General features: G+C 36.4%; 2 protein-coding genes and 1 non-coding gene across 14 annotated transcripts; all 3 read left to right on the forward strand.

The window, feature by feature from the left end:
* The first annotated feature begins 17,602 nt into the window (after window positions 1-17,602).
* On the forward strand, window positions 17,603-17,710 carry LOC112724532 (small nucleolar RNA R71). Its single transcript, XR_003163690.1, has one exon. It is a non-coding gene; the product is annotated as a small nucleolar RNA R71 (small nucleolar RNA).
* Window positions 17,711-38,522: 20,812 nt separating this feature from the next.
* LOC112720455 (U1 small nuclear ribonucleoprotein 70 kDa) lies at window positions 38,523-44,523 on the forward strand. 2 transcript variants are annotated; one of them, XM_025771395.3, is made up of 11 exons: window positions 38,523-38,804; window positions 38,989-39,127; window positions 39,312-39,426; window positions 39,513-39,592; window positions 40,595-40,670; window positions 40,762-40,826; window positions 40,914-40,976; window positions 42,246-42,327; window positions 42,404-42,566; window positions 43,096-43,164; window positions 43,375-44,523. In XM_025771395.3, exons 2-11 carry the CDS (start codon window positions 39,026-39,028, stop codon window positions 44,051-44,053), a joined length of 1,494 nt encoding a protein of 497 aa, XP_025627180.1. In that variant the 5' UTR covers window positions 38,523-38,804; window positions 38,989-39,025; the 3' UTR covers window positions 44,054-44,523. The 2 variants fall into 2 exon arrangements, with proteins under 2 accessions (XP_025627180.1, XP_025627181.1); XM_025771396.3 differs by having other exon boundaries at window positions 38,539-38,804; window positions 39,018-39,127.
* A 4,285-nt stretch (window positions 44,524-48,808) lies between these two features.
* LOC112720456 (ankyrin repeat domain-containing protein EMB506, chloroplastic) lies at window positions 48,809-56,342 on the forward strand. Of its 11 annotated transcripts, none has more exons than XM_072206537.1 (9): window positions 48,838-49,238; window positions 50,465-50,536; window positions 52,351-52,761; window positions 53,236-53,315; window positions 53,396-53,498; window positions 53,575-53,669; window positions 53,760-53,858; window positions 53,951-54,049; window positions 55,726-56,342. In XM_072206537.1, the coding sequence occupies exons 3-9, from the start codon at window positions 52,362-52,364 to the stop codon at window positions 55,828-55,830; spliced, it is 981 nt and encodes a 326-aa protein (XP_072062638.1). In that variant the 5' UTR covers window positions 48,838-49,238; window positions 50,465-50,536; window positions 52,351-52,361; the 3' UTR covers window positions 55,831-56,342. The 11 variants fall into 11 exon arrangements, with proteins under 11 accessions (XP_072062639.1, XP_025627183.1, XP_072062644.1 ...); XM_025771397.3 differs by having other exon boundaries at window positions 53,396-53,494; window positions 53,571-53,669; XM_072206539.1 differs by having other exon boundaries at window positions 50,465-50,513.
* Window positions 56,343-72,089: the final 15,747 nt, after the last annotated feature.

The following is a 72,089-nucleotide window of genomic DNA, read 5'->3' on the forward strand; positions in this document are numbered from 1 at the left end:
ATTTAATTTGCAACTCGGAAACTGTACCTTTACTCTGAGATAACTGCTCCTTCAAATCCTCAACCTCCTCTCTCTGCATTGCTAACTTCTTATATTTCACTTCTTGACTACGACCTAAGCTCGCCATATGAAACCCAACCACCTATAGGTTAAAACAACAACCTAATACAAAATTAGAATCACATACAACTCCAAAATAGCAATTAAAAACGAAAAACATTTACTTGCATATACTGCCCGACGGCTATTTCCCCAACCTCATTAGCCAATGAAACATCGACCGATGATTGGCAGATATCATCGGCCACAGACATATACGGAAAATTACCTCCCCAAACCAATAACCCACCACTACATTCAGAAACTTCATGAAGTTTCTTCTGGTTCATCAGAAATGCACGAATTTCTTCCAACGAAACGTCATCCCCCCTTTGACTAGATTCTTCGGATAGGTCAACAACTTCACCTTTCCTCTTCTTCGCAAGAACTTTCCTCCGACCAGTTACAGGCTTGCTGACTTCCGCGGCAACAGTAGTCTTCTCCTTATTAGATGAGGACACTTCTTTTTCCAGATTCTTATTCTTGAACCTGGACCTTAAGGAAGCAGCTGAGACACCAGGATACTTACCTCCTGTACAAAAACACAAAAACAAAGTCAGCAACATTTCAAGCGAAGATAAAGCAAACAAAATAACAAAACTCACCCAAATATTCTATATCCGAATCCCTATTTTCCTCCCACTTTAAAATTTCAAACATAGATATCAAATCCTTCCGATCAACTTGCTCCACGAAAAACTCAATAATGCACACATTCCTCGGAGTTATCACCTCGGGGGCCGAGTATATTTTGAGGCTCCGAACACCACCACAGTGGAAACCTCTCCGCTACAAACTCGTCCATGTAAAAAGGAAACTGCTTCTCCACACTCCTCACTTTCAAATACATCTCTTTGAAATCTTTAAAGGAAGATTTATACAACTTGAAAATGCCAAACCCAGGAGTACTGTTTAGATTAATCCACCCCCTTTCGAAACCCCTTTAGCTTGAAACAAGGAAAAAAAACAAATCCACAGAAGGCCTTTCCTCAAGGATTTCCATTAATATCTCAAAACACCTCAAGAACGCCCACCCATTAGGATGCAATTGCGAAGCAGCACAATTTAGCTGCTTCAGAATCTGGCACTCATATTCTGTGAAAGGCAACTTAACCCTCAACTCCTCCAAAACGCAACTATGCATGTAGAAGTACTCAAACCCCTGACCCCGGTGATAAACCCTATCTTCCACACTACATGGCAACAACTCCACTTGCACCCCAGACCCAACCCTCACAACCTTACCAGCATCAATCTCCTTAACAGCAGTCTCATCACAAAATAAAGATACCCGAGACTTAACATCTTCACTAACCCAATCATAAGACCAATCAATACTTTCCTTTTTATCCTTCTCAAAACTCATAAGCAAACCCAGACAATGAAAACAAAAGAAGAAGAAGAAAATGAGAAATCAGTAAAGGATACAAAGAACATGCATACCTATTTTACTCATACTGTTTCCAAAGAAGCAAGACCAAGGGTCAGGGGTAACCAAATTGAAACTTAACCCTCAAAACTCAATCACATCAAACGGTACAGATTGTGTTGGAAACGTAAAAAGCCATTTAATAAACACAACATCTTTCTCTCTCCTCACTAATGGCTTGACACGACTCCCCACTTTCCTCACTAACATTCTTTTTAATGAAGAACGTTGAACTGGGGGCTCCATAACTAATCAATCTAACCGAGTTATAACTCATCAAAAAGCTCAACCTGCTTCATTAAAAATTTTTCAGGCTAAACTTGGGGGCTGTGATATGGTCGTTACACCTACAGAACTCGGCATCACACGTCACACATCGGCCATAAATACACATTACAAATACGGTCTTCATGAGTAATAACTCGGCGAAACCGATGTTATGGATCAAAACCGCCGAATAAAGGACGACATAATGACCAGATACGTTATCAATCCTCACCAAGACAGACGTTGAGGAGAAGCTGTTACTCATGAAGAACCGATCATATAAAAGCAAGGTAAAAGTATCTTTTTCAGACACTTCCGACTTGAATCTCATACTGACTTAAGCATTGGAGTGCCTTTGCAGGTACACTCCCCCCTCTCTTCTTCTTCATTTTCCACACTTATGCAAGTTGAAAGAAAACGCTCGGAACATACGAGTTAGCAGTGCAGCCTTCCGAAGATATAGCTCGGCTGATGTTTCGTACGAGGAGCCGACCTATTCTACAGGCAAGAACACTTATTAAGAAAAATGTTCTCTTATATATATATACATATATATATATATAGATATATATATACATATATATATATATATATATATATATATACACACACATTGGTCAAGATATTTACAACAAAAAAAAGAATGACAAAAAAACGAGTAAAACTTAAGGAACAAATACTTTGGTAGAAAACTAAAATGAAAGAAAAATTTTGATCAAGGGAACAACTATATTCAATAGTTAAAAAATATAGAACAGATGATAAGAGTAAAAAAGTTTAATACTATTAAATATTCAAAGAATTAGATTAGTTAAAAATATATACAATTATAGAAGGGTAAAGTATTAAATCGGTCCTTACGTTTGAATCTAATTTTGTTTTGGTCTAAGATTTAAAGTGTCCTATTTAAATCCAAAAAAAATTTATTTAGCTTCAATATGGTCCTTTTGTGAAGTCAATATTAAATAATTAACGTCACTGTTCCACCAAACCTTAATGTCCATTCCTAAAAAAGAGGTACAAAAGGCACAGGATCAGTCACGGATACATCACCATGAGCCACTGGCCTTAGTTCAAGCACATGAAGAACATCTTCGAAAATACACTTTTTGTGGAAAAGTTCGCCGGTAGTGATGAGGACAAGGTCATCGTCATCTTTACCGCGGAAAACTCCCCTCAACCGAAGAATTTGGTTATATAACTTTTCCATATAGTTTCGTTAATTATTTAATATTTACTTCACGGCAGGACTATATTAAAACTAAATGAAACTTTTTTATTTCAAATAAGACACTTTAAATTTTAGGGACTAAAACAAAATTATACCTAAACATAGAGGATCAATATAATACTTAAAAAATTTTTAATGCGAAATAACAGTTTCCATTTCAAATAAAGAATTAAAACATTACGACATTTCTTTATATATACGAGTACACGTATTTTAATACTGTTAATACCTTAACAAAATTTTAAGCATAGTGATGTTGAACATCAATAAAATATAAGTAAACGAAATTTCATGTTAATTACAAACCATATTAACTGATTACATAAGAAAGGGATAAGTATGGTTTTGGTCCCTAAAGTTTAGCGCTAAAATCGAAACCGTCTCTCATCTAATTTTCGATTTAAAATCGTCCTTAACGTTTTTTTTCGTATTAAAATCATCATTTTTAATAAATTTTTTATATTATTCCTAAACTACCCCCTATTTTAATAAAAAGTTATAAAATTTAAAAAAAAAATAAAAAAAAAACGTGTTGTTGGGGGGAGGGGAAACGCGTCGGGGAAGGGGAGGGGGAGGAAAAGGGTAAGGGGGAGGGGAGGGGAGGGGAGGGAAAGGGGAAAGGGGAAGCCAGCCCCTCACCGCCGCGCCCAGCCCTCACCGCCGCGCCCAGCGCCTCACCGCCAGCTGCGCCCAACCCTCACTGCCTCACCGTCCAGCCCTCATCTCTTCGCCCAACCCTCACTGTCGCGCCAGCCACCCACGAGAGGAGAGAGATCGGACAAAGAGAGACACGAAGAGGGATAAGGACTCGCGTTGCTGCTTCTTGCCGCCTAGCCGCTGAGGGAAGCCAGCGCCACCGTCGCCGCTGCTCCTCGCCGCCTCGCCGCCTCGTCGCTTCAGCTTCTTGCGGTTATGGGTTCTGATGATGAGTTTGCCGGTGGTCCTGCTTGGCCTTCTGCATCTGCTTCTTTGTGCTTTGAATTTCTGATTTGGCTTTGTGCTTTTCTGTTGAATTTGTTGATTTGGCTGTGTTAATTTGTTGCTTTCTGTTTCTGCTTGTGTTAAATTTGTGCTTGAATTTGTTGATTTTCTGTTTCTACTTCTCTGTGTGGAGGTGGAGGTGGAGGTGGGGGATGGGGGGAAGGGAAGACGGGGAGGGGGAGGGGACGTGGGGGTGGGGTTGAGGGTGGGGGGAAGGGAACGGGGAGGGGGAGGGGACGCGGGGTGGGGGAGGGGGAGGGGGAGGGGGAAGGGGAAAGGGGGCTATGGGGACGGCGGCGGCGTTGGTGGTGGTGTTGGTGGTGGTGGTGGTACTAGTGGTGGTGTTGGTGGTGGTGTTGGTGGAGGTTGTGGCGGTGGTGTTGGTGTTGGTGTTGGTGGTGGTGGTGGTGGAGCATGTAATTGTGTTGGTAGTGGTGAGGGTATTTTTGTCCAAAAAAATAAAAAGGACGATTTTAATACGAAAAAAACGTTAAGGATGATTCTAAATCGAAAATTAGACGAGGGACGATTTTAATTCTGGCTGAAAATCTTTGGGACTAAAACTATACTTAACCCAAAAAAAAAATATTATTTCAAAGTTGACACATAAATTACATTTTTTTAATCAAAAAGCAGTTATTATGTCTAAAATGATTTTCGCATAAAAAAAATACATGATTAAATAGCATTTTCCAATCAACATCATACTAATAAATGAGAAGTAACCTGTAAAGAATTGAAAAATATTTTTCATTGAAATACAGAATCATTCATCACAAAGTTGACCGGTATGTAGTTGTTGAATTTGCTGTAGGATGTTGCTATTTTATGTTACAAACGTATTATTATTGCTTAAAAACTTTTTTTCCACAACATTTATTAATGCTAGATACAATGTGGTGATATTTTTAAATAACTAAACACTATCAAAATAAGACATCGTTAATTTTATAATTTAGTAACAATTTTTTTGTCGACACTTATCAATAACGGTGTAAAGTAAACAAAATTCTCAAATCCAGAAAAAAAATATTCAATACATAATAATAAAAAAAGTTAACAACGGTTACAACAAAAGAATATGACAATAAACAGTAGATATTTTAAGAGAATAAACCATAAGTCTAATAACATTTTTACGTCGAAGCATATAATCATTTTAAGAGAATAAACCAAAATAAAACATTCTCTTGACCTGCTAGGTCTGCATCTAACATCAACAATATATGTAAAACCAGCTTCATCAACTATTTCTAGTTTTCTACGGTATTAGTAGGGGTGGCAAAGTGGCTTGGGCGTTTCAATCTGTTTCGTTCCGTTTAGACCCGCCCCATCAACTAATATGGGTTTAAAATACTAGCTCGTCTCATTTTACGATGGATTGGCAGGTTGACGAGCTAGCTCCGCTTGACTATTTTTTAAAAAAAATAAATTTTATTAAAATTAACAAAAAATTAAATACAAATAAAAAATAGTCAAATTATAATATAATTTTTTTGCTTTCTTTTTTTTTCAATTTTTAACTTCAATAAAATTGTTCAAAATAATATTTGTCAATAGAACCATTTTTATTTTAAAAAATAAGTCACATAGTTTGAGCACATATACGAAATTATAAAATAAAATAAATAAAGTTAATAACTAAAAGAAGAAAAAAACAAAAAAAATAAAAAATAAAAATCTCCGCCCCGCCAAAACCCGCAAATTTGGCGAATTTTTTTTAATTTGATGGATTCTAAATCGTAGTCCGATCCGCCTTTTTTAGCAGATTCGGCGAGTCGGTCCGACGGATTCGACCAATTTTACCACCCGTATCAGGTTTATGACAAAATGTAGTTTTCATAAAACCAATTGGTAAAGTCTATAGTTAAATATATATGAGATTTAAATAAAAAATTGATCATAATATATGATTAATGATGCTCGGAAACTTGTCTCTCAACAAATTTCCCTTCGGCAAGTATACCGAATTGTCGTCAAGTAAAAACTCACAATAGAGTGAGGTCGAATCCCACAGGGATTGATTGGTCAAGCAACTTTAATTAGAGGAATGTTCTAGTTGAGCTGAGCAGAATTTGAGTTGAGTAATTGCAGAAAGTTAAATGGCGGGGAAGTAAATAACAGAAAATGTAAGTATTGGAAATAAATGACAGAATGTAAACGGCATAAGGTAATTGCAGAATCTTAAATGGGGATTTGGGGAGAAGAGCAGAAAAATAAATGGCAGAAAATAAAGAGAATGGCTAAGATCAGAAATGGGAGATTCATTGGGCTTAGGAGATGTTGCATTCTCCGGATCAAGTTCATTCTCATCTCTTCCTCAATCAATGCATTCATTGATCTCCTTGGCAATCTTAAGTGATTGGATTCCAATTCCTTGGCAACCCAATCTCTCTAAGCTTGAACAATTGCCCAATTCCTTGATTTAATTGCTCATGGGAAGAGATGAAGTTTGGTCACTGATTATACCACATGCATTCCCAAATCAAAGTGTTGGTAGGATTATATGTCACTATATCCATCCAAACCCCAATTTGGTCCAATATGAGAAAGCAATTCTAGCATGATCTCATCATCTATTTTCCAAGGCTCAGAGGAGATCCAATTATGGAGAGTTTCTTTTCCAAGACAACTAACCAATTGGATTAAGATCGAAAGCTTTCTAGTAAAATCAAGAGAAAAAAAAGAAGAAGAATAATGAAAACTATTATTGATCCATCAAATTACAACAGAGCTCTCTAACCCAATGAAAGGGGTTTAGTTGTTCATAGCTCTGGAAATGGAAGATGATAAAGAAGAATGCATTCTAAAAATTAAACTAGAAGTTGCAGAGAAAGTAAAATATACAAAGTGTAGTTCTCAAATTCCGGATCCCCTTTTTCAATTCAAAACTATCCCTCTATATACTACTCTTCAGCTCTTCTAGTTAGCTCTTCAAGTCTTGGATATGGGCCTTTGATCTTTAGTTGAAGCAGTTGCAGTCTTTAGTGGGCTCAGCTTTGCTTGCAAAGAAAGTGTGAGTTAGGCATGATGGGAAGTTAGTTAGGACGTTAGTGGTGTTAACGTTAAGTGTAAACTTGGGTTCGAAAGCGTTAGTGACGATAACTTTGTCACTAACGTTCCAAATTAGTTGATCCACGTTAACTTCAACGTTAGTTGTACTAACGTAACCACTAACGTGGCCTCTTAGCCCTTCGCAAGCGTTATTGGCACTCACTTTTACCAATGACGTTGCTCTTTGTCCCTCTCTTCCACGTTAATGGTCCACGTTAGTGTAATACACTAACGTGGCCCTTAACGTGGGCATGCCAAGGCTCGAGAGCGTTAGTGACACTTACCTTTGTCACTAACACTTTAAAACGCCCATTCTTTTCACGTTAGTGCCTCACATTAAGGGTCTTAACGTGACCACTAACGTGGGTGTGTTTGCCATCTCCAACGTTAGTGACAAAAGTGAGTGTCACTAACGTTGGCCTATCATTCATTGCTCCACGTTACCCTTCACGTTAGTGGTCTTAACGTGACCACTAACATGGGCAACCTAGGCTTGGTCTAGCGTTAGTGACAAAGGTGAGTGTCACTAATGCTTGCGACTTCCTCTTTACTCCACGTTAGAGTTCACGTTAATTAGATTAACGTGACTCTTAACGTGGCTTAGTGTGACCTTTTGGAACGTTAGTGGTGTTCACTTTTACCACTAACGTTGGAGCTCCCCCTTTCTTCCACGTTAGTTCCCACGTTAGTGTAACTAACGTGGTAACTAACGTGGGTTGTGATGGCTTTCGAAGGCGTTATTGGTGGTAACGTTACCATTAACGTTACAAGCTCGCTCCCATTCCACGTTAGTGGTCACGTTAGTGAAGCTAACGTGGCTCTTCTTTACTTCCTTTGTCCTGAAATCAAACAAATCAGGTGCATCAAAGCTTTGTTTCAAGTCATGAGATCATGCATCATCCATATTATCATTCAATTCATGCATAATTCTCATGAAATCATGTAAAGTTCACAATGTTTGCTTGAATCAAGATGTAAGTGTATATTCACCCAAAACTTGCTTATTTACTAAGAAAATGTATGAAACTATCCTAAAATAGTAAAGAAAAGGGTCAGTGAAACTGGCCAAAATGCCCTGGCATCAATTAATACAAAACTTCACTAAAAAACTAACAAAAAAAATAACATGGAGATTATGAGAATCACATATAGGCTGTGTTTGTTTACAGAGACAGGACAGTGAGACAGAGACATAGAGACACAAAATCGTGTTTGGCAGAGGAGACATGGACAGAGACAATATGTCCAGAGACACTGAATTAGTGTATTTTGTGTCCATCCTGACAGGAAGGACATGGAGATACTAACAAGGGACACAACTTATTTTTTATTTTTTCTTTCATTATTCTTGTTAATTTTTCATAATTATATTTTTTATTATTATATTTTTCATCTCAAATTTTTTGAATGAAAAAAAATGAGAATAAATTAGATTTTTATAATTTGTTCTAGTTTATTACCAAACAGAATACAATAACACAAAATTTTGTGTCTCTGTCCATCAGTGTCTTGTTCTGTCTTGTTCTCAGTGTCTTATCCTGTCTTGTTCTCAGAAACAAACGCAGCCATATAAGAACATATTCGTCAGATTGATATTTTGATATCTTTCTCTTTATCACAAATTCTTCTCGTTTGAAAAGAAGATTAAGAAGATACCTCGAAGGATGCATGGATAAGTACGACAAAAAAATACGCAGTGCATGAAAGTCAATGACAAAATTGCTAAGTATGTTGTTGTATTTAGAAAACATGGCTTCTAATGTACGACAAAAAAATGGGTAATTAGTTGCCATAGTAGCTAACTGAACCTTGTAGAAGACACATTCTAAAGTAGAACACAACCTCAGGTTATAGTTAAGTGGAAACATTGTAAAGAAATCCTCATTCTCCATTGACTTTGCTGGTAAATTTTCTTCGTTGCAAATACGGCAACAAAAGTCCCAACAGTTAACAATACTCGAGAAGTAACAATCTTGATCTAACAAACCTTTCGGTTCACTAACACCCATCACAATAAAGAAATAACATTGCGCTCCATATTCGACATTAAAGAATATGATTTCTTAATGTTATAACAACTTATGCTGTCTAATTCATCTGTGATTATGCCATCCAAATAAGTTTTTTCTAGCTTTAACAAAAAATGTTAATTGTCCAATGAAATCAAGAAATATGACTTCGAGAGAAGTTCATGTTTAAAATCGTTGTAAAAAATTCTAGGAAGTGAAACAGCGGCCTGGAAATAATTATTAAATCGACAACATTAACAAAATTAGTTTATATGTAGAAAGAGTATATATAAAAAACCAATCAATGTAAAAGACGGAATACAAAAAACAACTTACAACATCTGGGTCTAAGGAGAAAACAAAACTTCTAGCATTTAAACCCAGAGAAGCTTGCATTATGCCACCCATTGAATGATGTAACATCCTAATATTCAAATTCTTATGCTCGAGTCATAAGTCAATGATAATAAAGTGGTACGACTCTCAAGGTAGATTTATAATACATATATATAATTAAAAAGAACTATTATTAAATGAGAAGCCTGAAAATGAATAAAATGAAACGCAATCGCAATCTCTCTCGTATCAAAGAAAAAGAAACATGCACTCTAAAAGCGGGTAAAATAACTAAAACAGTAAAGGATAAATAAAATAAAGGCAGAATATATATAATAAGGTATATATGATAGCCACTAGCCACAACCTACGAAGTTTAGGTCGACTAGGGTTACAGAATTTAAAACAGTTAACAACAGTATTTCTTATCTTTCCCAAAGATACATCACAGCCTCTATAGGCAAATTCCCAAAATATATAATTACATACATCATAAAAGGTTTTAATAAATAAGGGGAGAGAATCTAAGCAAAATGTAAAACAGAAATCAAACTTCGCCGCCTCCTAAATGAATCACAGCTCACTGCTGAGCACCTAGACCTACATCTGGAAAAAACAGAGAGTATATACGAAATGAGAACCTCCGACCCATGGGTTTCCAGTACGGTAAAAGTGCTGAATAAATACAATGTATTATAATAGGAACTCACTAAGCATCTTAAACTTTCTTTCATCAATTATTCACCATAGGTCCTCACTAATTCATGAATTAGGCAACTATCATAGGGGATGCTAAGTCTAATTCAATTTCTCATCTTTCCCAACTTTTCAAACTTTTCAACTTCCAATTTAGAACAAAACTATAAAAACTAGACCCAGTTCCAACCCTCAATATCAACCAACACCAACATGAGGGACCTCTCGGTTGAGCAAATACAAACAATACAAACAAGTAATACACAAGTAAGGCAAGTAAGGCAAGTAGCATTTTGTTATATAACATATTCAATTAGGCAAACTAATACCATCATACAAACCCAAACAAATCAAACAATACAAATGATGTATGTCTGCCCTATGGCCAATGAGTTTATCTGTCGGTTATACAGGCAACCCGACATGTCCGGTAGCGAATCTTGGACAGTCCTAACTTGTGCGCATCTACCAAGAGAAATTCACATCTCTTAGAGGAATAATATCTGAAAATGTCTAAGTGTCTGGCCATATCTTGCGATGCAGGGTTAACAGAGTCTCCACCACATCTCGGAGCAAGCGGAATCACTTCACTGTATTTACCTAGGCAGGTGTATTCGAAACTCAGATCAAATATCATTATCAAAGTATCAAATCCTGGAGCAAGCAGAATCACTCCACTGCATCTACCTAGAAAATCACATTTCAGTCTCAGTCATTTATCACTATCTCTCACTATCATAGTCCTCCTCATTATATCTCAATCATAATAAATCATCTTTACTAGTCATCCTCTTAATCATTCGCTTCATATCATAATCATAATCACATTCAACATTAATTCCATCATCAGCTCACCCTCAATCTCATCCTCATCACGCATCACTTCATGTCTTATTCAGTTTTTTCTCAATTTCACTAACTCAACTCTTTAGATTCGGTCTCTAACTCTTCCATCCTTAATTACACCGGCTCTATGCTCTTATCGGGGATTATAAAGGTTTTAAAAGGCTAAAGAATGGTTAAGAACATAAAAATTCAAGTTTTGAAAATCTGGGTTGTCATGCATACGATGCCTCATGCGAACGCGAGAAATTTGGATAAAGGAGGACGCTCGCGTACGCATGCCATACCAGAATGTGAAAAAGTTGCTATGGTCCAGAAAATCAGTTTTTAGCCCAAATTTCAAACATTCATATCTTTTTTCACAAAATTCATTTTTCAACCATTCTTGAACCGTTGGAAAGATTGAACAAATTTTCATAAAAATATAGTTTTGTAAAATTTTCAACTCCAAGGACCGAATTTGAAGTTGGCCAAAAATCAATTTTTACCAAAAGGCAAAATTTGCCAATTTTCCGAAGATTCACAAGCCTCTTCAATCTCAACTCAACCTAATGACCTCTAACCAATCCAATTCATTCATTCACCATCATTTATACTTAAACCTATGTAATTCACACATTTCAATCCTAAACCATTCAAATTTACAACTCAAATATCCATTTCGGCCTCAAACCATCAATTTCAAAATTCAACCTCAATTATAACTATTCAACAACTTACCGGGCTTACCTTCAGGGCTTCCGGCTCAATTCCACGGCCTCCGACCAACATTTATTAATTCAATATAATGCACATATATAAAATCATTATCCAATATAAATTTCATTCATACATTCACTATACAGACTAAGTCATTCAATCAAACCATTCAAGCTTAATTCTAGGGGCATCTGGTGCACGAAATTGTGATCTCCAGGCTCGAACAAATCCTGGTAATGGCTCCAAAGCTTGGTGCTCTGATCTTAATTCATAATTGTCACAACTTCGATACAACTAACCAGCAAGTGCACTGGGTCGTCCAAGTAATACCTTACGTGAGTAAGGGTCGAATCCCACGGAGATTGTTGGTATGAAGCAAGCTATGGTCACCTTGTAAATCTCAGTCAGGCAGATATAAAGTGATAATGGTGTTTTCGAATATTAATTAATAAAAGAGGGATAGAGATACTTATGTAGATTCATTGGCAGGAATTTCAGATAAGCGAATGGAGATGCTTTTCGTTCCTCTGAACCTCTGCTTTCCTGCTATCTTCATCCAATCAGTCTCACTCCTTTCCATGGCTGGCTTTATGTGATACATCACCACTGTCAATGGCTACTTTCGGTCATCTCACGGGAAAATGATCCAATGCCCTGTCACGGCACGGCTAATCGTCTGGAGGCATCACCCTTGTCAATGGCTTCATCTTATCCTCTCAGTGAATAATATGCTCACGCACCCTGTCACGGCACGGCTATTCATCTGTCGGTTCTCGATCATGCTGGAATAGGATTTACTATCCTTTTGCGTCTGTCACTAACGCCCTGCAATCGCGAGTTAGGAGCTCGTCACAGTCATTCAATCATTGAATCCTACTCGGAATACCACAGACAAGGTTTAGACCTTCCGGATTCTCTTGAATGCCGCCATCATTCTAGCTTACGCCACGAAGATTCTGGTTAGGAGATCTAAGAGATATTCATTCTAGCTTAATTCATGTAGAACGGAAGTGTTTGTCAGGCACGCGTTCATAAGGGAGAAGGATGACGAGCGTCACACATAATCATCACCTTCATCACGTTCTTGGGTGCGAATAGATATCTTAGAAGAGAAATAAGAAGAATTGAATAGAAAACAGTAGTACTTGCATTAATCTTTGAGGAACAGCAGAGCTCCACACCTTAATCTATGGAGTGCAGAAACTCTACCGTTGAAAATACATAAGTGAGAGGTCCAGGCATGGCCGAGATGGCCAGCCCCCTAAACGAGATCACAGGATCAAAATACAATCCAGGATGTCAAATACAATAGTAAGAGGTCCTATTTATAATAAACTAGTTACTAGGGTTTACATGAGTAAGTAATTGATGAATAAATCCACTTCCGGGGCCCACTTGGTGTGTGTTTGGGCTGAGCCTGAGTGTTGCACTTGCAGAGGCCATTTGTGGAGTTGAACGCCAGTTTCTGTGCCAGTTTGGGCGTTCAACTCTGGTTTTGGATCCTTTTCTGGCGCTGGACGCCAGATTCAGCCAGTTTACGTCGTCAATTCTTGGCCAAAGTATGGACTATTATATATTGATGGAAAGCCCTGGATGTCTACTTTCCAACGCAATTGGAAGCGTGCCATTTTGAGTTCTGTAGCTCCAGAAAATCCACTTTGAGTGCAGGGAGGTCAGAATCCAACAGCATCAGCAGTCCTTCTTCAACCTCTGAATCAGATTTTTGCTCAAGTCCCTCAATTTCAGCCAGAAAATACCTGAAATCACAGAAAAACACACAAACTCATAGTAAAGTCCAGAAATGTGAATTTAACATAAAAACTAATGAAAACATCCCTAAAAGTAACTAGATCCTACTAAAAACATACTAAAAACAATGTCAAAAAGCGTATAAATTATCCGCTCATCACAACACCAAACTTAAATTGTTGCTTGTCCCCAAGCAACTGAAAATCAAAATAGGATAAAAAGAATAGAATATACTATAAATTCCAAACTATCAATGAAACAGAGCTTCAATCATATGAGCGGGACTTATAGCTTTTTGCCTCTTGAATAGTTTTGGCATCTCACTTTATCCATTGAAGTTTAGAATGATTGGCATCTATAGGAACTTCAGATTTCGAATAGTGTTATTGACTCTCCTAGTTCAGTATGATGATTCTTGAACACAGCTTCTTTATGAGTCTTGGCTGTGGCCCTAAGCACTTTGTTTTCCAGTATTACCACCGGATACATAAATGCCACAGACACATAATTGGGTGAACCTTTTTAGATTGTGACTCAGCTTTGCTAAAGTCCCCAATTAGAGGTGTCCAGGGTTCTTAAGCACACTCTTTTTTTTGCTTTGGACCTTGACTTTAACCGCTCAGTCTCAAGTTTTCACTTGACACCTACACGCCACAAGCACATGGTTAGGGACAGCTTGGTTTAGCCGCTTAGACCAGGATTTTATTCCTTTAGGCCCTCCTATCCACTGATGCTCAAAGCCTTGGGATCCTTTTTAATTGCCCTTGCCTTTTGGTTTTAAGGGTTATTGGCTTTTTTCTCTTGCCTCTTGGTTTTAAGAGCTTTGGCTTTTTCTGCTTGCTTTTTCTTTTTCTTTCTATTTTTTTTTCACCTTTTTTTTTTTTGCAAGCTTTGTTCTTTGCTGCTTTTTCTTGCTTCAAGAATCATTTTTATGATTTTTCAGATTATCAAATAACATGTCTCCTAGTCATCATTCTTTCAAGAGCCAACATATTTAACATTCTTAAACAACAACTTCAAAAGACATATGCACTGTTCAAGCATACATTCAGAAAACAAGAAGCATTGTCACCACATTAATATAATTAAACTAAGTTCAAGGATAAATTCGAAACTCATGTAGTTCTTGTTCTTTTGAATTAAAATATTTTTTTATTTTAAGAGAGGTGATGGATTCATAGGACATTCATAACTTTAAGACAAAGTTACTAACTACTAATGATCATGTAATGAAGACACAAACATAGATAAGCACATAACATAGAAAACGAAAAATAGAAGAAGTAAGAACAAGGAATGAGTCCACCTTAGTGATGTCTTTGAGCTCTTCTATGTCTCTTCCTTGTCTTTGTTGCTCCTCCTTCATTGCTTTTAGATCTTCTCTGATTTCATGAAGGATGATGGAGTGCTCTTGATGTTCCACCCTTAGTTGCTTCCAATAATTGTGTGGAAGAAAATGTATCCCCTGAGGTATCTCAGGGATTTCTTGATTTGCAGTCAAATGTTCTACCACTGAGCTATAGACCCTTGATGGAAGCTTTTGTCTTCCCTTTCCTCTTTCTAGAGGTTTCTCTGGCCTTAGGTGCAATCAATGGTTATGGAAAAAACAAAAAGCTATGCTTTTACCACACCAAACTTAGAATGTTGCTCGCCCTCGAGCAAAAGAAGAAAGAATAGAAGAATAAGAAGAAGATATGGAGGAGAGGGAGAGGGTGATGTGTTTCGGCCAAGAAGGGTATAGAGGGGTTGTGTTGTGTGAATTTGATGAAGAATGGAGGTCTTTATATAGGGAATGGAGGGGGGGTTAAGGTTCGGCCATATGGGTGGGTTTGGGTGGGAAATTGGTTTTGAATTTTGAAGGTAGGTGGAGTTTATGAGGTAGGTTTATTGGGAAGAGTGGGTGGATGTGAGTGGTGAAGAGGTGATGGGGAAGAGAGTTTGAGGTGATTGGTGAAGGGTTTTTGGGTAAGAGTGTTTATGGGGTTGTGTGAAAGAGAGTGGTGAGAAGAAGTGAGTGGAGGTAGGTGGGGATCCTGTGGGGTCCACAGATCCTGAGTGGATCCTGTGGGGTCCACAGATCCTGAGGTGTCAAGGCATTTACATCCCTGCACCCATTAGGCATGTAAAAATGCCTTTGTACCCAACTCTGGGCGTTCAGCGCCAGGTTGGTGGCCATTTTGGGCGTTCAACGCCCATCTGTGTGCCATTTCTGGCGTTGAACGCCAGAACCATGCCTGTTCTGGCGTTCAGTGCCCAGAAGCTGCCCATTTTGGGCGTTCAGCGCCAGAACCATGCTCTGTTCTGGCATTTGAACGCCAGACAGATGCTCCTCTAGGGTGTGATTTTTCTTCTGCTGTTTTTGATTCCGTTTTCAATTTTTATATTTATTTTGTGACTCCACATGATCATGAACCTAAGAAAACATGAAAAACAATAAAAATAAGAATTAGATAAACATTGGGTTGCCTCCCAACAAGCGCTTCTTTAATGTCAATAGCTTGACAGTGGGCTCTCATGGAGCCTCACAGATGTGCAGAGCTTTGTTGAGACTTTCCAACACCAAACTTAGAGTTTGGATATGGGAGTTCAACACCAAACTTAGAGTTTGGTTGTGGCCTCCCAACACCAAACTTAGAGTTTGACTGTGGGGGGCTCTGGTTGACTCTGCTTTGAGAGAAGCTTTTCATGCTTCCTCTCCATGGTTGCAGAGGGAGATCCTTGAGTTTTGAATACAAGGGAGTTCTCATTCCATTGAAGGACTATTTCACCTTTGTCAACATCAATCACAACTCTTGCTGTGGCCAGGAAAGGTCTTCCTAGGATGATGGATTCATCCTCTTCCTTTCCAGTATCCAGGACTATGAAATCAGTAGGTATGTAAAGGCCCTCAACCTTTACTAATACATCTTCTACTTGTCCATAAGCCTGTCTTCTTGAGCTGTCTGCCATCTCTAGTGAGATTTTAGCAGCTTGCACCCCATAGATTCCCAATTTCTCTATTACAGAGAGGGGCATGAGGTTTATCCCTGAACCAAGGTCACACAGAGCCTTAAAGATCATGGTGCCTATGGTACAAGGGATTATGAACTTTCCAGGATCCTGTCTCTTCTGAGGCAATGTCAGTTGATCCAGATCACTTAGTTCATTGATGAACAAGGGAGGTTCAACTTCCCAAGTATCAATGCCAAACAATTTGGCATTCAGCTTCATGATTGCACCAAGGAACTTGGCAGTTTGCTCTTCAGTGACATCCTCATTCTCTTCAGAAGAGGAATACTCATCAGAGCTCATGAAGGGTATAAGGAGGTTCAATGGAATCTCTATGGTCTCTAGGTGAGCCTCAGAGTCCTTTGGTTCCCCAGAGGGAAGCTCCTTATTGATCACTGGACGTCCCAGGAGGTCCTCCTCCTTGGGATTCACGTCCTCTCCTCTCCTCAGAGGTTCGGCCATGGCGCTTATGTCAATGGCCTTGCACTCTCCCTTTGGATTTTCTTCTGTATTGCTTGGGAGAGTACTAGGAGGGATATCAGTGATCCTTTTACTCAGCTGGCCCACTTGTGCTTCCAGATTTCTAATGGAAGACCTTGTTTCATTCATGAAACTTACAGTGGCCTTAGATAGATCAGAGACTAGATTTGCTAAATTAGAAGCGTTTTGGTCAGAGTTCTCTGTCTGTTGCTGAGTTGATGATGGAAAAGGCTTGCTATTGCTAAACCTGTTTCTTCCACCATTATTAAAGCCTTGTTGGGGCTTTTGATCCTTCCATGAGAAATTTGGATGATTTCTCCATGTTGAGTTATAGGTGTTTCCATAAGGTTCACCTAAGTAATTTACCTCTGCTATTGCAGGGTTCTCAGGATCATAAGCTTCTTCTTCAGAAGATGCCTCTTGAGTACTGTTGGATGCAGCTTGCATTCCATGCAGACTCTGGGAGATCATATTTATTTGCTGAGTCAATATTTTATTCTGAGCCAATATGGCATTCAGAGTATCAACCTCAAGAACTCCCTTCTTCATAGGCGTCCCATTGCTTACAGGATTCCTTTCAGAAGTGTACATGAACTGGTTATTAGCAACCATGTCAATGAGTTCTTGAGCTTCTGCAGGCGTTTTCTTTAGGTGAATGGATCCACCTGCAGAGGTGTCCAGTGACATCTTTGATAGCTCAGATAAACCATCATAGAATATATCTAGGATGGTCCATTCTGAAAGCATGTCAGAAGGACACTTTTTGGTCAACTGTTTGTATCTTTCCCAAGCTTCATAGAGGGATTCACCTTCTTTCTGTCTGAAGGTTTGAACATCAGCTCTAAGCTTGCTCAGCTTTTGAGGAGGAAAGTACTTGGCTAAGAAAGCCGTGACCAGCTTATCCCAAGAGTTCAGGCTGTCTTTAGGTTGAGAATCCAACCATAATCTAGCTCTATCTCTTACAGCAAAAGGGAAAAGCATGAGCCTGTAGACTTCAGGATCTATTCCATTAGTCTTAACAGTATCACATATCTGCAAGAATTCAGTTAAGAACTGAAAAGGATCTTCAGATGGAAGTCCATGAAACTTGCAGTTCTGCTGCATCAGAGAAACTAATTGAGGTTTCAGCTCAAAGTTGTTTGCTCCAATGGCAGGAATGGAGATGCTTCTTCCATGTAAATTGGAATTAGGTGCAGTAAAGTCACCAAGCATCTTCCTTACATTATTATTATTTTCGGCTGCCATCTCCTCTGCCTGTTCGAAAATTTCTGAAAGGTTATCTCTGGATTGTTGTATTTTAGCTTCTCTTAATTTTCTCTTCAGAGTTCTTTCAGGTTCTGGATCTGCTTCCACAAGAATGTTCTTATCCTTGCTCCTGCTCATATGACAAGGAAGAATGGACAGGAAAATGATAATAATAATAGAGATCCTTTATACCACAGTATAGGGATCCCTTTGTGAGTGGAAGAAAAGAGGGAGATAAAGGATGTGATGTAAAGGAAGAAACACAACTGTACCAATGGAAGAGATGTGAGATGAGATGTTAGGATATGAATGAATAAATAGAATGAGATGAGGGAGGGATAATTTTCGAAAATTATTTTGAAAAAGAGTTAGTGGTTTTTGAAAAATGGTTTTTGAAAAATATTTAGTAATTTTCGAAAATCAAGTTTTAAAAATTAAAATAATTAATAAATTAAAAAGAAATTTTGAAAAAGGGGAGAGATATTTTCGAAAAATGAGAGAGAGAGAATTAGTTAGGTGGTTTTGAAAAAGTTAAGAAACAAACAAAAAGTTAGTTAGTTAGTTGAAACAAATTTTTGAAAAGATAAGAAGTTAGGAAGTTAGAAAAGATATTTTGAAAAGATATTTTTGAAAAAGATAAGATAAGAAGATATTTTTGAAAAGATATGATAAAATTAGTTTTGAAAAAGATTTGATTTTTAAAATCACAATTAATGACTTGATTCATAAGAAATCACAAGATATGATTCTAGAACTTAAAGTTTGAATCTTTCTTAACAAGCAAGTAACAAACTTCAAATTTTTTAATCAAAACATTAATTGATTAGTTATTTTCGAAAATTTTTATATAAAAATAAGAAAAAGATTTTTGAAAAATATTTTTGGAATTTTCGAAAATAACTAAGAATTTTGAAAAAGATTTGATTTTTGAAAAAGGTTTTGAAAAAAAGATAAGATTTTCAAATTGAAAATTTGATTTGACTCATAAGAAACAATTTGAATTTAAAATTTTTTGAAAAAGTCAACTCAAATTTTCGAATTTGATGAGAGAAAAAGGGAAAGATATTTTTTTGATTTTTGAATTTTTATGATGCAAGAGAAAAACACTAAAAAGATGCAATGCATGAAATTTTTAGATCAAAACATGTGATGCATGCAAGAATGCTATGAATGTCAAGATGAACACCAAGAACACTTTGAATGTCATGATGAACATCAAGAACATATTTTTGAAAAAAATTTAATGCAAAGAAAACATGCAAGACACCAAACTTAGAATTCTTTAATGCTTACGCACTAAGAATTCAAGAATGCATATGATAAACATGAAAAGACACAAAACAAAAAATCATCAAGATCAAACAAGAAGAACTACCAAGAACAACTTGAAGATCATGAAGAACACTATGAATGCATGATATTTTCGAAAAATGCAAGATGCATATGCAAGTGACACCAAACTTATAATGTGACTCAAGACTCAAACAAGAAACAGAAAAATATTTTTGATTTTTATGATTTTCTGATTTTTTTGGATTTTTATTTTATATTTTTCAAAAATTAAAAGAAAAATAAGGATTCCAAAATTTTTAATATGAATTCCAGGAATCTTGCCATGTTAGTCTAAAGCTTCAGTCCAGGAATTAGACATGGCTCACTAGCCAGCCAAGCTTTCAATGAAAGCTCCGGTCCAAAACACTAGACATGGCCAATGGTCAGCCAAGTTTCAGCAGATATGGATACTTTTCATGTATAGAATAACTAAGTGTGTGAGAATCTCTTCATTTGTGATGGTAAGTTGAAACCCCAGTCCAAAAATTAGACATGGCTTACAGCCAGCCAGGATTCAACAAATCATCATGAAACACTAGAATTCATTCTTAAAAATCTTGAATAAATTTTTGAAAACATTTTTATCTTTTTTTTTTTCGAAAACAGATGAAAAATTTTTTTTTGAAATATTTTTGAAAAATTTTTGAAAATAAAATAAAAAGAAAATTACCTAATCTGAGCAACAAGATGAACCGTCAGTTGTCCAAACTCGAACAATCCCCGGCAACGGCGCCAAAAACTTGGTGCACGAAATTGTGATCTCCAGGCTCGAACAAATCCTGGTAATGGCTCCAAAGCTTGGTGCTCTGATCTTAATTCATAATTGTCACAACTTCGATACAACTAACCAGCAAGTGCACTGGGTCGTCCAAGTAATACCTTACGTGAGTAAGGGTCGAATCCCACGGAGATTGTTGGTATGAAGCAAGCTATGGTCACCTTGTAAATCTCAGTCAGGCAGATATAAAGTGATAATGGTGTTTTCGAATATTAATTAATAAAAGAGGGATAGAGATACTTATGTAGATTCATTGGCAGGAATTTCAGATAAGCGAATGGAGATGCTTTTCGTTCCTCTGAACCTCTGCTTTCCTGCTATCTTCATCCAATCAGTCTCACTCCTTTCCATGGCTGGCTTTATGTGATACATCACCACTGTCAATGGCTACTTTCGGTCATCTCACGGGAAAATGATCCAATGCCCTGTCACGGCACGGCTAATCGTCTGGAGGCATCACCCTTGTCAATGGCTTCATCTTATCCTCTCAGTGAATAATATGCTCACGCACCCTGTCACGGCACGGCTATTCATCTGTCGGTTCTCGATCATGCTGGAATAGGATTTACTATCCTTTTGCGTCTGTCACTAACGCCCTGCAATCGCGAGTTAGGAGCTCGTCACAGTCATTCAATCATTGAATCCTACTCGGAATACCACAGACAAGGTTTAGACCTTCCGGATTCTCTTGAATGCCGCCATCATTCTAGCTTACGCCACGAAGATTCTGGTTAGGAGATCTAAGAGATATTCATTCTAGCTTAATTCATGTAGAACGGAAGTGTTTGTCAGGCACGCGTTCATAAGGGAGAAGGATGACGAGCGTCACACATAATCATCACCTTCATCACGTTCTTGGGTGCGAATAGATATCTTAGAAGAGAAATAAGAAGAATTGAATAGAAAACAGTAGTACTTGCATTAATCTTTGAGGAACAGCAGAGCTCCACACCTTAATCTATGGAGTGCAGAAACTCTACCGTTGAAAATACATAAGTGAGAGGTCCAGGCATGGCCGAGATGGCCAGCCCCCTAAACGAGATCACAGGATCAAAATACAATCCAGGATGTCAAATACAATAGTAAGAGGTCCTATTTATAATAAACTAGTTACTAGGGTTTACATGAGTAAGTAATTGATGAATAAATCCACTTCCGGGGCCCACTTGGTGTGTGTTTGGGCTGAGCCTGAGTGTTGCACGTGCAGAGGCCATTTGTGGAGTTGAACGCCAGTTTCTGTGCCAGTTTGGGCGTTCAACTCTGGTTTTGGATCCTTTTCTGGCGCTGGACGCCAGATTCAGCCAGTTTACGTCGTCAATTCTTGGCCAAAGTATAAACTATTATATATTGATGGAAAGCCCTGGATGTCTACTTTCCAACGCAATTGGAAGCGCGCCATTTTGAGTTTTGTAGCTCCAGAAAATCCACTTTGAGTGCAGGGAGGTCAGAATCCAACAGCATCAGCAGTCCTTCTTCAACCTCTGAATCAGATTTTTGCTCAAGTCCCTCAATTTCAGCCAGAAAATACCTGAAATCACAGAAAAACACACAAACTCATAGTAAAGTCCAGAAATGTGAATTTAACATAAAAACTAATGAAAACATCCCTAAAAGTAACTAGATCCTACTAAAAACATACTAAAAACAATGTCAAAAAGCGTATAAATTATCCGCTCATCAGCATCTAACCTATAAATTCTCATCACACCACACGGTACTTAAATAAAACTTAAACCATACCTTTAATGACGGCAGTTCACACCCAACACTTGAATTTTCCACTCCAAGACTCACTCCAAAAAGTTCCACAAGCAAATCTAAGTCCTCAAAGTGTGCCAAATTCACCCAACAACACTAACATAACCAATTTCACATATACATTAATCTAGGATTCATGAGATTTGATAAATCAAAAGAATTTGGGGATTTCTTACCTTAACCTATGAAAATGATTGATGAAAATCATCAATAGCTCATAATAAAGTACCCCTAAATAACCAAAATCACAAGATTTTCTCAAAACCCAAACCAAAACACAAATTCAGAAAGAAAAAATAAAACTGGGTCAAGGACAATGAGATACTCACCAAAATAGTTTGATAGAATCGAAGAAGGTGAGGAGAGCAATGCGTGGCTGCAAACGGCTCGTCAATTGGAGAACCGGAGATGAAGTTATGGTGGATTTAGTGTTTATGGAACTTAGGTTTTTCTCTTCTTCTTCCCTCTCTTCAATTTCAGCATAAACACAATGAATGAGAGTTGTGTTGTGCTGAATGGTTATTAGTTATGGCTTATATATGCTGTGTTTGGACCCAACTTGGGACTGATTCACATATATGGCCCGTTTGGCCCAATTTTGTACCAAAACTTTTAATATTAGTGTTTTAGTGCGTTTTAATTATTTTTACCATCCCAATTACAAATTTTAACTTTTTAATCTCACTCATAATTAATTTTCTCAACTACAGTACTAGACAGATCTCAGCCAGTACCGCTAATCAAATTTTCAGTGCGCATTTTTATGCAGAAAACTGTTTTTCGACTCAGAAAAATCCACTAAGTCCAAATATCATATTTAAATTGTCAAATTTCGATTGCTATATTTTTTAACCATTTTCGTTCATATTTAATTAATTACTTAATTAATTACGGTTTGATCGAGTTTTACATCCTACCCACCTTATTTAAAATTTTGTCTTCAAAATTTGGTCCACAAAAAGAAAACAAAACTTGGGCTAAATCATCATTGAAAGTTTCCTCAAATTCAACCAAACTCGCACCATTCATCTTACCATTTAACGTCAATTTAAATACTTAATCACCTTCCTCATTCTCTTGCACAACTCATAAACTTAACTGAATTTCAAGTCTACGCCGTACTACCTTGTCTTACTCTTAACTTCCTCTAGATCTTTCTTAATAGCTAATCAAACATCACGTTCATCTTTCCATTTATAAAACCTTTCATAACTCCCAATCAAAATCATAACTTAAAATCTCCAAAACTCTTTAAATCCTTACTAAAGTTGACGGAACGGAACCTCTCCTAAGTCGAATTTCACCACTCTCAATATATTCACGACACAAACTTGGCATTTCAACTTCAACACAACTCAACATTTCAATCCAACATCTCGGATTCATCATTCAAAACCAATTATTTCTAATTTTCAACCTAAAACCAAAATCAACGTGATCTAATATCGTAATAATTGTCCCTCAAACACAACATCTTGCACTCACTTCTTATCCAAATCCAATTATACACCTACACTCATTTCCACAACTATTTCAGAATCAATATGATCTCACAGCCACATTCAAACTCAATTATCCGGAACTAATCATTTGCATTAATCTGCTAACCTTTCAAATATTCAAAACCTAAAGTATTTCTAATCACCTTTTATAGCTCCTATTTGCAACTATCCTGTGTTAATACTTCCACAAGCTTCCAATGCGTTACTTTGATCATTAGCCACCAAGAATCCAATCATGCATTCACGTCATATTTCCTAATCGGATCACAAAAATCTAGGCTCACTTCTAAGCTTTCTCAAACCAATCCCAATTAATGCTTAAGTTCATCCTAAAACTTCAATCACAATTTAGGACACTAGCTCATTTTTAGGTTTAAATCACAAGCTGGTTAAAATCCTTAATCAAAATAATTACATTATTTAAGACCTCAACACAAATCAGGGTACCTACTTAGGTTATTCCTCTTTGGCTACATTAAGTTCAACCATGTCAAATCCTCATTCTTTTCAACAACCAATTTCACATATCCCACATCTCATAAAGTTCTCACTCTCAACCAAACACTATCTTGCACCAACTTCTATCAATACACAATTTACAATATATGCACATGCAAGTCGAAATTAACTCTATTACTACTCATCATTACAATGAATTATTACTCTATGGCTTATCTAGGACAGTCTCACCATGACCTTCTAGTGTTAAAGTCCACTTTTTAAACATCGTCAACATTCAAACATCATTTCCAAATCACATCCTCATCATTCAAAGCTTATAACATCAGTTTTATAACAATAGTCATTATCCCATTTCTACACAACTATACAAATTCACAAACTTTCATTTCAAGTTCAAATTCAAGGTATACTAATGCTATCTACAAGCCTTCTCTCTTTTCATTAATCAATTCTCAATCAATTCAAACCTAAAAATCATACTCTCTACTTTTTTCTATTTCTACCTTGCCTCAACACCCAACCATTTACCAAATACCCAATGTTATCCTAAGTCACCATATAATTTGCTACCAAATCTAAATTCAATTGCAAATTTTAGCGTCTTCAATCGTAAATTAGCAACTTATCAATTGTACAATGCGGTTAACACATTACCACCAATCTCTTATTTACCTCTGACCAAAGTGTCAGACCCAACAGCATTCTCCATCGTTATAATATACACGTGTCCTTGCTGTTGGGCCCTACTAGCACTCCGATTAGCCTTCTCAAGATATTTTCAATACATATGACCAGCTCCTCCACAACTGCAGCATAGTCCCAATCCAGCTTTATATAGAGTTCCCGGGTGATAGCTCCCACACCTCCTGCAAGTCAATTCATTCGGAGGTTGACGCCCATATCACCTTCCTTAATGATTGTTATTATTTTTCCTTCGGAAATTATTCTGGGCTTGCTGAGGTTGTTGATTGTAACCTTCTCTCTTGAATAATTAGTCAATAAATTAATTATTAGTCAAAAAAACTAGCAAATTAAATTTTATTGATCTATTGTGGTAAAAATATTAAAAATACGAATTTCGGCATAAATTTTAAAGAATTTAGCCCAAAATCGGGACAACGGGCCAAATCAGTTGAACTGGGTCCACATTGGGCCCAAGGCCCAATCCAAACACCACTTTAATGAAGTGGCTTCAGCCACCTTTTCCTCTCATTATGAAACTCATGCTGGAAACTTGGAAGGGGAGAAGAAGAGGAACTCTAAATCCTAACATTGTCTGTATTGTATGTCTATGCAACAGAGAGATCCCTAAGAGTAACGAGGGTTGTTCCACCGGAGTTTTGGAGGGTTGGAGGAGAGTGATATTGAGGTGTTAAATTATATTTGGACTAAAAGAGAGTGAGATTGAGGTGTTAAGTTATATTTGGACTAGAACCTAAGTACCTTAGGTAGTTTACCTTGTTTCTGGTTTAATTTATAACTAAGCTTTAAATATGAGTATCAGAGTTCTAGAATCGCCTCTGGCTTTTCCGGGACCTTATATCTTATGTACGTTGGCACCTTTACCATACTGAAAACCTCCGATTCTCATTTTATACATATGTTGTCATTTTTCAGATGCAGGTCGAGAGGCACCTCGCTAGGCGTATGGAGTTTCTAAGCAAGCGAAGTTTAGCTTTGGGATGTTATATTTTGGACTGTTGGTTATGTATTTATGTTTATAGACTCTCCTATGTATATATAACTTGTGTTTGATCTTCCTAGAGGCTATTTTGGAAAAACAGGAGTTTGGTTTTCTATATTTTGGGATATTTGGGATATGTACATATATATATACTCCGGCTAGTCTTGGCTTCGCAGGTCGAGTCTGGAGTTTGATATTCTGTATTCTTGGTACTTTACTCTTTGTATTTATGGTTTATCCTTTCTGTTTATCCGGTTTTAAGTTTTCGATTGTGTTGCGCCTTTCTTTTTACAGTTTTGCTTTAACCTTACTTCAAGGCTCCTAGTTACGAATTCTTCAACTATATCTATGTGTGTGTATATGTATATATATATTATTTTTAGAGGTCGTAATACCTCACCACCTCTGTTTTACGACTTAAGCGTAAGACTCTGTGTGATAGGGTATTACAAGACTCATGAATCTCATTTAATATTTTTTGCTGAACTAACAGCTGTGATATTAATTAATGGGTTGCTCTACTATACAGATTCAACTTAGTACAGATATACAGAAATTTCTTTTGGGAGAACTACTTTGTGATACATGGACTTTTTGTTCCCTTTGAGGGAGCAACTTGGCAGATCACATTTGGCTTGAGGGTTTAGCTGAAGTAGGTGAGCCATTAGTGAGTTTTGGGTCACCATTGATGGGCCTTTTGTTGTAATTGGGTTCCCTTGGGCCTTTTGTATTATAAAAGAATAAATATAATAAAATAATATAAAATTATTTGTTTGAGATTTTAATGGACCTATATGGATGGGTGAAGGAAATAATGAGAGTATTGATGTGTGGTTGTATTGAGGACGATAACCAAAAGACAGCAACTTCCTGCGCACTGAATCCTCATTCTCCTCAAAGTCTCAAACTAAGCTCATTTTTTTTGTCATGGGTTAGGGTTGGAAAGGACCAACCCGACCCAAAAACATACACATATACCATCCATTAATTCAAACACTACCGGTACACCCACTTTCCCCTCTTATAATTCAACCGAACTTAATCCTTATGAAGAATGCCCCTGACACTATACTGATTATACTCAACTGCCGGAGGGTCTTGTACTGCTGGAGGGTCTTGTTCTTTGTTGCTATGGAGTCGGTTGATTGAGGTGTTGTGGTTGGAGTGGATACACGCATTACAATTGGGTGGAGGATGCCGCAAGAATGTTGTTGCTGCTCCGCCGCCTCTTTACTACCGGTTGCTGCGCCTTGGCCCTGGTGTAGCAGTCGCAGATCCTTGCCCATTGTCGACAACATCTTCACTGCTTGCCTTTGTTGGTTCTCTCTCCAATCGGATCTGCTTCCGACTACGTTTGTCGAGGAGAATACGCCGCTATTTCTCTGAACTGTTGTCCCTTTTCGCTGAAGCATCTCCCACCATTTTGCTCGCCGTCCATGACCGCCAATGTCTTGTTCCTTGAGCTCGTTGCCCCATCGTCTTTTCTTCGTCTCCTCAGCCACACTTTTGTTGTCGTCGCGATCAATTGCTTCTACCGTCGTCTAGTCGTCGCTGTGCTCGAAGTCTCGAACCCGTTTATGCATTCACCAATGGCAGCTCCTTTCTTGATCTCTGAGTCCGTCGTCTGGATGTACCTCTGCTGAGTAGCGCGTTTGCCGCCGTCTGGCGCCTCGTTGCCATCCTCCATCGCTCTGAACCACCTTGGGTCATAACAACAATTATTAAGTACACATCAATTTGAGATAATAAATTAAAAAATAGGATCTATAAAAATTGTTGTGTATATACATATGCTCCCATAAATGAGAACTCCAACTCCCCATGTTCTTTTTCAGATTGCCAAAACCACACATAAAATACAAGCATTGAAAGATCCATTCACCGGCTCAACAAAAGTGTCTAGTAGGCATCCATTAACGAGCCAAATACAATCCCATTAACCTGTCATGTCATTCTCAGCTTGGCTTGCCCTTTGGTCAACATCCAGCCATTACATACCCCTGCAGCAACCTCTGTAAGCTACTTCCCTCATTACCAGCATAAATCCACGTGCTTGTATGACATTTGTTTTAGAAAAATATTTATAAAAAAACATCTGTATACTATAATTGTCCTTAATTAGTTGTTTGAAAATTACAATATATGACCGATTGCAGCTTGCAGGTAATACTTTAGAACTTTCCGCTATCATCACATTTCATATGCGACTCAAAATTAATTCATTCAAATAGCAGATTACATTGAATGAAAGTAATTCAATTTAAATTACTGAGAGACAAAAACACATGCATTAAGAATATGAATACAATGAAATGAAAAAAAAATTGAAAATACCAGCAAAAAAATAGCATAAAAAATACAAGAATAAAGAAGAAGATGCTACATGTCCACATTAGCAGTCAAATGCCCAAGTTTTAAAATCTTAAATGTTGCTATTACAATTTAGTTGTCCAATAATATTGTTACTTAAGCATTTCTTTGAAGTGAAAAAAAATTACACAATTCACTAAAATAATAGCATTGGGTGTTAATATAATTTTATTAATACTCTCTCCTTTTTCCAAACAATTCTTAGTATTTTTTATTACTTCATTTCAATTTTCTTTTGGAAAAACGGAAGTATTTTATGAATCAAATAATTTAAGAATTTTTTTTCTAATAAACAAGATAGAAGCGCAGAACGAAATTTATAAAAACCCTGTCATTGTGCATTTCAATTTTAGATTTTGGTTAGAAAAAATTAGGGTTATAAACTAAGAAACAAAATTCAATATACGAAGGTTGCCACATCTTCATTTTGATGTACGGTTTGCTACCTCAACTGATTCTATTAAAGAGAAGACTCTTTTTCACGCTTAGACATTTTTGTACGTAGCATTTTAAAATATTTTGAGAGTGTTTTTTTATTATAAAAATTAAAATTATTTTTGTCATCGTTTTAAAAAAAGTCTTTGATAGTTTACTCAAAAATAAATTTGTAAAAAAAAATCAAAGTAATTATTTAATCTGTTCTAAAATTTTTAAAATTAAATATTTTAATTTTTAATTTTTAAAATGCATAAAAAAATAGTTCCAATGTTTATCTTAATTAGACAAATTAGTCCTTAGTATTAAGTACAAAACAATTTTCAAAGAATTTAAAAAATCTCAAAACATTCACCGACAAATTTTAAAAATTGACGGATTTAAAAATAGAGTTTTTGGGAATAAACACCCACACTTTATAGGATATTGTCTTTACTATAAAAATAATATTTAACTTAAAAATTAGAATACTGCTAACTTACATTTATGTCAAACTTACGTTTTGTTGTGTTTGCCGTAAGCACAATGTGAATACATGGAGTACAGTTTATCATTTATAGTAATTATTGTCATAATTGTTCATTATATTAGCATTTGTGATATTATTCACTGATTTAGAATATTAAAACGTCAATATTAGTGATTGTGATAATTGTTCATTAGATAAGCATTTGTGATTATTGTTCACACATTTCAAATATTAAAACTTGTCAAAATAGGTAGTTGTGACAATTGTATACTATGTTAGCTTGATGATTATCCACTAATTTAGAGTTGAAATCAAATTAACAATGCTAAGAGTTGTGATTATTGTTTAATGATTTACTATATTAAAAATTAGCAACACAAATTGAAGGATTAATGCTCAATCAAATGTTAAAAGTTGGAACTTCTAACCAAACAATAGAGGAAATTCATGTTTCTAAGTCATCCCCCTAACTATATGCATGACTTTTATATTTTGGATATTTTGTTCATCGAGATGACTATTTTAAAATTCTTTTAAAGATTGTTTAAGATTTTTTACAATATTTGTAGATTATTTATATTTCACATGAAGATTGATCTGTTCAGTTTGCACACATGGATATTTAATGGCTACATATGTGAGTTAACATTTTATGTTAGTAGGGGTAACAATACTATTCAAATTTGTGGGTATTCAACCCTATCCTATGTGTTTGGGGTGGATTTTTAGTTGGACGGGATCTTAAGCGAGGTCGAGTTTAGGTAATACCAACCCCTATTCGTCCTGGTATGTAAAATAATTAGTAAAATGATTAATAATATTGTCTCGTATTTAAGTTTTTACTTTAATTTATATTATGTATGTGGTGATGGTTATATAAATTTTGAAATTTAATTTTATTTGTTGGATTTTAATTATAGGGGTAGATAGGAGCGTGGCGGGTACCCTCGGGAGCGAAATGTAATATCCTACCATGTAGAGCTTTATGCTTAGGTCGTAAAACAGATGTGATGAGGTATTACGACCGCTAATTAATATATATATATATATAGTTGAAGAATTCGTAACTAGGAGTCTTGAAGTAAGGTTAAAGCAAAACCGTAAAAAGAAAAGCGCAACACACTCAAAAATGTAAAACCGGATAAACAGAAAGGATAAACCATAAATACAAGGAGTAGAGTACCAAGAATACATAATATCAAGCTCCAAACTCGACCTGCGAAACTAAGGCTGGCCGGAGTATATCATATACATATATACATATCCCAAATATCCCAAAATACAGAAAACCAAACTCCTGTTTCTCCAAAATAGTCTCTAGGATGATCAAACACAAGTTATATATATACATAGGAGAGTCTATAAACATAAATACATAACCAATAGTCGAAAATATAAAATCCCAAAGCTAAACTTCACTTGCTCAGAAACTCCAGATGCCTAACGAGGTGCCTCTCGACCTGCATCTAAAAAATAACAATATATGTATGGAGTGAGAATCGGAGGTTCTCAGTATGGTAAAGGTGCCAACGTACATAAGATATAAGGTCCTGAGAAAGCCAGAAGCGATCCTAGAACTCTGACACTCAGATTTAAAGCTTAAAGTTATAAATTAAACTAAAAACAAGGTAAACTACCTAAGGTACTTAGATTCTAGTCCAAATATAACTTAACACCTCAATCTCATTCTCTTCTAGTCCAAATATAACTTAACACCTCAATCTCACTCTCCTCTAACCCTCCAAAACTCCAGTGGAACAACCCTCGTCACTCCTCCACCAAATGAGGGATCTCTCAGTTGCATAAACATACAATATAGACAAGAAAAACACATATAGAATGCAGTTACAGCAGGTAGAACATGTAGCAATTAGACATAGTTAATCAAATAGGCACTTCCAAGTAATGTAAACTCAAACAAAACAAACAAATGTATATGATATATGCCTGCCCTATGGCTGATGAGTCTCATCTGTCGGTTATAAAGCCAAACCCGACATGTCCGGTAGCTAACCCTGGACAGAATGCCAAATATGGAGTAGGTGGGACAACGCCGCAACCCTTGCGTCTTACCCGCGTACCCAGAGCAAGGGACAACCTCACCACTGCCTCTTACCCAGGCAGTATTACAGTTCTCAACCTGGAGCAAGCGGCGACAGAACTCAACCCTTGCATCTTACTCAAAACCTCGAACTCTTACTCGGAGCAAGTGGATAACACCACTGCATCTTATCCGGAGTCTTAACTTATACCCGGAGCAAGTGGACAACGCCATCGCCTCTTATCCGGTCACATATATTTCATTATTATTCAATTCATTCAGATAGCATACTTTAAAATCATTCCTCATAATCATTTGGTCAAATTCAAACATCATCACTCCTTCATTATCAGCATCATATTTATTAGCCACTCTATATTTAACATCACCGACCATTTATTCATTCGGTTATCACTTCGTAAAATTCCTTCCGAATGTCTCCTTCATTTATTTAGCAGACTCACCCTCATTCTAAGGTTTAAAGGCTCACTAATATACCTTAAACAAGTGTAAGGGAGGTTTGAAAAGTTAAAAAATTGATTTAGTATGCAAAAATTCCACTTTTAGCAAAAACAGGGGCCTCGCGTACGCGAGAGGGCAAAACAGAAGGAACTTCTCGCGTAGCGTGTACCGCCCGCGTACACGAGCATTCGATTTAACAAGTCCGCGTCTGCGAGACTATATTCACGTACGCAAGATCCAAGCAGTGAGTGAACCTCGCGTTGCGTGTGCATGCTCGCGTACGTGACTCCTTCTTTTTCTAAAAAAGCTGCTAAGTTGCAGAATTTCCAAAATTTGACACCAAACTTCAAACATGCATAACTCTTTCGTTTTAAATAATTTTTCATTCGTTCTTCAAATGACATAAACTTCATGGACCCAATTTTCATTTGAAATAAGTTTGACAAAATTTGGGGGTTTGAAAGCCGAATTATGACCTGTCGAAGTTGGTCAAAAATCAAGTTTTACCAAAAAAAATTCCAAAACCTCTTTTTCTTTCCAAATTTTCAATTTCAATACAAAGTTTTATAATCAAAACAATACCGAAACTCCCCCAAACATACACATATTCCTCCCAACCACCTCACCTCACATCAATACCCAATTTTTCTTTCCTCAATCATTCGACAATTCCATATACATACATTCAACAATTTTACTCACCCAATCAAACAATCAACTATATTTCATACACATCAATCTATTATCATTACAACCATCGTCGAACCACACATTTTCATAATAATCTCAACATTACTACCAAAATTACTAAACACTAACAAGTTCTCACAATTCAACTTATCATATGGTCATTAGCTTAAGTTTTCACGTTACATTATACGTTATCTACGAGAAACCAAAATCATACATTGGCCGATTCCTCCCTAATGCCAAAGCACCTCAAATTTCTCCGTCTATCAAGTGTTCAAAGCCCCGAATCCTCACCGAACGAAAATTCAACCTCCACGATTTGTTTTTTAGTCACTGATATCAGCAAATTTATCTCCAAAACATATATCTCACTCTAATTCCACATAAATACCACAAAATCAAAATAGGGTTTGCTAATTTAACAATTTCACGAGGGTTAGAGGTTTTTCACCTTACCAACAAAAAGTTGGGACAAGACCCGGCAAGTCCACAAAGCTAGTTCGATCCTAAACACTAAGATTCAACAAAATCTCAACACAATTGCTCAAGATTTTCGAAAATGAAGGGGTGAGCAGTTGGAAGAGAAACTAAGACTTATCTTACAAATTGTTTGGTGATTTTTGTAGAGCTCGACACGGTGATCGTGCTGCCGCAAACAGTGCTTCGGATTTTCAACTTATTTGGCTCGTTGGTCCGATTTTGAGTCAAATTCTTTAAAATTAGTCACAAAATTTGTATTTTTAATATTTTTACCACAATAAATTAATAAAATTTAATTTCTAATTCTTTTTATTCATAATTAATTTATTGACTAATTATTCACTAATTACGTGGGATTTACACGAAATACGGTTCAACTTTTTACTACATGTGAATAGAAATGGAACGAATTCTATGAGAATTATTGTAGAGCCAGGCGAGGTCGGGTAGGATAAAAACCTACCCCTACCTACTTCATTGCCACTCCTACATGTTGGCTGTCACTATTAGTGACTAACAATTCAAATTAGATTAGGACTATATTTATCTAACAATAGTATGACTATTTTGTATATTTTGCAATGAGTAAATAACCATTTCTAACCACTAACGATTCAATTTCACAACCTCTCTTCCTCTTCCTCTTTTTTTTCCACCACTGTACTCACCTTCAACTTGGCAAAGCCCAGCTTTATCGTCCTTCATCAACTCACCCACAACCATCCCAGCTTCATTGCCTCCATCTTCTACTTTGGCAATTTCATCATTATTTGGTTCGCCACCAAACGCTACCCCCATCGACTCCAAAGCCTCCCTCCGCTTCCTATCATCTATGCCTCCATCTCCTCAATGGCTCTGATGTCACCGTTTGAGGGTCTAGTATGACCAATCGCGATGCCTCCTCTACAACGCTCGAAGACAGTAGCAATTCGCTAATTTCAACCGGAAGCCACATCCCTCTACGACAGTCGTTCGACCACCCCACTGATATACTTGTCTTTTCTCAAAATCTCAATTTCGGTAAGATTTGAATATTTGGCTCTTACTCTTTTATCCATTAGAATAATAGGAATTTAATTCTATATTAAAATGATAGCATACTAGAATAAAATTAAGATTTTAAATTTTGGTGTGAATGTTGTGTGTAACTTTGTTTTGGTATTGTAATAATGCAACTTATAAGAGGACATTGTAGTTATTGGATCAATTTTATGTGGCACACTGATAACAAAAGAAATGGACTTAATAGAGTTTACTAATAATGGTGTTAAAAATGGGTGTTACGATAGCGGTAAAAAAAGAAGAAGAAAGATGGTGAGATTGAGTGAAAATGATGAAGAAATGTTAGAAAGTATAATTTAAAAACTTTAAATAATTTTTGAGATTTTGATTAATTTTGTCAATTAAAATCTATTATTCATAGATATAACATTAATTTTATTTTTTCATGAATTAGTTTTTTTTATTTGAAGTTTGATATTAAAAATCGAGGGATTGATTTGGATAATTTGTCAAAAAAAAATTAGAGTAAAAGACAAATAGGTCCCTGACCTTTTTAAACGCGGACGTTTTTGTCCCTCAAGATTGAAAAATACAATTAAATCCCTCACCTTTTAAAATGGCTGACAATTATACCCCTTCGTCGAATTGGGGCTCAAAACGGCAACGGAGGATGCTGACGTGGAGGGGTAGAGTATGACGTGTCTGTTTTACCTGATGATGTGGAACCCATGGCCGCTGATGGTGCGATCGTCCATGACGAGTGAGGGGGGTTCTTCATGCACAAGACCTGGAGGGGGATCTTCATGCGCTGTTGCAGGAGGATGTGATCGAGATGGGATTACGCCAAAGTGCTTCTGTGGCGTATATGCCATTCTTTACAAGTCAAGAACAGCAACTAATCCCAATAGAATATTTCTCGGGTGTCCATTCTTCAAGGTAAGTGACTATTTTGTCAATAGTTGGATGAGACTGTAATGTGTCTAATTGGGTGATTCTCTGAAAATTTGCTCCATATTAAAGAAGGGTACTGCCGATACTTTGTCTGCCTTGATGAACACTTGAAAAAAATTAGGGCCATGGAGGTGCAAGCATTGGGTGCTGTGGATGATGTTGGGGGAGTAGATGTTGAAGATCAACTGCTCCAAAGTCAGGAATTGGAAAAAAAAAATGGAAGAGTTGGAGAGGAAACTGTTATGTATTGAGAAGAAAAAAAACATGAGTTTGTGGCATATTACTTTGATTAGTGTAGTTGTTGTTATTGTTGCTGTATGTTTCTTAAAGTGCTGAAGATGATTTGATGTACATGGTGATGTTGTAATGAAAATTGTCATTGCTGGCTATTTAATAGGAAGTCTATGTTGGACTAAATCCACTTTTCTATGAAGTTTGAACAAGTAAAAAATACTACAAATCACCTATTATATAAGGTAGTAATTCTGCATAGATTATAACTAAAATAGAAACAACAATGTATATGGCTTAATCCCAAATATAACAGCATAAGTTTGCCACAAAATAACAAAACATCTGGTTAGCATGTAAACAAGTTTGCCAAACTATGATAAGTAGACAGTATTGTTCAATTCATACTAATGACTAGGACCAAAAATAGAAATTCATTTAGTTGTGTTCAGTTCTTCTGATTGTTGGATCCAAGAGTTGGGATGAACTTGAAAATTCCTGTGGTCCCACTGTCAGCTACTTTCAAGGTCTCCTTTGATGGTGTCTCACTGGTGCTGGTGCTTTGAGTATGGGGTGTATCTGGGGGTGGATTTGGTGGTGAATTTGAAGGTGGATTTGCACTTGTTCGGGACCTGAAAATTATTTGCTTGTGTATAAATTTAGAGGCAGCAGGTGAGATTTTGGGTTGCCCAATTCTTGGCAGTTGGGATGAAGCCCTGAATGGAGTTTGGACTGGAGCAAATGGTATTGTTGCTGCAGCTACTTGAGTAGTGAGTGGTGCAGCAACTGATGCAGACCCTGATGCTGCTACCTAAATTTTTGTGTTGGTTAGTAGTCCAGCAGCATTCTGGCTGATAACATTATTCTGCAAAAGTAACCGAGATATTCAATTGTTTAAATTCAGGGACAAGAATAAAGTGATTGGCATTATGAGTGTATACTGGAGACTTTTCGTGCACAGCACTAGTCTCAGCAAAATTTTCACCCTATGTCTAGTTTTGATCCTATGCAACATAGATCCAGCAAGGTAACCCAATAGACAAATTAGTCCTTAAGAAAGAGATATAATGACATCATAACCACTGACAAAATTTAAAATTCACAAATTTATCCTAATGCATAACAGGGATACTTACCTCTGGTTGATGGGCTGATTGTGAAAGGGGAAGCAGCACCAAGGCTTGTGTGTTTTCAACAGTCTTAGCTTTTTTCCTTTTTGGTTTCCAGGTTGGGTTGCTTGGTGCTCCCTTACAGGTCTTATAGTTATGGCCTTTCTCATTGCACTTGTTACACGTAACTTGAAAGCTTCTCTTAAACTTGTCCCCCTGAATATGAGCCTCAACAAGGTCCTTGTTGCAATTGTGTACCTTTGGCCTCCTAATAGGTCGCTTGATGGGTGGTGGAGCAGGCCTGAGCTGGTCAGTGGCAGTCTAAAATTTCTCACTAGGAATTGGTTTTATGCAATGTGCATATGTCTTATGAATGGATTCCATACACAACCAGAGATGCACATAATCATCTGGCTGGTCATGCCCCTTTCTGATTGTAGCAACAGTGTGAATGCATGGCATGCCTGAATCCAAAATAATTCAAATATTACCTAGCATTATATAAGAACAGATATAAAGAAAATCTTTCAAAATAAACCATGTACCGGTCAATTGCCAAACATTGCATGAACATGTATGTTTGATCAAATCCACATCCACTTTGGTCTTTTTTCTGCTGACTTCAAATTTTTTTCTTTCGTTATCTCCCACCCACTCAGCAATTCACCTGTTGCTGGGTTTTATCCACCTCTGTAACTTTTTTCCTAGACTAGTGCAAGCTTTCCAATATGGTGCTCTAACAGCCTAATATGTTTGGTCATTCTCCTCATTAGGTAGCACCTGATTTTTTTACACATAGTCAAAATTGGCTTCATTCTGTACTTAACCACTTTTGCATTAAATACTTCGCACATGTTATTAGTTAGGTTATCCACCTTGGGTCCATGGCTAAAAAAAGCCTTAATCCAAGTGGCTGGTTCAAATTTCATCAGATACTCCCATGCTGCCTTATTCACCCCCTTCAACTTCTCCATGGTCTTTTTGAACTCTGGTTTCGTTGTGCACCTAGCACACTCCCATACTATGTCTCTAATGTGCATATCTTTGAACCTATTTATGAAATTCTTCCACATGTGCATGACACAGTTCCGATGATGTGCTCTCGACATTACCTCCTTTAGAGTTGGTAGCAGACCCTGCAAACACATAACGTTGCAAACACATAATATTGCAAAGACATAAATGCAGTAATTAATATGCTACACTATTATGCTAACATAATTTATCGAAAAAATAAACAGATTAAAAGTCTAACCTTTTGTTGGTCGGACATAAAGTTCCAACCAAATTGACTGGCATCACCCAGATCTTTCTAGAGCAGTGTGAGAAATCATTTCCATGATTCCTTCGTCTCTGATCTTACAACTCCATATGTTACTACGTAAAATCGGTTATTCGCATCCTGTGCCACTGTTGACAGTAGTTGGCCTCCGTGGTATGTCTTCAGAAAAGCTCCATCTAGATGGATGAAAGGCCTACATCAGTCTTAAAGCCTTGCTTACAACTCTCAAAGCAGATATATATTTTGTCAAAGACAGGGAGGGATTGAGGGATAGGCCTCACATCAACTCTTGCAGTCGAGCCGGGGTTACTCTTAATGATCTCCATCATCAGACACAGTTTCAGACACAACTGGGGGAGGTTTATATAGTTCGTCCTCCCCACTATCATCCCCATCATCTTCTGTGGATGATGATGACTGAAGCTCCCTCATGATACTATTAACATCAATGTGATCATTAAATTCTTCTGCCCCCGTTTCTGCATCAGCATCTTCTTCTACTATTTGTGGCTCATCCACGGGGTGGTCGAAGTAAATGTAAAATTCATAGATACTTGAATTCCTCATCTTGTTCTCTCGCATCTCATTTATTCCTGCATCCCCTCTCAGAATGTGTAGTCCAGACTCAATGTCACTGCTTGTTGGATCATACCAATAAACTACCATGTATGATGCATAGCCCAGACCTTTGAATAATGTCACTAAATCCCTAAAATTCACGAAATCCAAGTCCATCTTCGGAAATTTTTCAACTTTTTCACCAATATACTCAAGATTTCCACCGGATACTCTACCAAAATAGCCTCCGTGATGAAAAACAGGTATCACATATATATCATCCATCTGTATTATCCACAACAACATAAATCAGACATTAAACCCTAGATCAAGTACCTCAAAATTAGTAATCAGTAAACTTCACATAACTTTTTTATCATTCTTCTACTAGAAATAAAACATGCAATCACCCCTAAGCCCAATCCCATGCATTATATTGTCACAAACATTTGAACAACAACATACGTATACATGCGACTATTATCCTTACCTCTGTAAAAGATGGCTGCTTCTTACCAAGCGAAGCTTGCTATTCCCTTTGCCAGCCACCATGTCTACTAAGCACACCACCACCACCACCATCCATGTCATCAGGTAAAACGGACACGTCATTCTCTACCCCTTTACGTCAGTATCTTCCGTTGTCGTTTTGAGTTCCGACTGAACGGATGGGTATAATTGTCAGCCATTTTAAAAGACGAGAAATTTAATTGTATTTTTCAATCCTGAGAGACAAAAATATTCGTATTCAAAAAGGTCAGCAACCTATTTATCTTTTTACTAAAAAAAAATTTTAGACACTAGTTTGTAGACAATTTATGTATTTAGGTATAGGTATCACTCAGAAAGTCGAAAACATTAATAATCCTTTCCTTCTCATCCTTCGTTTCGTCAAGCTTTCCGTTCGTCCGGATGGTCACCGCCGCTTTCTCTCTCCGTTTGTGAAAGGCGAGTTCGAGGCTGACTTTGACTGGGTTCTTCACACCTCTTTTTGTTCTCTCTTTCTTGGTCTCTATCCGCTCTATCTTGTTTGTTATCTCTCAGTCCGTTCGATCTCCTTGCCTCGTGGTTCGCCCTCCTTGCCGCGTCGTTTGCACGTCAGGTAGCAATATGTTTGTTGATTGTTGATTGCTGATTATTGATTATGATTCTGAATTTGCCTCTAAATTCGTTGGATAGAATTCGCGTGCTGCTTAATTTGTCTCTAGATTTGTTAGAGACTGAGAGTTAGATATACATCAGCAATAATATTTTTATTTTTTAATTTTTAAATGTTACTGTAACAGGTGAATTGTAAAACTCCGTTTCTTTTCAGCTTCAGCCATGGGAGACTACAGCAATGATCCTCTCATGCGCAACCAAAACGCCGCCGTTCAGGCCCGCACCAAAGCCCAGAACCGCGCCAACGTCCTTCAGCTCAAGCTGGTAAACTCTTCCATCAATATTTACCTTGCCCTATTTTTCTATGTTGAAGACCTTTTTAGAGATAATGAAATTCGTTTTCCCAATGCCCTCGCTTTCTACACGTGACTGAGTCTGGATATGATTTCTTGGTTACGGAATTTTTTTTGTACCATTTTTAAGTTTTAATTATTTCTTTATTACGCAGATTGGACAGAGCCACCCAACTGGTCTCACAGCGAATCTATTGAAGCTTTTTGAGCCTAGGCCTCCTTTAGAGTATAAGCCTCCTCCGGAGAAAAGAAAATGTCCACCATTAACTGGTGCTTAATCTTTCTTTGGTGGCATGTTTTTTATATTTGTGCGTTAGTTGTTTATTCTACTTTATTTTACTTTTTTTTTCCTCAAGGGATGGCGCAATTTGTGAGTAAGTTCGCAGAGCCTGACGATCCGGAATATGCTCCACCTAAACCAGTAGTCGAGACTCCTGTAATGTTCTGTTCTATTTAACTAATGAATTCTGATCAATATTATTGTGTTGTACATAATTTCATGTTCTTGGGTGGTTGTTGCACCTGGTATGTTGATGGACGGTTTTATGCAATGAGTTTTTGTTGAATTTTCTTTTATTACTGGTGTATCTGAAGGTGTATTCTGTTTTATGTTAGTTTGCCTTACCAAGAAGTGTTGTTTAATGTTTGAGACAATATCTTGCTATTATTTTGTAGCTAATCTGTATCTTGAGTCTTGTTTGATCAATTAATCCACTGTCAGGTCATGATTGCCAAGTTCTGTAATATTTGGGTTTGCTTTGCATTTTGCCAGACTTTGAAATATGTTTGTTAGATATATAGTCATTCATATGTCTTTACCTAACAACTGAAGCTTTTGGACAAGAGTTTCATGAATCATAACATGGTATCAGAGCTTTTATTTTCAAAGGTCTAGAGTTGGATCATTGATACCCCTAAAGGTAGAATTTTAGCAAAAGACTAAATGAACCTATGCTAATTCACGCTTTAAGCCCAAAAGTGGCTTTAGCGTGAGTGGGCATGTTAGATATATATCTATTTATGTGTCTCGACCTAACAACTTAAGCTTTTGCGATAAAAGATTTCATGAGTTGTGCCGATGATATTTAGACCTTCCTCTGCTTTGTCCTCTTTCAGTTGTAGCACTTGGTTTCTTGTATGATGATCTGAAACAGCATTTGCTTGCATCATAAATGTTGTTAGTAAATTAGCAAAGCTTGAATACTGCTAGAGCTTAATCGTAAAAACCAATATATATATGAACAACTGACTGATCCTTATTATAATGTTTAGTGATTTGGCATGTTATAATGGATACCTATTGAATATCCATTGTTTTTGTTTGTAGACATTGAATGCCCAATTTGGAGATCCAAGTCATAGAATACTTTAAATGTCATTATTTATATTTTCCAGAGCATAACGTGTGATTGGTACTTGATTCATTTTGATGACTCAGTCACAAAGAAGAGCAAGGATACACAAGCTAAGATTAGAGAAGGGAGCAGCAAAGGCTGCTGAGGAGCTAGAGAAATGTGATGATTCATATACTAATACTATCTTGACTATGTTAATATTGCTGATTTGTATTCTTTGAACACCGTTCTTATATCTGCTTCTCTGCAGATGATCCACACAGCGATCCAAATGTATCGGGAGATCCATACAAAACTTTGTTCGTGGCCAGACTTGTAAGTTATATTTTCCAATGTAGTGTCCTTATGGAAATTTTACGTAGCGATAGCTTGCCATATCTCACTAGCTCTCTCTTCTAACAGAGTTACGAGACCACTGAGAGCAGAATCAAAAGGGAGTTTGAGTCATATGGTGCAATCAAACGGGTAGGTATTTTTCAGTATCCCCAAAGGGATTCGGTAAGAGTGGCATAGATTTTGGCTTCTCTATTTTCCTTATTTTTATTGTTTTATGTCTTCTATTTGGCAATTTTATATGTTATGAACCTTGAAAAATGTAATTTCAGATTCACAATTTCTATATGTGAGTATATATTATTAAATACAAAAATTCCTAATTAACTTTTAGTGAGTTATCTTTTCATAACTGTTTTCTCTTTCTTCTGAAGAGCTAATTCTTAAATTAAAGTTGTCTTGTGAGTTGTGACTATTTATCTTGTAATGAATTTAATCAGCTATACATAATTTTTAGCCCATTCTGTCCATGTCCAAATTTCAAGCCTTCAGTTGTGTAAATATGAATCTACCCGACTTAATTTGTAATCGCTGAGGTAGTTTGTATGGTAACAACATTTGGTGGCACCACCAAATTTTGGTTGATTCCCTGTATTTTTTATTTTGGTTGGTTTCTTTAGTTCTTTGAATATATGTGGATAGGATATCTTCTTAGTTCCTGAGGCTTGGGGGTATATAGAAATTACTTTAGCAGCAACTTAGTATCTTGCCACACATCCTTGGTAAGGGTTGATTATTGGTTTCTGCAAATGGTAAACTATTTTAAAACTCCAACCAACTTCATTTCAAGCTCTTCCTCCTGCTTTCCTGCATGGTGTTTTAGTCGAGCAGAGCAATGTTGCAAAATTGAGCCTTTTGCCTTGTTTTCAAGCATGAAAAGGAGACTGACAACTTCTGTTCTTTCCCTGCACTGGATAAAAATATGTCGGGAGTATTGTAATCTCTTCCTCTTTTGTTTAAGCTCTTAGCCTATTTTTGATGCTGCTAAAACTTTATTTTTGGCTTTAAAGGCAATGAAAACCAAAACAGCTGTTGAGAAGATGTCATGGTATTTTCTATATTACCCATAGTTGTTTTATTTTATTAATTTTAAAATAAAATCCCTGGTAAGGGGACACTAGTCAACTACTTGTTAATTGGCCCCCCAAACATCAGTTTATCTGCAACTATTCCTGGTGGTGATGCATCTCGCGATGGGAGCTGTGTGATTCAAAGGTGAGCACGGCTAATTAGGCAATGTGCCAGTCTGCCGTGCCATTTAGGATTAAAATATTAGTCTTCCATTTAGTTGTAATTTAATTAATTTGTAGGTGAGGGAGCATCTGTTTTACTATTTTCCTTAGATCTGAATACCATAATGTTCTCTTAAGTTTTTCCTCTTTCCAATTTCTTGCAATTTAGGTTCGATTGGTTACTGACACGGTGACAAATAAGCCCAAGGGTTATGCATTCATTGAATACCTTCACACAAGAGACATGAAAGGTTGATACTGGTTTTATGCTACGATCTGTCATTATTTTTTGTATTACATTTTATTCACACTTTGGTAACTATACAGCTGCTTATAAACAAGCTGATGGTAGAAAAATTGAGGGCAGAAGGGTGCTTGTGGATGTTGAACGTGGGAGGACTGTTCCCAATTGGCGACCTCGCCGTCTAGGTGGTGGGCTTGGCACTACTAGAATGGGGGGTGAAGAAGTTAATCAACATCACTCTGGGAGGTAAATGGTCTAATTGCTACCCTCTAATAAAACTTCATTCTTTCCTTATTTTTACACTTGTTTGGGCTTCTCTGAATGTCCTCATATAGAATAATAACAATTGAAACTGTTAAAGTTGATGAATATTTTCACATTATTTGATTGTGCTTATGGTGCTTCATGTTTTCTTAGGTATAAATTTAGTTGGTATTGTATTTGACAGAAAGTGTCTGCAGTTGCCACTATGAAAATGATCCTCTGGCCAACTTTGGAATTATGTGATTTTCTAGCATGGAATTTTTTGTCATTCTTCACATGGTTGTATATATGAATAGAGCTCAAGTAAAATGTCTATCTGCCACTATCCATCATGAGCCATTCCTTCTCAAGAAGTATAAGTCAACTCTTCTCCTGAAATAAAAGATTTAAGCGACTCAAGAAATTATCTTCAATTAATATTTTTTCTTGACTTTTGTATTCCCTAGTTGACTAGTAACACTATTTTATATCCCAGTTGAAGGGAAATCCTAATGTAACCTTATTTGTTCAGGGATCAGCTGCAGTCAGGACCTTCTCGTTCTGAGGAACCTAGAGTGCGTGAGGATCGGCACGGTGATCGGTAACAGTTACAGTAGTGTTTTGCTATGTTTCTGCTTCACTCCTATCTTGTTTTTGGCATTCAATAAATCACTGCTGATCCCACATTATCTTTTTGGTAAAAAGGGAAGGATGCTGTTGTTTCTAGGCATAGATTTTAAAAAATTCTTTCATCCAAAGTTTTTATAATCCATTTAAATTAACTGCTAGTCTGCTACTTGCTGATATTTAGGGACAGAGAAAAGTCACGGGAAAGAGGTAAGGACAGAGATAGGGATCGGGAACGGTCACGTGAACACTCTAGTGATAGGGGAAGGGATCGTGATTATAGAGATGATAGGCACCACAGAGACCGGGATAGGCATAGGGACAGGGATAGGGACAGGGACAGAGAGAGAGACCGTGGACGTGATCGAGATAGAGGACGTGACCGTGATCGTGGTCGGGATCGAGATCGCGACCGGGATCGTGAACATGATCGTCATCGTGACAGGGATAGGGATTATGAAGTCGGGGAAACCGATAGGGGACGCTCACATGACAGGGAAACTGATTATGATCATCATGAATTCAAACATGATAAAGACCGTCATGGTGAGAGAGATCGCGACTATGAACCTGAGGATGATCGTGGGTGGTACAATCAATCTGCACATGGACATAGGCATGCAGATCCTGACCATAATCCTGATTCCTATGACCACTATGAACGTCATCGAGGACGAGTGCAATATGATTATGGTGATGATCAAGGTAAAGATTACAATCAGTATCCTGATCATGATAGGATGGAAGATGACTGTCCCACTGAGAGGGCAACATCTGAACCCCATGAAAGGGAGAGAAATCGAGATATGGACCGTGAATACCGACGCTCAGAGAGGTCCCATTCTCGGGAGTACGATTACTAGGAATTTGAGCGTAATACATCTCAACTTCACTGGTGATATTCATTGCTTTTCAATTCAGTGTTCCTCTTAGCTAGTTATGGTTACTTGGTGTAGATCTGGTTCCACTGGTTAGCTTTGCAACTACTGATGGATTCAGGCATGGAATGATTAAAACACAACAGAACTGTTGTTGCTTTTTATCCATACGTGTTTTTGTTAATTTTCTTGTCTTAGATTGAAAGCTTTACAGCTGCTGCTTTGATTTTCAAGCGTCTTGTGGAAGTGGACGTTAAAATATTAGCACTTGTTGGTTTTGTTTTGGTCAGACATTTTTAGAATCCCTAGTTTTATTTCAGTTTTTGTGGTGGGAACGGTTGTTTGAATTGCTTATTGACACTCATCTGTAGACATGTTTGTTGCTGTATTTCAGTTAATTGCATCAGTTTGCTAATGTAATGAAGGAGCATAAGGTGTTGCTTATGCTTAAATTACATTGTCAGTGCTATTGGCACTTTGGCAGTCTATTTTGTCTAACTTGACTTTAATGCCTAAACTACACTTATACGAAGTGGCCATTATTACTTAATTTTGTTTAGTAGTATTTTTTCTCAACGATCTATTTAATACAGAAAAGAAAAAGGAAAAAAAGATGATAAAGTTCACAAACATAATAGCATTCATTGTATAACTATTAAAACACTAGTAATTTGTTGTTTCGGGAAACTCTTATTAGTTTTCTTTTTCTTCAGTTTTTATTAATTCAAAAAACTTCCTAATTTAACTTTTTTCTTTTCTGATAAACGACGAGGTAGAAGTGCGGATGAAAAAAAATTAACGAAAATATAAATTAAAACCATAAAAAAGAATTAAAATTGTTTAAGTTATATTTAAATAATCCTATAGTGGATATTTAAATCAGTCTTTAACCAAGATTGAAATAAAAAATAATTATATTAATGTTTTATATATTCATTCGTAATATTATATGGCGAAGTCATTTGAGTAATTAAGTTAGTCTAATAACTTAAAGATTAACAACAAAAAATTTTAGTTGAAGAAAAAATAAAGAGAGAAGTATAAGAAAAAGAAAGTTAGGTTGGATTTTATTACAAAAATTTGTTCATATAACTAATTTACATTCTTTTTCTTCAGTTTGGACTTTGGATATTTCTTTTTTCGAAAAGCATACTGATACTCCTAACTTTTATTTAAAAAAAAAAAATCAATGAATATAAAAAATTTTACCTTTAATGAATAAAATCTTATTTTGGGTAAAAAAAATAATTAAAATTTAATTCTTCTAAAGATATTTTTTATATTAATTGTTAATCAAAGACAACAAGAAGTCTTTCAATTTTTTATATTAATTATTGATAATTGAGTGCCGTTAGATAACAGTTAAGAGCTTATTTAGGTGTCATTAAATTATTGAAAAAATATTTTTTTAGCGTGTTTAACAAATTTTTAATAATAAAAATAAAAACACCAGAAAAATAAAAAATAGTTTTTTTAGAAGTCATAATTTATATCTTTTTCAAAAAAAATTTATTTAAAATTTTTTATCATAATAAATAAAAAATAATTTTATATAGTTGTACTCAAACATAATTAATAAATAAATAAATATTTTTATGTAAGATATTCAAACATAAAAAATTATTTTTACTTTTTTAAAAGACTTTTTGAAAAAAGATAACTCGAAAAAAGATATTTTCTTAAATACTCATCCAAATAAGCTCTTAATCAAATATCTCAAATTATTTTAACAATTTTTAATTAACAACTTTACCTAAAGACTATATCTAAATTTTCAAAAGAGAAAGTTTAGGAACAACGTTTTTTCTGAACAAAGTAAATAATAGTTAAAAAGAGACAAATTAATTTTAATTTTAAAAATCAATTTTTGAATTAATTAGATTTAAACATAATTTTAAATTTTTGGGTAAAGTATATTTTTTGTCCCTGAAATTTGACAAAAGTTTTAAAAATACTCTTAAGTTTTATTTTGTTTCAATTGTCCCAAAAATTTTTGATTTGCATCAAATATACCTTCGACGGCTAAATTTTGAAAAAATTTAAGACCAATCTAACAATAATGCATAAAAATTATGCTTGATTTGCTTGTGTTGAAAGTTGTTCTTATGAAATTGTTGTTGAATTGGTCTTAAATTTTTTGAAAAATTAGCTATCAAGGATATATTTGATGCAAATCGAAAACTTTTGGGACAAAATTGAAACAAAATAAAACTTAGGGATATTTTTGAAACTTTTGTCAATTTTTAGTGACAAAAAAAATACTTTACCCTAATTTTTTTTATTTTTGATTTTTTTTTTCAAACAATGTCACCTTCCATCTCTTCGCATCGTTCTCCCATTTCCTCTAACCGCCTGCCGTTCATACCTCCGCCGCAATGTGCCGCCGACCCGCCTACACAGATCTCCTCCGCCACCGGAAGGAGAGCCGTCGCGAGGTGCCCGTTCGTCCACGAGTGCGAACCCGGCCGCGAGTGCCGTTGTATCGTGTTACACATGCAGCCGTCGCAACCGCTTTCTTGCAATCTTGTGCCATCGTCGCCGCTGTATCGCGACCCCGGTGCCTCCCACGGTTGCTGTCTCGTTATTTATTTCTTATCAACTAAGTCAGATGTTCATTTTACTATGTATGCAGATGGTTCTTTTCATTCTAAAGTGGATGTTTATTTGGGTATACCATTGATATTTTACTTAATTTGTTTGATTCTGCATACACATGCTCCGTAGGTTTCTTTTGTTATGTGGTTTGGATTAGATTTAGTTTAATTTTGCTTGAATTCAAGTTGGGTTTGCGTTACGCCATAAACATGGAGCACGGATGGTATTTTGGTCAACTTGTTAGTTGTTTCTTATCAACTAAGGTGGATGTTCATTTTACTTTGTATGCGGATAGTTCTTTTCAATAAGATGTGGATGTTTATTTGGGTCATACCATTTGGGTGAACAAAGCAAAGCGGCACACGATGGAAGTGGCGAAGACACGACGTAGCGGCGTGGAAGCAAGGACAGAGGTGCAGCGCTGGAGCAGCGGCAGGGCTTCGAAATGTGCAGAGCAGTGGTGCACGAAGGATGGAGAGAAGACGCGACTACACGGAGGTGACACATCAGCAATGGTGCGGCAACCGAGCAACGGGAGAACTACGATTCTCCTCGGCGAGCTAGCGATAACGGACGAGGGCAGCATTGGGAAGCTTCGTTTCCGACGATAGGGAAGGTGGCAGTGAGGTGATGCGGTGACAAAACAGGATTAACATTAGGGGCAGGTTAAAATAGGGTTTAGGTTAGGAAAGAAGGTAAAATGAAAAAGTAAAATTGGAAACACGATGGAGTAATTACATTGGATGTTGTTTTCATGTTTAGTGGGTGTAAGATGTATCTCATTGTTTACGTTGTTTACAATCCCTGTTGTCTATCTAGCGGAATTGTTTTCACAAATAGCTTTTCATGTATTAATTGGGCAACCAAGAGATTAAACTTCTATGTATGGGTGTTCAAGACTCGACTCGGTCCGAAATCCGACCCAGACCTAAGGCATATTTTGCCGTTTCTACTTGATGTTATTTTTGGGTCGGGTTCGGAATTATGTTTTGGATCGCCAGGTTTGGTCCAAAGTTATTTTTTACAATAATATATATATATATATATATATATATATATATATATATATATATTAGAGTAAAATTAATAATGTCATATTATATTTTTATATTTTAATTTATACTTTTTATATTATACGGTGTTATTTTTGTTTTAAAATAATTTATTTTGATATAAATATAATATAGTATTTGTTAAATTTAATTTTTAAAAATAAATTTTATTACTTTATTATATAAAATTTATAAATTTATATACTAATTTTACATTGGGTAGATTCCGATTTAATTTGATTTATTTCGGATCACTTTCATATCGAGTCAAAATAGATCTAGTAGCCTTAGGACCGAATCCAAATCTACTCGGTCTGGTCCGGTCCGGCCCAAGAACACAGTTATATAGTTGCATGAAAATTGGGACGCCGAATTGCTTTTGTCAAAATTTGAGGGTAATTTAGGATTTTAATAATAAAATCCTAATCCCCATTTTATGAGGGGAACCTATGATGCACGAACACTGATACAGATACGGGACATGATACGACACGGAACACGCGAAAACATGAATTTTAAAATCTTATAAGACACAGAGACACGGCATTTATATAAAACATAAAGTATTTTTTAGTTAAATTATAATGATATTTTGATATTAAAATATAAAATAATTTTTTAATTATTTTTAATATCTTTTTTAATTATTAAAAATATTAAAAATATTTTTTATTTTAATAAATAATAATAAATATTATTTCTAAACTCATTTCAAGAAGACATGTTAAGAATAAGGCTAGACAAGTGTGTTCGGGAAAGAATTTTTTATTTTTTATTAAGATACGGTTGGACACGGCAAACACGCGTGTCAAATGAGTATCGTATTCGAAATGTGTCCGACACGCGGACACGATAACTCAGCAAAGTGTATGTGCTTCGTAGATAAGAACACTATTCTCTCCAATGTTCTGGAAACGGAGCCAGACCAACCGGTTCGATCGGATTAATTGAGAATCGGTCACTTAGCCAATTTTATTAAGGTATAAAACCGCCTTGTAAAAGCCGGTCAGAGGACTGATCGAACCGGCGGTTAATCGGTGAACCTCGGGGATCGGCCGGGTTTTTTGCATGGTCTCCGGTTCGGTGCATCAATGAAAAACGACGGAAGAAGAACGAAGAAATACCCCATCCCCTTTCTCTCACTTCTGAAACCTAATCCTAAGCCCAGCCAGCCACCGTCACCGTCCCTCATCGCCGAACTCTTCTCCTCCGGTATAGGGTGCTGTCGCCGCCGGCCGGGACAAAGCGTGGGTGCCGTCTCACTCTTCTCATCGCAGAACACTTCGTAGTTCTCATCGCTCCTCTTCTCGTCGCCGTCGCACGAGGACGCGTTGATCCGGTGGCGTTGCCGTCGCGAAGGTTGATCGGTCAGTCATCGTCTTTTCGAGCTCTCTCTCTCTCTCTGTCTGAAGCCAGCATCCCTCCTCGAGCTGTCTGTTGCTCTGTGTCCGTGCTCACTTTCCTTTCTCCGTTGCCGTCACTTCCCACTCATCGCCGTCACTTGCCTTCCTCCTTCACCGGCAGTAAGCACTGCTGCTTCAATTTATTTTTGCTTGTTTTGTATTTTGTTTGGTTTTCCGATTTCTGATTGAGTTTGTTAATTTCCTTATTTTGCGTTACTGAATTTCTGAGTTTGTAAGCCTCCATTCCTCCACTGCTTCTTCAGTTTCATTTTTGGGAGTTAATTGCTGTCTTTCTGGGTTAATTGTTGTTTTCAGAGTTAATTTTCTTCGTTGTTCATTGTTATTAACAGGGCTGGATTGTTGTTATTTTGTTAATTATTGTTGATTATTGATAAATTTCTGAGTTATTTTTGTGCTATTGTTCTAATTCTGAGTTAATTTATTAGTTGTTGGCTTGTTCGTGAGTAAAATTAGTTAAACTTAAAAACTTGTTTGTTATTGTTGTTTCTTCTGGTGGCGGATAAGTGTTATCCTTTATGTGCTTCACTGCATTGTTAAGTTTTGTTATATTGATTCTGATTTCTGAGTTGTTGGTTACTGATTTTTCTGATTCTGACTTGTTGATGGTGCTTTGCTCGGAGTGAGTGTGTCAATATGTAATTGAGATACTTGTGCTCTTCAATTGGATCCGGCTCTGATTGATGCTGGAAGAAGAGTTTTCAGTTGAAATCCCGGATGAGAAAACTGATAAGCTTGTTTGCTGCGCCAATATTGCGAAATACATAGCCTCATCTAAAGCCAACCAGAAAATTGTTGAAAAGCCCTGGAATTTCACTCTGTTATTTTCTTGGGGATGTGGCATTCTAAGTTATATGAACCTGTGTTAAGTTTGCTTAGTAGCATATATGACTTGATGTTAGTTTCCTTAATAGTGTACTTTATATGGTAATGCCTTAATTAGTCTGAAGAATACCAAATAATTGATCTTAGCTAATATTGAACACTTGTGTTAGTTTACTTTGTGATGAGGAGCATATATGTGCATTTTGATTTTTTTTTAATTATAAACTTTGATGTTTGAAGTTGTTTGTGAACTTCTAATGATAAATTATAGATAATTTATTATGTGAAATTGTGAAATTTTGAATTTTATTAGTTTACAATTCATTGAATTTAAATATTTGAAATTATATAAAATTTTTAATAATTTTATTTTATATTTAATTAAACCGGTTGAACTCCGGTTGAACTACTAAACCATTGAACCAGTCACTCCACTAGTTCATTGACCGGTTCGGTTCTCACAACCTTGATTCTCTCTCACTCTCGTTCTATCTGCTTTCTAGCTTTTGCTCGCGGAAGCACTAACGGCTTCTGGCCACAGCATCGCCGGAGGTGATCCTCTTCCTCCGCTCTTGGTTTGTCTTCCAACTTTTATCATTTTGTTCGATAAATGTTTTATCTTTTTTTCTTTTCTGTGTTCATCGTTCTTTCTTCTTTTGATTGATGAACCACTCCTTCTTCTTCTTAACCTTTGTTAAAGTTTTAATTTTACCCTCGAAGTTTAAACTGTTTCAATTTCTTTTGAGCAATCCTTCAAATTGATTCTTGAGTTCTCTATATGATACACATTTCTAGTTTCGATGGCAACTAATGGCGATATAGGCAGAATATTAGGCACTGGTGGGATTCTACGCTGCATGATATTATTGGAGTTCAAGAATGCATATCTAAGCTAAGCAGGATTTGACATGAATTAAAAGATATTATGGATGGGTTCAAAAGATAGACACATGTATGCGTAACATGTTTATGATGTTGGTAGGATTTGTTCTCTGTACTTTCTTGAATCATGTGTAGCTATAGAAGAGTAGTTCTTTTATGCTAAAATTTAAAATATTTTCCAACTAATATGGTATTTTAGATATGCTTCTTGTGCATTTCTTGATAATTCAAGTTTGTATCGTCAGTGAACTATATAATTGATCAGTGACAACTGTTGAGTGAAAGAAATAAAGTGAAAGGCATATGAAACTTTCTCCAAATCCTAAATTTACTGAAAAACATATTTCTAAAGTGGAATGAATTTATCAAACTTTACTATGAGATTTCTTAATAGCAACCAACTATCACAACTCACAAGCACATGAATTTCTTCTCTACATATCCCCAATAGAACTCAGTCAATAGACCGCATATCATTAGTCTTTCAGTTTAGCTCTAACTTTCTGGGCATAAATCTTGGGGCTTCCTTTATTCTCATTTGATAATTAATCTTGAACCCAAACTCAGAGCATCAGGGAGAAAGTCTTTTGTAACTGGTCATGATGCTATGTAATCGATAAGCATAATTCCCATCAAGAAAATCACATAACAAACCTTGAAAGCTATGTTTCCTACCACTACTTGAATTTCCATTTGTTCTGCTCAGTGATAAAGTCACTAAATCACTCAGGGTGCATTTGAAAGAGAGACTGAGAGACAGAGATGGGGAGACAGAAACTGAGAGACAGAGACTTAATTAAGTTTTTGTATTGTGTTTGGTTTAAAGTGTATAAGACTGAGTTATGTTTTAGTATCCTATTTGGTTTAAGATATATATGGAGAGAGAAGTCCTAATTTGTTTTAAAAAACGGGTAGAATACTAGAATTAGGATTTAAAAAATTAAATGAGTATTTTAAAAAAAAAAGGTGTTATTAAAGTTTCACTTCCCATCCCCAAAGTTCTCTATGTCCCTAGTTTCTGGAGCTACTGAAAGGACTGAAATTTTGTGTCCTACGATGAAATTTTAGTTCCAGTGTTCGGCTACCAAATATGATATTGAGTCCAGTCTCCCAGTCTTAATCTCAGTCTCTGCAAACAAACACAGCCTTAGTGACTTGACTAGAAGCAATATCAGAGGTAACAGAGAAGGGTTGTGCACCGCTGCGGCGCTGCCGGAAGAGAAGGAAGGTGAAGGCCCAAAGAGCCTGACATCATTGTTGGGAAGAGTAGCCATAGCAGAAGGAGCTGAATTTCTGGAAAGAAATGGATATAATGAAAAGGGATAAACATGCTTATACATTCAGATAAACAGGCTGGTCCACATATGCTGATGTGGCACAAAATGATGGGAGAGAGCAAGACCTTTTTTCCCCCCTCTGAGAGCAACTTAGAAATTCTCTTATGTACATGTATGTATGCAACTTGTTTGATTTGTTTTTGTTTCTGCTGCTTTTTCCTTCTTTTCAGGAAAAACCAAAATGGGCTCTGTGGCTACACCACTTCTGACTATTCAATTTCCTGCTGCTATTACGGAAACCATCAGGAACTCCAAATTGGGTGCAAGTTTCAATAAAATCTGTAGAAGTACAGGAAAAGGAATACTCAGTTTCTCTTTTGCTGGTGGCAACCACATCGTTGGGGTTAACTTTGCAATCAAAGCAGGCAAAGGAGTATCAAATTTGAAAACTGGGCAACAAGAAGGAACTTGGGAGGAACCAGATATTGACAGTGACAGTGAATCTGATGGTGAAGATGAGGAAGCTGAGGATGAGAACCTTGGATTTGAAAGCGATTGGGAGGGGGAAGAAACAAAGACTTCAGCTACTACTGTTGCAAATATAAATTCAACTGACACAAACGAGGAACACGTTAAGAGAGGTACTCCTTTTTTGATAATTAGGTCCTAGCGTAATGTTAAAGTTCAACAGTTCACCACAAAGTTGAAAATTATATTTGACTCTAGCCTTTGTATATAACTTAAAGGGCCAATTTTCTTCTTGTTTCTCTCCTTTTATATATTTACCTTTATACAAATTGTTACCATAAGAACTTTAAGTGTAAATGTAGCTGACACTGCCTAGTGGAACAAAACTTTGTTGTTGTTATACATTTTCTTAACCATAAAAAAAGACAACAAACAAAAATTTATTTTTGTAGCTCATTTTCATGCATGTATTAATTACCGTTTTATGTATCATGTGATTGAATTGGTTTCAAACATTGCTTTACATATTTTCTCCCTCTTTAGTGTATCTGCTTGTTTCTTTTAACATGGTTGAGCTTCTACAAGTTCTTAAACATGGAAAATGTCCAACAAAATGTGCCTACAAGTAGATATTCTCATTATTGTAGAGATTGAACAGCTTTTGGACCCAGATGAAAGAGCAATATTGCAACAGAATGTGACTCCTAACTTGGAAAAAATATCAACTGTAAGTCTGTAACTTTGCATCCTTCTATCCTACTGTGCTCTTTATTTTATACCCTTAAGTTCATCTTATCATAATTTCAGGAAAAATGGATCCCTTTGCACACCCTTGCTCTGTCAATGCAGATGAGTTGCATGGATAAGCTTCTTGAAGATGGTTTTGATATTGATTTCATTAATAAGGCAAGTGTTTTATATATCGTACGAGGGTGTCCATCTTTGTATGACATTCCCCTAAACAGGTAATTTGATCAAACAGGAAGGTCTCACTGCACTTCATAAGGCAATTATAGGCAAAAAAGAAGCTGTGATAAGCCATCTTTTAAGGAAAGGTGCAAGTCCTCATGTGAAGGACAAGGTGAGGAAGAAGCTTTCTTCATGCAGCCGTCATCACATGCAAACTGCATTCTGAAGTGTGCTTTTGTGCGTGTATGTTATCTTATGTTAGGTTGGAGCTACTCCACTTCATTATGCGGTTCAAGTTGGTGCCAAGCAAACTGTGAAATTATTAATCAAGTATAATGTCGATGTCAATGTTGCAGATAATGTAAGGTTTTGTTGTTCCCAATCTTGTTTTATTCATAAAGACGTTTCTCAGTTTTACTAATTTATAAAATAATTACAATCCTAAAATTTCAGGAAGGTTGGACTCCATTGCACGTTGCCGTTCAAAGTAGAAACAGAGATATAGCAAAAATTTTGTTAGTCAATGGTGCAGATAAAACAAGGAAAACTAAGGTGATTTTATTGTTCATGACTTTGTTCCTCGACCGAATTCACTTGATTCCTAATATACTCAAAAAAATTCAGTTGGTTTTCAAAGATTCTAAATCTCAGTTTGATCCCTTCTTTTTAGGGATAAAAGAAAAATTAATATGAATATATAACAGGATTGGATCCCAAGCCTAGAAAGACGAGGAGGGTTGTTCGGTGTGCGACTGCCAACGTAAAACAATGTCGCATCCCAATATGGCCACGACGCAATGATGTCGTTGAAGCCATTTGGGTTGTGTTAGGCTTGCAATAGCCAACATAAAACAAGGTCACATCTCAAAGCATGGACACAACACAATGGCGTCTTGATCCATGTAGCTGACCCCATTTAGTGGGGAAAGGCTTTGTTAAGTAAGCAAGTATATAACAGGCCTGGAGAGGAGATTCTCCTTCCAAAACAAACACAAACAAAAGAAGCAACTTAAGATGAAGCATAGCTTTCCAGTCACTCAACAAGCTTGGTAAAAGGATAATGAGGCTTACACCAAATAGAGGATAACCGAGATCTTTAATCCTCCCATGTTCTCAGTCTTATGTTATTCTTCTTTTATCCAAAAAACAGAGGTCGTGTCAAATGTCTAATCCTATCCGCATGTCTAGCTTCTTTGAAAAGCTATTGTTGAATGTGCAAGAATTTTGCACTATATTCCAAACAGTAGCATATATGACGCCACAAAAATTTGGCCTCTTTTCTTCTCCGAAAACCAGTAAAACTAATCAATAAGAACTATTCTACCCCTACGGTTTTAGGGAATAGCCATATGTAGCCTTAGAACCTGAAAAATGTTTTATTAAGCACTCCAATTTGGTCCCTCATTGTTAATGATGGACTTCAAGTTATCCCCTTAATTTGTCTTTTGGACATCAAATTTGGTCCCAGACTTGGTGCATATATTTGCATTGTTTGATATTGGAGAATCTTAGATGTCCAGTTTAGTTTCACATGTAAAATTACGTACCAAGTCCAATGAAATTTCCACTCTATTTCTATCTTATTACAGAATATATCCTATGAATAAGCTTTAGTATGCTGTATACTTACACCACTCGATAACTTTCTATGAACAGTAAATGTTATTCTATCCAACCATATTAATGAAAAATTTCAATACATAAATCGTGTATTAAATTTCATAAAATTTAGTAATAATTTGATACTTCATCATCTCATTTTATTTTAACAGATAATATCATTTTGAAAATATAAGTGTTAATTATTAGAATACCAATATACTGAATTTCAGTTTTTTTAATTTTCGTTATGCATGATTATGAAGATTATATCACTTTACTCAATGGTTGAATTGATAAAATTCAATATCCATAAGTTATTGATTGGAGTTATGCGTACAAGACTTTGACTATTTGTGTTAATCCTTTTGGGCTATATACAGTACACTGTTAATCCTTTTGGTTGGAGTTATTAACTTATATCAGTTTTAAACTGTAGAATTTTAGTATCAAGATATTACTGCTACAGGGTAGAATTTAGTGAAGCTAGCTGTCTCTTATTAAGTTATTGAGACACTTGATTTGGCATTTCTTTAATACTGACAAATGTGCTGAAAGCATATATCAACCCTTAATGTGTGTGTGGTTCTTTTATTTATTCATTTATTTTTTCATTGCTTATGCTTCAGAATGGAAAGACAGCACTGGATCTATGCTTATGTTATGGAAAAGATTTCAAATCTTATGAGCTTGCTCAAGTAGTGAAGTTAGTTCCAGCTGACAGTGCTCTATGATGCGCGAGACGCAGTCAATCAGAATGTGATTGCGATTGAAGTTTGAGTTGCAACATATCTTCTCTTAATAACACTTAAAAATCATAGCATTCCACCATCTTTGGAGGTCCTAGATCTCTCGACCTTGTTTATGAGAGTCTCAATGAAACCTTACTAAATTGATGATTTTTGGAATATATTTGGAGCATAGCTCTAGTTGACAAAATGGTGCTGTTGCGATGCTGTCGAAAGCGAAAACCACCCACATTATGCAGAGATTGAAATGCCGATCCAGAGTGCCGAGAGAAAATTACTGAATTATCTAAGATGAGCTGTTCAAGTTCAAGCCACATTGATCTTTCTACTGGATAATTGTTTCAACTAATACTGGGCGGGGGTGAATTTTTTACTATTAATTCTAGCAACTAAAGGTTAAGTTTCTGTTCATGTAAGTATTGCCTTATTGGTAGATTGGTTATAAACTTCGAATGGGAAATTCATATTTGATTAATGATTTAATTGATTTGTTACTATGTTTTATTTGTTCAGATTTCTCGAGCTTTTTTCATTTTACTTGAAGTATTGGTATGCCTGGCAGCATATACATGCACAATACAGTTAATTTCACACTTATTCTGTTATTCACTTTATAGTGTCACTAATTGTAGCTGACAAATATAATTTGAGCAATTTTGTTTAGCCTTTGAAGGATTCGTTCTTATTGGCCAACTAAAGATATGCGATGCTTAAATCACTTGGTCCCTGGATTAAAAGATCGAGAGATCTTATCTTCTTGATGTTCTTACAGAGAAAAGTCTCAAAATGGTCCTTAAAGTTGTACTCGAGACTCAAATAGTGATACGATGGGACCAATGTCGTCCTTCTAGCACTTTTTGTCCACGAGGCGTCACTGAAAAGCTAATTTGGACTAATTTTTGATATGCTGGCAAAGGTAACGAATAGCTGACATGGCTATAGAAAGTTTTTGATGGCAATTTGGTTCCTAAACAAAATTTAAAAACTCTAATCCCCAAATTGGGGTCACCATATCCAGAATTTCTCGTCATGTGTTCTCCTGGATTGTCTTCTTTATCTCCAAGTTGAAATGATGATGGGTAGTGCGGGTAACGTGGCTGGGAGCTCGAACAACCCACACTTCAATGGAAATGTTGCTAGGAGAACCACTAGAAACAGGGAGTCGCGTTTTCCAAATTGGTGTGGACGCGGGTTGCGACCGGTTCTGCGATGATCAGGGACTGATACTAACCTAGGGAGGCCCTTCTTCGGTTGTTCTTATTTGTTGTGTTCCTGGATAAAATCTTGTCTCATTCACTTTCAGTTTTTCTTGGGTGTAGACTGTAGATAAGAGGTGGTGTAGATTGTTTCTGTGGTCAGATAAAATTCAAGAAGATGTGACAACAATTAAAGGCAGAGCAGGTCTTGACAACAAAGAATGAAAGATGAATGAGATGGAGTTGTGTTGTTTATATGCATGTTTTTAGTTATTGTAGCTATTTTGTTTGTGAAGTGGGATGAGCAATTTGGACAATTGTATCTCGATAAAAACAAATGAAAGGTGCATATACGCATTATATTCCTGTAAATATTTCTGGTTTGCAAAGAAATAAAAATGGACAGTATTTGGAATTACTCTTGCATATTAGGGGACAAAATAAAATAAAATCAAATACAAGTCAATTCAAGAAAGTTATAATTCATATTCATAATGTAGAAGACACATCTAAAAGACATTATAGAGTCAGCACAATAGTCATCAAGTATATCAAAATTGTCAAAATATAAATCTCATATATTCCCAATATTAGGATCCTAATTAAGAAAGCATACAAAGAAAATAACTTAATCAAAATAGATAGACAAAGACATAATTGTCCCTAAACATAATAATCTAAGTCATCATTTTTTGGTTTTGGGTGGCTTGAATCCATTAATAGGCACAAATCTCATGAAGTTGGCAAGCTTTGATACAATTTTCTGTGTTGCACTTTATATGGGATTATGTAGATTAGTGTTTGTTGGTGGGGCGCTGGCTGGAAGTGTGTTGGAAGGTGGAGTGCTTGTAGGTGGGGTGCTAATAGACGGTGTGCTAGTTGGTTGGGAGGAGGCAGGTGTGGTGCTTGTTGATGGAGTGCTTCTGATTTTGGACAATTTTTTTAGGAGGGAGCTTGGTTTGCCGAACAGAAAGGGGTTGAACCTATGTATCAAACATATTAAGTGATTAATATAATTTAAAAAAGTGTTTAAGTAATAATATATATATATATAAGTAACTAATAATATGAACATCTTAAGAGTCATCAGTTTCTAACAATACAGACTGAATAAGATTAAGATGAATTTTAGTTTCAGGTTGTGACACAAGTGTGCCATCACCACCATTTATAGCAACAGTTAGAGCAGAATTATTGACCTGACTTCCATTAGCATCATTAGCAGTAGAAACTGCAGCAAATGCTTCTTCATCAACAACTTTCATACCACAATTTCTTTTGGTGTGACCTGTTTTACCAAAATAGCGACAATGTCCTTTTTTATAATTTTTTTAGAGATGTCTTCTGCTTCTTGTCCCTAATTGGCTCCTCTTCAGCATCCTTTCTTCTTTTTTTCTTAATTTGCCCTCACTTCTTAAATTTTGGTGCTTGTGGTATATTATATGGTGATCTTTTTCATTGTGCTTGACCAGGAAGTGGATTTATGTGGAAGACATATGTGTCGTTATATGCTTCCATAGTCAACCACTTGTGATAGAATTCATTTACACTTTTACCAACCCTTGCCAATGTAGCACATACATGCACACATGACATTCTTGCACAAAAATTCATTACCAATAAATAAATGATGCCAACAATAAATCACGAACAAAATGACTAATAAACATGCATAAAAGATATGCCACTTAGTTGTCAAAAACTACATGTGCATAACCTAGTTTCCAAGTCCATAGCCATATTAGTTGGCCAACCATGGACTTCAAATTTTTCATAATTTATATCACTAGAGCACATGGGAACCCAATTTTTTTTATTCTTTTCTTATCTTTTCCAACCTGTTGTGCTGTATTGGAGGTAGGATCCCAATGTTATTCTTCGGCTTCACCTTGTTTCTGGTTATATATCTCCTGGCATATATCTCCACCTCCTCTAATAGTATGATAATAGCAGAGAGAATTTGACTACTATATTGTAATTTGAGAAATGTTCCATCCAAGCCTATGGTGGTTTGCAGCTAACCTTGAATCCCATCCAGATAAACGTACATCTTCTCAAAAATTGGATCTTCATCAGAATTGGATTGAGGCATGACATCAATATTAACAATGGAGCCAGGATTGCTTTTTAGCATAACCATTTCATATTGGGCATTAGCATCTCCATACACTATGGTCCTTGTATCCCCTAAAGCCCTTGTTAATGAGGACTTGTTTAGGTCCGAGTCACACTTGCTTTTGAAGTACTATGCAACCTCGTAATACTTAAGATTAGGATATTTTCTCAATTTCTTTACTAGTTTGCAAGCTAGCCACTTCCTATTAGCCAGCCGATTCTTAGTCTCTCTTGGGCAAGTGTGATCATCCATAAAAGTCTTGATCTGCCAACAATTTTTCTCACTATCTCGAAAAGCATATACAAGCCAACCACAATCCTCACCCTTACACACATCTCTCCTCCTTACACTGTCATTCTTCTTAAACTAGATTTTTTCTTTCTTCCTGAATACAATACTCATGCACAACCTCTTTGTACCTCATCTTTGTATTAAATTTAATTCTAACCTCAAGTTTAAACTCTCCAAACCTGCCTTCTTTTCTGAACACAAGAAAGACCTCGTCTGAATCAACCTCCTCCAACTCATCTTCAGTATTCGAAGAAGTCTTCATTTCTTCCGAGTATCGTGACTCTCCCCCATCAGATTCATCATAAGCTCCATCTTGAGCATCATAATATGGTTTCATATTACCAACCTCAGGAATAGGTCCAAAAAATAGTTCATCATCTTTAGACCTTGAATCTGCACACACAAGACCATCATCCTCAACCATAATAGCTCTCTTTTGTTTAACTAGTTTCTTATCTGTTGTAGTCCTCAGTTTAACATCACTCTTCTTTTTTACTAATCTCTTCACAACCATTTCTTCTTTCTCACTGGAGACCTTATCACCAACAGGCCTATATGGTTCATCCTCTATACTATCACAACTGTCATGACTATCTGAGAATTCATCAAAACTAAACAATGTCACAAACACAGTGTAGGAAGTTTTTCCTTAGCAGATGATCTTTTCACAGTTCCAGTAACAGCTGCTCTTGTTAAAGACCTCTTTGCATGTGGTGCTGCATTTTTTAGTCTCTGAGAGCCTCTCTTTGGTAGATAAGACTTCTTATTTTTTTTCAATTTGGACTTAGTTATAAGTTTTGCAGTGGGTTAGGCCATTATTTTTTTGTGATGGGTTGGGCTTAGTATTAGAAATTGCAGTGAATTAGGCTTACTAATAGGAATTGCAATAGGTTGGGTCTTTGATGTTGGTCCTGGACTGAATTTATTAGAAGACTTTTTGTTGTGAGGATTATTTTGGAGTAGGAATAGCATCTTCAGAATTAATTGAGTTTGGAGTGGGACTAGTGGTGTGATTTAGTTTTGAAATTGGAGTTGATGGTGATATGGTGGGAATTGTTTTAGTTGTGACATTAGTGGTGAGGTTTGGGTTGGGAATAAGGCTTTCTACCACCATCAACTCCTTGCCTTTGGAAATTGGTTCTGCTTCATTAAACACATGTTCAGAGACTCCATATTCATAGTACACATAGACAATTCTCTTGTTCCTTTGAGCATGGTAACACATCTCTATGAGCTCCTTATCATGTGTGATAACTCAGAGATCAGTTTTCAGAGGCTTATTAGGCACCAGCCACCAACATTGAGTCACCTTGTCATACCCAATGTGCTTAGGATAATCTCGGACGGAGAAGACATCCAGTGTGTCTACATTAATTTCCGACAACTCAAAAATTTGTCCACCTTTGTAAGACACACTTCCATCATACTGTGTGATAAATGACCCTCCATGTTGATATATGATGATAATAAAAGGATCATCCATTTGCCATTAAAAAAAATTGAATAATCAGACTCATTATCTTTAACCAAATTACCAAATTGGCAAATCCACAACTACAACATAAAATCCTATTTTCAATTTTGAATGCAGTAAGTCTTAACCACTAAGAAATAGATTTCAACTATAACAAATAACCCTTAATCAGTCAAAAATTTTTACCTTAACCACTAAGAAATCTAGTTTTCATCAAACTCTAACAATAGCACAGAACACCAACATGCATACCTACACATTATATTAGAAGTAATTCTGTTTAACTACTGAAAATATTAAATTAACAACAATAACAAAAAAACAGAGCTCTCCTATTATCATTTTTTTTGCTTACCTCTTTCAGAGAAATCAGTATTTAGTACACTTTCTGTTTGATGAAGATGACGAATTCGACCCTCGAGAGCAGTCGTTTTCAAAGGAGATCACTTCAGTTACAGCAATCGTACCAACGTCATTGAAGAGTTAAGGGGAGAAGAAAAGATCTCTGTATATGTTTTGAGAGAGAGAGAATATGTTAGTTTAACGTTGAGGGAGGATTTTTCAAAAGCACTTTTCGAGTGAAATTTCACACCATTTACACGCTACAACAAATACGTCGTCGTTTAATCTTTGTTGGCGTGTTAGAAGCTAGTTCAGATCAGTTTTTCAATGGCGCCTCGTGGACAGAAAGTGTTAGAAGGACGACTTTGGGTCTCAACATACAATTTTAGAAATAAAAATGGATAACTATTATCATTAAAAATCACTTTGAGTCTCGAGTAAAATTTTAAGGACCACTTTAAGATTTAATTCTGGTCTTATATTAAATATTATGTGATATCAGATATTTTATCTTATTGGTTTTCTATATATATAAGATATTTCAAATGTGCGATTTATATATATATATTTTTATAAAGTTATAGTGCTCCTCCGTATAGAATAAAAGCTAAGTTTCATATATAATGAATTTTACATTAAAATAAAGAAACTTATATACATAAAGTGATAGAATAAGATATTAATTTGATGGTTTATCAGTAGCTAAGAGAAGGGGGAGGATTGAATCTTAGCCCCTTTTTCGCTTAATAACACTCGCTGGCCATTTAGAACACTTGAGGAGATATTTCTTGTTTTTGTCTCATGCCTGGTCAAGAGACTTTTTCTTTTTGTCTCGTAACCAGCTAAGAGATATTTTTCAGTTTTGTCTCCTAGGCAGCAGAAAACAGAAATGGAGTAGAAGAGAGAGAAAATCACACAAAGATGTATCCTGGTTCAGCTGCTAAGTGCAATGCAGCCTACATCTAGTCTCCATCACAACAGTGATAGAATTTCACTATAATCATCATGATTACATACACCAATTCTCCCTAGGAACTACCCTTCCTATCCGGGACAAGTCCATAATCTAAACCCCAATCCTGAACTTGACTTGGTCACAGCCAAGCTTTCAACTGCTAAGTGCTAACCCAACTTGCAAGGGATTCCCACAGAATCATGAAACACAACACAGATGTACAAAAGACCTCTAAGGACATCTATGGCTTTTTTCTTTTAATTTTGTGCACTTTGCCTTTTTTCGTTCTATGGCTTTTTCTTACAAACCTCACTGTTTGCCTTTTTTCATGAGACTCAAGACAGACAAAATTAAATAGAAAATTACAAAATGGAAAACATTGAAGGAGAAGAACTTCTGTTAGCTTAGGTAGCTATGAGAATTCTGTGCCTTGCACTCTCACTCCTTGCTTCAATCCCTGGCTGTTCTCCCTTATTTATAGAAGGGGAAGCCTCCACGGTTGAAACTGTTGAACCAAGCTAAACTTCTTCTTCTTCAAACCAAAACCGGTTCGGCCAGAGAGAGAGGAGAGGAAACTGAATGTAAAACCCAACATGCAATTACCTCTGTGTCTTCCTTTTACACCAAGCTTCATCAATCTGGGCCTTCCATCTTGACTTACACTCCAAGAAGGATTCCTAGCCCTTGATGAGTTCTTGATGATGACTGCTTCATCTGCTCCAACTTCTGCCTCATCCTCCACGTAGCTACAGTAGCTACCTCCTGTAGTGATTGAGCAAAAGTAGAGACAAGCCATCTCTCTAAGGATCTTCTTCCTCTAACCGAATGGATCTTCTTTCATTTTTGGTTATGGAAGGCTTGAGATTACTTCACCACATCTTACCTTTTGTGGTAAAAATCTTAGCCACTCCATACCACAGATTTTCTTTTTCTTTTTCTTCATTAAAATTTCTTCCATAGTTGCTGTGAAGTGACCGAAGCTAGAGGAGAGAAGAGAGAGAAAAGAGAAAACTTTCAATGTGATTTGAATGAAGAAATTAAAATGAAATAACTTTGCTTCTCTCTTGCTTTGAGTGGCATGGGTCATCATTAATGCCATCAAATCAATTTCTCTTTCTCTTTCATGGTTCCAATGTCTGCATTAACTCCTCTTAATAAAAATTTGAATTCCACCAAGTAAAGGGTGTGGAATCCGTTGAAGCATGCAGTATTATTATTGAAGGAAATGGATTTTATCAAGTTAAATAAGTATAGAAAATATTGTGCCCCATTTCCTTTCCTTTGATTTCGGGCCAGCCATATGATTGGGCTTCAAGTTTGTTTTTTTTCTGGCCCAACAAGCATAACAATTCAGCCACATATTATATAACATATTGGACAAGATTGATTGTATTTTTCTTAGCACAATTGGGCTTTAATTTTGCTTTTGTGTCCAAAAAATATAACCTGCAAAACAACAAAATTATCAATCAACAAATATCAATTAAAACTTAAATTGACAATTTTGTAATTAGTTAAATTAATAATATTTGTTCATCATCAAATTAAATTAGAGTTTTCCAAACTCATCAATCTCCCCCTCGATGACAAACATTATTAAAAATTGAAATGGAAAGAAATCAAAGATTATAGTACTCCCTTTGAAGATTAGGATTCCTTCCCCTTTCCAATTGTTACATGGCTCCCCCTTAATCTATGCCATTTTACCAAGGGAAGCATTACCTGTAACAATTTTATCAAGCCTAAGGAAACTATGTTATTCAACATATGGAATTTAAGATGTTGAATGGCTTGATTTATGAGCAGAAATAACATGATAAACACAACTTGACTTGTTATCATATAAATGATTTTCTGCTCAATAACAATAAAAAATGCTTTGAGTACAGAGTACATGAGAAACAATTGATAATTCCTAAATTATTTGATTAAATGAACAATATTTTCCAACCATTATATCAGAGCAAAAATTATCAGTTTATAGTAAGGGAAACATTTTCAATTAAACATAATCATATCAGAGCAGAAGGAATATATCAATGCATCAAAGCTTAAAGGGATTATCAAATCACAACTAAATCCCAAATGCAACAAATATTTCAACAAAACAGAGCATGAGGCATCAACACAGCATAACATAAATGGATTATCAAAAGATAACTAAGTTCCAACAGATATTTCAACAATTCAGAACATAAATCATCAACATCAAAAAGCATCAATATCAACAAACCATAAGGCATATGTACAGGGGTGATCATGAATCAAAATGATTTCAGCCCCTGTTTCTTTCAACTTTTCAATTTTTTCAGCTTTCCTCCCCCCTTTTGTCATCAAAGGGGAACCTGTAAAAAAAATGACAATGGAACACACGCAGATATAACCAAAGCCAAAATATCCCAGTGTTTAACAAAATATCAGAGGTCTAGAGTATCCAAACAGCCTACAAAGTACCAAAATAAACCAAACAGAACCAGAATTCAACAAGAGACAAATAAGTCAATCATCAGAAAGATTGTACTCAGATTCATCATCTTTATCAGCAGCCCCTATCTCTTCTTCGAAATTCTGAAGCATCAGACCAACTCTTTCTTGGCACTTTGTCCAAGCTTTTTCATTTTTGTATGCTTGCTTTTGAACGGCCTTGTAAGATTTTGCCATCAGTTTGGACATGTTAGAAAACTCAGTGAGGACCTCCTTGATTGATTCTGTCACCTTGGACGGCTCGGCTGGGCTGCTCTCAAGATCACAGTCAGAGGGCATTGACCGTTTTTCTTTGGTGCCTTTCATAGTTCCTGAAACTTTTCCTCCCTTAAGTGATGAAACTTTATTCTCTACATCTTCATTAGTTAGATCAACATTGAAGTATTCAAAGATGCAGGTAAGAAATATGCCATAGGGAAGGTTAGCCTTTTTGGTGCTTCTAACACATTCCCACATATGCCTTACCATGATATATGCAAAGGAAATAGGAGATGAAGTAATAATGGCAAAAAGCACAAAGGAATCAGAAACGGTTACTCTATTGTGTGAGCCACTCTGTGGAGTCAGAATGTGAGTAATAATTCTATGCAACAATGCTCTTTCTGGTCCAAGGGCCTTGTGAGTTGGAACCGTGCCATCTAGTCCAGATAGATTTTCACAGATTTGGTGCAGAGCAACCTGATATGTGACTCCAACTTGAGAATCCCATTTTTCTGACATATAGGCTGCTGGCCCTTCATCAACATAACCTAGGATAGCGCTTATTGTTTCTCTGCTCAGAGTCATGTAAACCCGCTTCACATAGGAATGGATTGCACCATCAATCAGCCTCATGTTTGCATAAAATTCTCGAACCAAGGCAGGATATACAGGTTTTTGAACATTGATCAGGGGAGTCCACTTCATATTCTCAAAGAGAGTGATAAAGTTTATTCCTTTGGCAGCCAGAGAGTCCATGTTCACTATGTGTGAAGCACACAAGTGACGTTTCTTTAGCACCTCTTTGTGAAACTCATAAGATGCACAAGAATTAAATCTTCTTGGATAAAAATGTGAATGATTTTTGTTATATTTATTCTTGAAATCCAAGAATTCTAGATTCGGTGGTTCCCTTGTGTTACGTAGCACGTAACTTTTGGTCTTCTGAGAGCTTCGGGTAGACGCATGAGGAGTTGCTTTCTTTGGAGATGAATGAGGTATAGATGTGTGAGACTCCTCTTCTTCTTTTTCAATTGGATTTTTCTCTTTTCCCAGCTTTCTTCTGGATGAAGTTTTTGTTGCTATCACCTTTCTTCTCATAGTGTCTGTTTGTTTAGAGGAGGGTGAGGGGAATGAAGAAGATTTGGAGTGTATATGAATGTGTGTGTGTGTTTGAGGGGTTGACAATGGAGGAATTTTTGGTGTGTGGGTTCGGCTACTTTTCCTTGGAGCAACCTTCTTTTTCATGTTATGAAAATGGAGATGGGAGAGGGAAGATGAAGAGAGGCCGAAGAGAGTAGTGAGAGGAGGGAGATTATGGAAGCAATTAATGCTGAGTGGAGAGAGAATTGAGGGAGTTATTACCCATTAAGGGGTGCGGTTTTTAACCAAAGAAAGATTTTAAAATTAAAACTGAAAGGTTAGCTCCTAGAATCAAGGGATGAGGGAAGGATAAAGATTTGATTTGACAACAACTCCTTCCTACAAGATTTGATATGACAACTTTCCAAAAGTATGATAAAAAAAATGAGGAACTCAAAAACAGGTCAGAGCAAGATCAAAGAAATTTGGTGGGGCCCAAGATAATTAATATCAGTTCAATCTCCCCTTGAATCATGGCCCGTTCATCACAACCTGAAATTTGTCTCCTGCTTCCCTTCTTACCATCCGGATGAGGTATTAGTGTCCAAACCTCATTATTGTCAAATTTAGCGAGCTCTTCTTGCATGGCTTTGACCCAAGAGGAATCTTCAAGAGCTTGCTTCACATTAGTAGGCTCCATTTGTAACAAGAGAGCAATATTGCTTCGTTCGGTTTGCCTTTTAGTTGAGGATCTTGTTGTTACACCTTGAGAGGGATCACCAATGGTAAAGTCATGAGGGTAACCCCTCATGGACTTCCATTCTCTTGGCTTCCGGAGTGATGTTGAGCTTTGATGAGCTTCAGTGGGTTGTTCTGTTCCAGATTCTCTTGCTGGCTCAGGAGACAAAATAGAAATGTCTCCTCCATCCTGATGAGACAAATTTGGACGAACAGATTCTTCATTTTGAGCAGATTTGGGATTTTCTTCACTGGCCTCCTTGTTGACAGCATCTTCACAATCTGTATCATCTTCTATCACAGCACTGGGAATTGAGTTAGTGTCACAAAAAGAAATGTGTATGGATTTCTCTATGGTCCTATGATCTTTGAGGTAAATCTATAAGCCTTGCTAGTGGTGGAGTATCCAACAAACATCCCCTCATAAGATTTTGGATCAAATTTACTAAAATTTTCTTTATTGTTAATTACAAAGCATTTGCATCCAAAAATATGGAAATACTTAAGATTAGGAGGGGTTCCTTTCCATAGCTCATAAGGAGTTTTATTTAACCCTTTTCTAATAATAGTCCTATTCAAAATGTAACAAGCTATACTTACAGCTTCAACCCATAGAAAATTTGGAATTTCATTTTCACATAGCATAGCCCTAGTCATCTCTTAAAGGATTCTATTCCTTCTTTCAACCACCCCATTTTGTTGAGGGGTTCTAGGGTATGAAAAGTTATGAGCAATTCCAAAATCATCACAGAAATTTTCAAAGTCTTGGTTTTCAAATTCTTTTCCGTGATCACTTCTTAAATGGGCTATTTTTAAATCTTTTTCATTTTGAATTCTTTTGCAAAGGGTTGAGAAAGCATGGAAAGCATCATTTTTATGAGCAAGAAAAAGTATCCAACCGAATCTAGAGTAGTCATCCACCACCACCAAACCATAGCGTTTACCTCCTAGACTTTGAGTCCTTGTTGGACCAAAAAGATCAATATGTAACATTTCTAATGGCCTCTTAGTTGAAATTCCATCTTTTGGTTTAAAAGATTAATTTACTTGTTTGCCTAATGATGCGGAAATTTATAACCACAACTAACCGGTAAGTGCACCGGGTCGTACCAAGTAATACCTCAGGTGAGTGAGGGTCGATCCCACGAGAATTGATGGATCAAGCAACAATAGTTAAGTGATTTACTTAGTTAGACAAACAGAAAATAGTGTTTGAGAGTTCAAAAAGCATTAAACAGAAGACAGACAAATAAATAAGTTGGGAATAAAATATGGAGAAATAGTTAAGGCTTCAGAGTTATCTATTTTCCGGATTGACTTTTCTTACTAACTATTTTAATCATGCAAGATTTAATTCATGGCAAACTATATGTGACTAGACCCTAATTCCTTAGACTTTTCTAGTCTCCTCTAACTTTCATCAATAGCCAATTCCTTGGTCAATTAATTCCAATTAGGAGGTGAAGTTTAATTCTAGTTATTATGCGACAAAAATTCTAATTACCAAAATATAAGAGGATTATATGTCACGTATCCCGTTAAGTCCAGATAATTAGAATTTAGGAGAATATGTTTTCAAGCTATTGTTCAAATAAAGAGATTTTCCAAGTTATACAAGAACTCAATTAGAAAAAGGGTCATACTTCCGTTCCACCCAAATTCATAAGATAAAGAACGAAAACAATTCTTAAATTATAAATTAGTACATAAATTAAAATAGAAAAATAATAGAATCAATCCATACAATAGACAGAGCTCCTAACCTTAACGGTGGAGGTTTAGTTGCTCATGGTACAGAGAGAAAATAAAGAATGTAAATTAGGCTGAGGTGGAATGAAAAGTGAACTAATGTTGGGATCCTGATGACAAGTCATCTTAGCCTAGTTTCACTAGCCTTTTTCTTTTGTTTTCAATTGAATTATGCACTTTCTTGAGCCAAAAGCAAGCCAATTGGGTAGATTTTCATGTTTCCTTTGATTTAATCAACCATGTATGAATTCATGCTATTTCATGAGGTTTTAGGCTATAATTGTCACATATTATGATAAAATGAATATCTCATGATTTTAAGCATAGCTTTGATGTGTTTGGTTGATTAATGATAGGTGAAGAAAGCTTGGAGAAAGGTTGAAGCAAGAAGGAATGGCTAGGAGTAAAGCGAGGACAATGGAAAAAGTGAAAATGAACCAGGAAGCAAAAAGTTGGACCAAAAGTTAGCCTCAAACTTTTGCACAAACTTTTGGGTGAAAAGTTAGCCCCAATGTTAGCCCCTAAATTTTGGGCTAACGTTGGCACATGAAAGTTACTCCCTAGGCACCAAAAGTTTGCGCCAACGTTAGCCCCTAACTTTGAGGCTAACGTTGGCATGAGAAAAACACTCCCTGGGCACCAAAAGTTTGCGCCAACGTTAGCCCCTAACTTTGAGGCTAACGTTGGCACATGAAAAATACAAGGGGAGGAGCAAAAGTTTGCGCCAACGTTAGCCTCTAACTTTTGGGCTAACGTTGGCGCCATAAGTACACATTAGGAGGCCAACGTTGGAGCAAAAGTTAGACCCCTAACTTTTGTCCCAACGTGGATAGCAGCAAGTTATGGTGGTTGATATGAAAAGTTGGAGCAAAAGTTAGCCCCTAATTTTTGCTCAAACTTTTACTCCAACTTTTGCAAAACTCCAACCCGGTTCATTTGGTTCACTTTGGTTCTTCTCCAAACTCCAAGAGCAATCAACCAAGGCCTCTTTCAACCCAATTCCACCAAGAGCAAAGGCCCAACTCAAGGCTTGAAGATCATTTGAAGAAAGTGTATAAATAGGATAGAATTCAAGTTCTTCGGAGAGCTTTCCTTTTGAGTTTTCATAGGAGCTTTTTCCTTTTGGAGTTTTCATAATAGTTTTCGGAGAGCTTTGGATATTGAGTGATCTTTAATTTCTTAGTTTCGGGGAAGGAGAATTCCACTCTCTTCCTCTTAGTTTTATTGCTTTCAATTTCAATTGCAATTGTCTTGGATCTTGGGTTGGAGAATTGAAGGAATTCTGTTTCAATCTCATCCGAAGATCTCTCTGTTTCTTCTACTGCTTATTGAATTTAATTTCTGTTAATTGTTCTTCATCTATTTTCTTTGCAATTTACAATTCCTTTGCAATTGTTCTTGTTGGATCTAGGAAGGCATTGAGATCTAGACTTGGTTATCTAGTCTCTTGGGTCCTGAGATCCGGATTCCCCATTTCCCATTCCCTGTTTACTGTTTTCATGCTTATTTACAATTCTGTTTTTAGATCCGGTTCAGTCCAAGTGTTCTTTTACTTCTCTGTTGGTTGCAATTTACTTTCCCTCGTTTAATTTCTGCAAATCCAACTCCCAATTCTCTTTACAATTCAAGCTATTTACATTTCTTGCACTTTAAGATTCTGCAATTTACATTTCTTGCGTTCTAATTTTCTGCCATTTAATTTCTTGTTCTTTAAGATTCAGCATTTAAATTCCTGTTCTCTTTAATTTCATGTCAATTACCCATTCCCTTTACTTTCCATGCAATTTAAATTCTGCAAATCACAAATCACTCAACCAAATCTTGATTCGCTTGACTAAATCAACCACTAAACTAAAATTGCTCAATCCTTCAATCCCTGTGGGATCAACCTCACTCCTGTGAGTTATTATTACTTGATGCGACCCGGTGCACTTGCCGGTTAGTTTTGGGTGTTTTGGAGAAATTCATTTTTCCACGAAATATCCCATCAAGTTTTTGGCGCCGTTGCCGGGGATTGATTAGATTAACAATGATTAAGTGAAGTGGCAATTTAGATCAAGCACTTTTTCTTTAATTTTTGACTGACACACTAACTGTTTGAATTTTTGCCTGAGCTAATTGAAACCTCACTTTAGCAATAGAGTGAAGTTTCTTTGGTTTATCTTGCTGAATATGATTCTCATAGCTTGATAAATAAACGAGAGAAGTGATTTTCGTTCATTAATCTCTCAAGTTTACCAACTGTTTGACACATGGTGTCAACTAATCCTCTGACTACATTCTGGCATGAGAATATCCAATTTTCATTTGGATTGTTTATGATTGTGCAGGTCATGGAGGAAAGGAATCCTACAGCAAGAGGAGAAAAACTGAGGCATTATGATTTCCAGCCTCCATAATCAAAGAGCAAGATGTCAAGCTAGTGACAATAAAAGAGCGCTTGTTGGGAGGCAACCCAACCTGAGGTAGTTTTCTTTCCATAGTTATTTTAATAAAAAGGTTAATTGACTTCATCTATATTGCAAGAAGCTAAGTTTGGTGTTACACACCAAAACAATCTAAGGGAGAATGAAGGATTCTAAGTTTGGTGTCCCACCAAAATTACATCATAAAACGCATTCTCACTTTCTGCATAATGCTAGCTTCAAGCATTTAGATAAACTAGTTAACTATTCTGCTGTTTCCTAGTTTTCAGTTTATTACTTTTGAAAAAGAAAAAAAAAAGTTTCACACATGGTTAATCTGATGCATGAGAACCATTGGCAAGGTACTAAGTTTGGTGTTCCCACACCAAAGTAAGTTCAAGGGCCCACAAATAAATCATACATGCTAACCATTTTCCCAAGTGCTTGGGGAACAAGCAACTTTCAATATCATTACAGAGCATCATACAAGCCTTTGGGAGGATTAAGCATCATCAACAAAAAAATGAAAGAGGAATGTGTGGATCAGTAATGATGATGATGAGGAGTGAAGCAAGCGAACTCCAAAAGGTTGTATCGTTAAGTGATTATCTTGCATCAAACACTGCTATGATTGAGAGTGGTTTAGTTTCCCTGATTATCTATCTGCATAGCATAGTTTTTCTGTAATTCAATAAGCAAGATGCTTGATCATTGACAACATTTTTCTCTTCAAAACTTGTTTGTACTCAATGATTCAAGAATTGCATCACATGAAAGTTCTTTGAAAAGAAGGATTGAGGAATTAAACAATTTTGAGGCAAGCAAAAGATTAGGAGAAGTGGTGGTTCTAGTTGTATGATTATGTATTGAGGTTGCATGCTTGTGAAAACTTGCATGAGAGCTCATAGGCAGGACATGAAGTTCAAAGAAGTATTGTGGAGATTCTCAAAAATTTATTGATCCAAGAAGCAGCAAACAAAACAAAAGAAAGAAAAGAAAATACAAAGACAAAAAGAACATGGCCCAAGGCTCTGAGCATCAATTACTAGGCAGAAAAGAAAGAAGAAACAATGACTCAAAGAGTTGTTAGCCTAGTAAAATGCTTGTGGTTGAGCTGTGTCAAGGAAAGAGGCTTGAGCAAGTAAATCCTTAGGGGTGCTTTAACACCTAATACCTTAAAACCAACTGGTTTAGGAGTATTGATTGAAAGCTT

The sequence above is a fragment of the Arachis hypogaea genome, chromosome 11 (genome assembly GCF_003086295.3).
Source record: "Arachis hypogaea cultivar Tifrunner chromosome 11, arahy.Tifrunner.gnm2.J5K5, whole genome shotgun sequence".
NCBI lineage: Eukaryota > Viridiplantae > Streptophyta > Magnoliopsida > Fabales > Fabaceae > Arachis > Arachis hypogaea.

Excerpts from the sequence above, each read along its gene's own strand:
- LOC112720455 (XM_025771395.3), top strand. The coding sequence starts at position 39,026 with ATGGGAGACTACAGCAATGATCCTCTCATGCGCAACCAAAACGCCGCC. Across the intron at positions 39,427-39,512 it reads AAAATGTCCACCATTAACTG|GGATGGCGCAATTTGTGAGT; the intron begins GTGCTTAATCTT and ends TTTTTCCTCAAG. Across the intron at positions 42,567-43,095 it reads AATCAACATCACTCTGGGAG|GGATCAGCTGCAGTCAGGAC; the intron begins GTAAATGGTCTA and ends TTATTTGTTCAG.
- LOC112720456 (XM_072206538.1), top strand. The coding sequence starts at position 52,362 with ATGGGCTCTGTGGCTACACCACTTCTGACTATTCAATTTCCTGCTGCT. Across the intron at positions 52,762-53,235 it reads CGAGGAACACGTTAAGAGAG|AGATTGAACAGCTTTTGGAC; the intron begins GTACTCCTTTTT and ends TCATTATTGTAG. Across the intron at positions 53,670-53,759 it reads GTCCTCATGTGAAGGACAAG|GTTGGAGCTACTCCACTTCA; the intron begins GTGAGGAAGAAG and ends ATCTTATGTTAG.